The sequence below is a fragment of the Netta rufina genome, assembly GCF_964035555.1.
Source record: "Netta rufina genome assembly, chromosome: 9".
Lineage (NCBI taxonomy): Eukaryota > Metazoa > Chordata > Aves > Anseriformes > Anatidae > Netta > Netta rufina.
The window spans coordinates 26178208-26248905 of NC_140132.1; the positions used below are offsets into that span (position 1 = coordinate 26178208).

Here is a 70698-nt window from a genome sequence, read left to right on the forward strand (position 1 = left end):
GACAGCACTGCCAAAGAGCCAAGTGCTGCCAGCCCTGGCACGTGGCTGCCTGCGGGGCGCGGGCACCCGGCGAGGGCTGCCCAAGTGCTGCCAGCTGTGGTTTGGCAGCTCCGGCCTCTGCTCCCCAAACAGCGCCGCTCAGGAGCCCTCCCCCGGGTGCAGGCTGCCCGGTGGCCCCAGGCACCTCTTTGGCACCACTGGGCTGGCACCTGCATGAGATTTGTCACCACACGAGTTTTGTGCTACCATTGCACCCATGTGCAGTGCCTACCACCTGCTGCTCCAGCACATTTGTGCTTTGTCCTCTGCTCACTGTCCGGTCTCAAGACCAAACCCAAACAGGCAGCTTCTGATTTGGCCCTATAAAATGTCATTAAGCCACAGGCTGCAGGGAAAGCACGGAGCTCCTGAAACAGGCCACTCCAAGCTGCAACCAAAAGGTGATTAGAAATAATCCCATTGAAGACTAAATGGAAATTCCACTGCAGCAGCTACTAGAGGACCAGCACCAGCTGAAGAGGAGCGCTCTGGCCAGGCACGTCACCATCCTGGCACGTTACAGCCTCTGTAATTTCCTTGTAGCCAGCCACGGCCCAGGCAGCACCCGCAGAGCCGCTGCACAGGGCTTGTCTGAGCGGGACCTGGTGAGCGAGCCACGGCTCACCGCTCTGCGGGGCTCTGGCAGTCGGTGCCGCGCAGCTCTCACCGCAGGCAGCCGCTGCCCACGGCACCAGCTTGGAGCTTGCCGACTTTGGAGCTTGCAGCAGTCGCTCTGCAAAGTGATTCGGTGCCCAGGACAACACAGGTAGGAGTGAAACACAGCCCCAGGGCTTGCCCCATGCTTCAATGATGCATGGTCACCAAACAGCACAAGGTTGTTTTATCGAATGGATACGGCTGAAGAGATTAATGTACCTGGTTTTAGGAGAAATTAACGGAGCAATTAATTGTCTAAGTGACCTGAGGAGGGGATGCTGAGAGAAGCAAAGCAGCTCCCATAGCCAGCTTTATCGGGCAGGGTGGATTCAGATCAGTTCCCTCAAGCTCCCCTCCGTGCTCCTTTCTGTTCTGTATCTGCAGCTCTATTTTAGGAGGAAAGTTTCAATCCAGCACAGATGTTCAGAGCCGGGTTTCATGCAGCAACAATCTTTTCACATCACTCTGCTTTTTGCACTCCAGATTACTAATGCAGGAAGAGCTGCAGCCAGAGCTGGCTGTCAGTGGCTGGAATGAGACACCCAATACATTTTCCCCCTTGGATGAGCGCTGCGGGTGCCGGCAGGCCCAGGATACCCTCAGTCACCTTCACGGGCACCTCCTGCATCCCTCCTCCCCCAGACCAGCAGTGGAGCAGTGTGGCACAAGGAGGCCACCCCCAGACACACCGGGCTGAGCTCCAGCAGCGCCCGGTGCCCCCGGCCCAGCAGCAAAGGGAAGCCCTGGGGGAGAGATGCTTTCCTAACCCAGGAGAGCCCCCGGGCAGTTCCCCGGTGCTCGGCCCCATTGCCTGCACAGGGCTGTGTGGTGCTGCCCGTGCCGGCTCGCAGCATCGCGCCGCACGCAGCCAGCCCTGCAGCTCGGGAGCGCAGCGGCTCTCAGTGGCTGGCTCCGGTTTTTATCCTCCGCTAACGAGAGCGCAGTGACTGAGGGAGCTGGGTACTGAGCCAGGCCTCTCCGAATGCTTCCTTTAATGAGTTCAGCACTTCTCGCACTTAGGCTGCGGTGAGTTCAGCAGCCACGGAAGGCGGGAGCAAGCTGGAAGCCTGCAGGCACAGCTCCAGCCTGTCCCAGCTCCAGCCCGTCCCAGCTCCAGCCTGTCCCAGCTCCAGCCCGTCCCAGCACCTCTCGGCGCTGCTGCACGGCACCGGGGTGCTGCTGGCCCCGGGGGGCACACACACACCCCGGGGCACCCTGTGCAGATGAGAATCTCCTCCTGGTGCTGGTCGTTCTGCACAGGGAGGGCACCAAGCTGGCAGGCACAGGTCCGCCTGTGACCTTACCAAGCCGACCGGCTCAGCTGGGACCCAGCCCTCAGCACAGGGCAGCTCGTTGCAGCGGGAGCTCCCCTGCGTGCTCCTAGTACTAACAATGAGGTGCACAGCCCATGGAGTATAAAGCTTTTAAAAGCCAGCGATACTGAGAGGAAGGTAGAAAGCACCAACTTCCTTTTCCTGGGCTAGAGGCATGCACAGCGCACCTCTAAATGCCTTTTCCGTGAGCTGCTCCTGGCTTTGCTAACACCTAGAACAGCGCAGCCTTCATGAGAATCAGCTGCTCTGTGTGCCAGAGGTCAAGGCACGCACTCAGGGTTAGCTTTTTGAATTGGTGATTTTTTCAGACACAGCTCTGATGAGTTATTTACGGGAAGGAGCCGAGCGCAGGCAGGCGGTGTGGTGGGGCTCCCTCTAACGTCGGCCCCAGCTGCTCGGCTCCGCTGCGCCAGGGCTGGGTGCATGCCCAGGGCACCGGGTGCTGCTCCCGTCTGGGACGTGCAGCCCAGAGGCTGGTCTGAGCCACGCTGTCCCCTTTCTCTACATTTACCCTCTATGTTTAACGTAATAACGCCCTCTATACTTACATTCCCAACACGCAGTCTGTACATGTAACACAGCATGTGTTGCAAAAGAGAAACACCGGGTGTCAGCATCTAGGCCTTTTTCCCCACAAATAACGTCCCTGCAGTCACACAAATACACAGTAAGGTGAAAATGTACACAAAAGGAGGTGCTGTGGTTTTTAACGTGATATAGAAAAACATAATTAAGAAAGAGAACTTTTATTAGGGCAATTTCACTTTATTTTTCCATACAGCAAGGTCAACTATAGCAGTAATAATAAAATAAGCATAAAAACAAATTGCAGCCCAGGACAGAGTACATAATTTGGAGCAACTACAAGCAAAAGTAAGTCTGTGATTACATAATAGTAAAACCAAGCACATCTGTCCTTTCAGCAGATGAAAGTTGCGGGGTTGCAAATAAGTGCAACTTATTCGTTATTCAGTATGAGTACTGGAGAGATCAGATAAAGGAATGGCCCGATCGCTTTTTCTTTCCAGCTTTGGCATAAATAATGACAAGGCGTCTTGAATGCTTTCCATTAAAACTGTAAAATTTCATATTTTTTTTGTTGTTTTTTTTTTCACCTGCTAAAAGAACAGGACCACTACAGCAATAAAAAATAATCACATAACAACTACAGCTACGGTGTGCTGTTTGGTTTGCCTGTTCATGATTCAACTTTTTTGTGAAAGTCAGTATTTGTTTTGAAGAATCGTTTTTGTGAACAATAAACCACTGAAATTGTCAGAAACTGGTTTGAATAGTATATACCTTTAATATATTTTTGATACTTTAAACATGCAGTAGTTTTTGAATAATGTACGGAATATTTGATCCATGATTTCACCTTGATGGTTTGAAGTACCTGCTTTTTTTTCCTTTTTTTTTTTTTCTTTTTTTTTTTTTATTAATGATTTTCAGGCAGATTTGAACCAGTGGAGCTTTTGTCAGTCATGAGATCTTGGAAGGATGGCATATCTTTCCAGCTGAAAAAATCCTGGCAAACTACAAGCTGTCCACATAAAGCAAAGCAACTTTTTTGAAGGGGTATGGAGTGCTAACTCTGTGCCACTTTTGCAAGCAATTTTGTTCAGCCTGTCATTTTATTAGCCTTAACAAAACTCCTTGTAATTATAGACATTTTTATTCAAAATAAGATCTTACTATTATACAGGTTTCTCTCTTTTTTGACTATATACAGAAGTGCAAAAAGTCAACCTTCTCTCTATACGTTCCCACATGCTAAACTGCAGCATAATCAACCCTCAAGAGTTTGCACACACACACTATAATTCTTGTTACGTAAACTTTGAGTATTTGGATTATCAACAAAACGTCCCTTGATCTATTGATTATGCAGCTTATTTATAACAAGGCCTGATATTCAGGGATTTCAAAAAATATTTAAACAATATTTTAACATTTGAAATGGATACAGTAGAAAATAAATTTTATTCTAATATCTAGGAACTAGATTTTCTCATAATAACTAATTACAAACAAAATAAATCATCAAAATATTACTCAATTGTCTGCCAGGATTGTTGCGATAGCAACAACTTAACTTCTTACTTAGCAATGATTATATAATTATAAGATATCCATATAAAAGATCTTTGTTCTTTTAATGAAAACTAGACAAGAACTAACAATGACTGACATTCTTACATTGTAATATTAAATCAGTAAAATATAAATCATTTAGTCAACAATAATACGAATATTCATATGACACTACATGTAAATTCAAAACTGAGTATGTTATGAAGAACACTACTTTTTTTTTGTATTTTGAAAAATTCATCAGTAAACTCTAATAAAACAAAATTCTATAAACTGAAATGGTATTCAACTGGTAATAGAAAATGAAAACAATCTAATAAATGTAAGAAATAAAAACTACACTTTTAACAAGAAAAAAATAAGTAATATTCTATAATGTTAAGTAACTACAATAACATGTGAAGTCACCTATACTTTCTTAACACGATTGAAATTACATTGGTATGGGTTTTAACCCGTAATGTAATAATCTAAGGCTTTAATAGATGTACAGTACAATCAGTAAAATCAACACATCATTCTTATACTATAAAGCATCTCTCTCAAGCATAAAAACTTGCAGTAAACTTGGAAGTATGGCGAGTTCTACAACCGAACTCGCGCTTCTTCCACTCCACGCTATGCTACCAGTGACCTGGCCCCCACTTCAGCACTTTGCTGAACAGAGCAAAAATATCCTTTACTAGCTGCAACATCCAAACCACAAAAAGGAATTCCTTTGGATGAATCCATTCTTAGAACTTGAATGCACATCTATTTTTTTGTTTTTATTTTGTAAAGGCTTTCTAAGGCTATAAGCAGTTAATCTGAACAAAAAAAGTCACATATAAAACTCACCCGAGTATTTAACCCACCCAATTTCTATGCTAATTAACATCTCCATTTTTTCATATTTTGGTTTGTCATGCATCTGATGTCAGTGCTTCTTTCGTCTTTGTTTAGAGTCACTATTTAATGCGTGACTTTGATGAAGTAAAAGTGAAACCCATCTCTGCAAAGCATTTATAGTCCTTTTGACTTTCGACAGAGGCTATAAATAGAAGCAAAATAAGTTCCTCAAACATGTGTTACTGTGTCTCAGAAATGGCTTTTCCCTTTCATATATCATGTTATACAGTAAAATACGCATAAATATTACACTATAATGCCTTAAAATAGTTTATATATATGTCCAGTATGGGTTAATTTGTACGGCTAGAATATCTCTCTTGTGCTGTCTAACGTTACTGTAAGGAGTAATTGGCCATTTCTGAGACAGCTTTGGTTTTGAAACAGAATGGTGCCCTTTGACTGATTAGTACTAGTAAAGTAAGTGAAAATGTGGTTCTGAAAATAACACTGCAGAAATAATACTCTAATCTGATGTACAGTCTATGGCACTTCATGAAAATCCTTAACAACATGGTACTTAAAGCCATTGATGTGCTTTAAAATATACACAGTTGTGGTTTTGCTTGGCACATTCATCTCTGTCAGATACCTCTCTTACCACTTCTTACAATCTATTACATTAAAAATATTACTCTTAAACAAAAATTACTGTGCATGCACGCTCTCATCTATAATGGCAATTTTAAATACAAGGTGCACCTTTGTTATTTGTAAACCTTGAAAGAAATAAACTTACTTTAAAAAATTATATCTTGGTCTACAGACGTACCAATACATAATAGATTTATGGTTACACCATAGTCTGTCTTTTCAAGGTGACATACATGATTATGTAGGAAATAGACTACATATGCATATCCAAATACATATGCATACTTCTGTGCTAGAAAAGATAGACGATGTTGTAGTTTTTAGACAATAAGATCACCTCAGCACGAATATCAATTAAATGTACAAAGTATATAGGCAACAGTGTGCAGTGGATTTCCAAGTTCTTGTTTCATCTCGTTAACATGCAATGTGTGGATGTCTTACTGCTGAGGGAGTTTCCGAGTGTTGCTTGACGGTATATACATTATGGCTAATGAACTTGTCCTTTTCTCAACCCAAACACACTGTCCTTTTCTCCTTAGTTATGATCTGGAAAGGAAAAAAGATAAATCATTTTCAACACTTTCAGATTATTTTTTTTTTTTAGCACCACATGAGCCCAAACTTTGTATTTGCAATGAAAGGGAAATCTGCCACTGAATACTGGGGAAGCGTGCATCCCAAAACCTTCCGGATTTGCCTTCAATATGCTCTTGCAGCAAAGGCTCACTTTACACACAAAATTTGCAGTGATAAAAGCACGCAATAAACTGGCCTCCTGGTGTTCCTGAGCCTACAGCCGCAGGATCAGAATCTGGGGGGAGTTTTGTAGACACCAAAGCCCAGATCCCAGAAAGCAGAGATCCCCCCAAAAAATGCTGCGTGAGCACTGCCCGAGCAGCCAGGTGCTCCTCTCTCTCCCCAGGTCCTGTTGCCTCTGCCCCTGTACAATCTGGGAGCCCAACCTCTATTTGAGAGGCACCTACACTTCTGTGGAAGTCTGGGCCCTCCTTACCGAACCGCCCCTCTCGGGTGGCTATTTCTCTGGTCTCTGGGAGACACCTCTAGGGAGGAATTCCTCCTGCACTGCAGGATGGGCTCTGGAACAGGAGCTCTTTTATTGCCAGCTGTCTGCAGAGGGAACTTTGGTAACAAGCACACCCTGCAGAGAGGCATCCCACCTGAGCACTTAAGCAGTTAAAAAATGTTTCTGCTTGGCTGAAAGGAATAATGGTCGTCATAAACCCACTGTGGCAGATCGGCTAATATTCACCTTAAGTAATAATTCCATTACGGTCATCAAGCCATTCAATGAAAAACACAGCAGAAATGGAGCACAGGAGAGAGAAGGATAATACAAATCACAGGGTATCCCAGAGGAGGTGATGTGTTGCTGATGGTCTTAATTACAACATGCAAATTAGTGAGAGTTTGGAAACTACAATTTACTCGCAGGAAGATAGGGAAAAAAATCTCTCAAGCTTAGGCACGCTGACCTTCAAGCTTTGCAGGAGGAAAGGCTGCAGTACGAACGCTGACGTGCCCTGCCTGCAGCCACAGCTCAGCCCAACACGGTGCGAGCATGACCTGAGCGTGCTGTGAGCTCCCTTTGCCATGTAACCTACGCCAGAAACAAACTGCACATAACGCATCGGTATCTGACGCTCTGCTCAGAGGAAATCAGGCTTCAGCTTGCGGACTAACCCTGCAGTTTCACAGATGCTGGCTTTCCAAATCTGGAGATTTAAAATTAGTTCTTTCTAGCTTGAGCTTAGCGTTAACCACCTCTCACCTAGAGCTGCCAGCCCTGGCTCACTTTAGTGGCTGGAGCCATCACCCTTTGTAAACAAGAGGTAAGGCTCTAATTAGAGTCTCGGTGCTCAGAAGTACGCCCGTACGTGTAACACGTCCTTTCTGTACATACAAACACGGCACCTGGTCCCACAGGCCAGCTAACGTGGGCGCTGCTACCTGTGGGCTCTCCTGTCAGAGGAATTTGTGCCAGGGGGAGCTCAGCCCCTTTCCCCACCCGTATCTCATCAGCTTTCTTTGAAAGAAAATAAAAACATGCTCTCCCTGGAGAAAGACAAGTTATGCACACACAGTAAGAATGAAAACTGCAAGCAACAACGTGTCGGAAACTTACTGTTTGATGACAAAATGTCTACATCTGTGTAACATACTTGTGGCTAGTCAGATGTTCGGCAGATATTATGGGTATCTATAGGTAAAAAATTTAAACAATGAATAACACGTGCAATGAGCCAACCCAGACACAGCAGTTTGCTACAGAACATAACAGTTTGGAACAGTGAGGTTCAGCTGTGAGTTGGTGGATTTTATATTGTAACTATAAGTTAAAAGTCAACTGAAGTGCTACAATGGCAACTTAAAACTGGAAGACATTGTGTTAAGTACTACTGACAAATACAAATATTATTGGTCGTTCAGGAAATAAGAGAAGTTACAATCTATAAAAGTCATGCAGTGCAGTAATTGAAAATAGCCCTTTTTGTTGGCCTACACAAAATTCTGTGCTTTCAGCGTAGCGTTTAGAATGATAAATCCTACAACAGCCTGGCTTCAGCCTGATTTTGTGAAGTGTTCACTGCTTTCCTGGTCTTGTTTTTTGAGTGCCAAACCTAAGATGCCCTGAGCTGGATGCTCACGGCCGGGGAACCCCCCGCAGGGAAGGGCTGCACACAGCGCCTGGGGCACCGCGGCTCAGCAGCTGAGGGGCTAGGAGTGCCCGAAGCAGGGGAACACTTCTCAAAATCTCAGTCTGCAGAAACAGAATTCACTACATGGCTCTCTGGAAGTGTCCCATTTCCCTTTTTTTTTTTTTTTTTTTAAGTTAAATCACAGTAGATGACAAGCAGTACAAGTAACAACGTATATTCTGCACCTCATTTTTGGGTCCCAGTCTTGCACCCCTCTGGTGTGTGGCACACAGACTAATGTCAGTGCGAGGGAGCCTAAGCAGACCTTGCAGGTCAGGCCCTTAACGAGGGAAAACACCAACGCACACAAACACCAGGAGAGCTGTGTATGATCTTGCAATGCGAACAGGACAAGGAAGTCCAGCTGGAGGGAGCGAGTAGATGCGCTCATGTACAGCAGACATGGCTGGGCACATGACACAAACTGCTTCGTATCGTCACAGACAGCTGCTGCCCTTGGAAAGCCTTTTTCTCCTAATGGGCACTACAGTTATCTCTCAACCCGCACAGGGAGAGGTGTGAAGAGGCTCACTCTCAGCTCCACCACCTGCAGGCCTTGCTCTTGTTTCCTCCTCCCTTCGTGCCCTCTCCTCCCCTGCCAGCTTCACACACCCCTGCCACATCGCCAACTTGTACAGAAACGTGCTTCAAGGGGAATGAAGCTTCTCATACCATTTTTGTCTACTGCTGCAGGACAGGCTGGTGCACCCAACTGTGTAGAAGCATCAGGGATAGTGCTGTCGAGACATACCAAGGACCTTCAACACCGGTCAATGAAGATGAAGGGCCAGATCTTAAGACTTTCGGCATGCATGCACAGTGCGTCGTGTGGCATTAAGTCACTTCAGCATCGCTCACATGGCATATACATATATGAGCTATATATGTATATATGGTTTGGCTGCAGTACTTCACTCCGTGTGTTATGAGGCTCTGGGAGGGGTATGCGTGAAATGATCTGATTCTACTACAGAAAGTTTCCCTCTAATCTATTTGGGAAAGTGCTTGGGAATTTGGACAAAGAAGATTTGTAAAAAATAATGGTGGTTTTCTGCGGCTTGGCTGGTTCTTGCTACTCTGTGGACTTATGGAGAACGTAAGGGGAAATACTTGAATTGAGTGTGCAGGGCAGCAAATTACAGTACTGGGATACTTCGGGCATACAAGGGCTCGTTTGCTAGGGTGATGTGTACGCAGAGGTAGTCACACCTCTAAGCTACCTTTCCAAAATACGAAGTAATTCTCAGGCCGGTTTACATCCAGGAGTGATGGGGCCAGTCGGCACATTCCCCACACGCAGAAAGCGCTACGAGGTTAGCACAGTGGGCTGAGGTGTGCTGGGATCTGTGAAGAACCCAGGCCCCTTTTGGGATGTGCACACGCCTGTATCCCTGCAGCAACGGGATGGTTGGAGTAATATTTCTGAGGGGTCAGTAAGCAGACAGGTTAACCAAGGACGTACAGCTGGGCTACTACAAAATGGTCGTGCTCAACAGCTGAGGGTGGAAAGGCTCAAACTCAGCAGCTCTGGAGCCAGCCCAGCAGGAGCACGAGGAACCCTCTCGGGGCTGCGAGCACCCCCGGGCACAGAGGCTCAAAACTGCTCAAGGGGGCAGCCCTCACGGCTTCGGTCGGAGCTGTGGCTACCTCAGGCGAGCCTACCTTGAAATCGGACCTTTATTGCCAGAATTAATTATAAATACTGAGCCACGCTTGCAAAATGCTAAAGGTAGTGTTTAGTTCCCTCCTCTAAAAGGCACGTGGGGTTCCCACTGAGCTGGGAGTTAAGACCTGCATCTCAGACCAGAACTGACACAGTGACAGAAGGCACTTCTCAATTTCTAGTAAAACTCACAAAATCGTTTGTTTTTCTAAAATGAAGATGATGGTCTTTTAAAACTTTTTGTTGTTGCCCTTTTAGCCAGATGTACTACAGGAATCTGCACTTCTGACAGCCCAGCTAGCTAAAATCATGGGGCTGCTCTGAGGAGCAGCTTCAGCTGGCACGTGTGGGAACTGCAGGCTCCGGCCCCGGTGCTTATCTTTAGAGCAGAGCTTGTGGCTTCTCTGGGAGGACTTCTGATTACTTATTTAGTAAAGCACTATTTTTTTTTCTTTCCCTAAAAGACATCCAAACATGGAAACAATTGGGGCAGCTATTTAGAAATAAAACCAGATTTTAACGGGCATTTTGTTAACTGTGGTTTGTCTCCTGCAAAAGGCAGCGAGCTCTCTCCTAGTAGGATCACAGGGGGAAACAAAGGCTTAAAACATGCTTCTGTGTGGCCCACGCTCAAATGTTTTTGTTTTGCTGTTGGAAGAGCTGAGGAGAGTCAGAACATGTTCAGACTGCTAAATTCAGACTGTTAAAATTCTGATCCTGCCATCCCTCTGCACTAAAGTTTTACTGGTTTTGATTGGACTTCTGCGTGAAAAGGAACCGCAGGCTCGCGGACAGAAATAGAAACAAATAATGGGTTCCGTGTATTATCCCTTTTCTCTTTACATCTCTGAGAGCAGAAATAAGCAGCACAGCCCATAAATGTTAAGACTGAGTCAGAAACTCTATTATCAATTATTTTTAGCATCAGAAATGGAACTGCAGCACCTTTTGAGCATGGATAGAGGCTTATTAAGCTGTGCTGCAGATCTTAGAGAGAATGTGTAGGCCAACAAGAGGTAAAATCAAAACCCCCATGCTCATTAAAAGCACCAATTTCAAGTTGTCTGTAAGGAACAAAGCTGTAAATTAGCAAACCTGGTTGGCTGTGGCTGTTGCAGCGAAGGGAACACTTGTGGCAGATGTTGTTGCTGCAGACACAGTGGCTGGCGTAGCACCGTGCACCATGGGAACTTTCGGAAGGAAAATCATATAAGCAAACATACAGAAGAGTGTAGCAGTATGGGAACCAGAGCGACATGTGGTAGGATAATTGAGCATGGTATTTATCACAGCAAAAAGCCCGAGACATCATTGCCAGCGCGTGACATGCAACCACAGTGCAAAGCAGGACAACATTCCAGGGAGAAAGAGGGGAGGGATATGAAAGAGAAAAAAAAGGGGAAAATGCTTGTTACCATCAAATCAAGAAAATCGACACAAACAAGCTTAATCATTTCAATACCAAAATCAACAGAAGAATTTTAAAATGCCCTTATATTTACAGTGCTTTGTCTTTACAAAATTCAACCCAGATATTTACTGCAAACAAAAATTAATCTTGTTGAAGGACAGTATACTTCTACGTCGCTATAGTAAGGTACAGTCTTTACTTAACACGATAGTTTCTAAACACTGGAACTCATAGTCCAATCAAAATCCACCAAGGAACAATGTGCAATTCAAACAACTGCTGTACAAAATTAACGACATCTACGTTTCCGTGTCAATTAAATAAAACAATCGCATTTAATTGACAGGTGTTAGTGCAGGAGGCTAAGGGAGATGGATTGGCACGAGAGCTGAAGTTAAATCTAGCAGTGGATTTTGAGGGTCCGTGAGCTGCACCACAGGTTTAAGATAATCAAGAAACAAAGCTGGCACCTACCAACACTTGTAGCGGGTGTCATGCACAATATTGAGCCTGCCCATCATGCATTGCAACAGGAAGGTGGATTTGGAAAGGGAAAAGAATTAAAACAACCCATCACACGTGTCATTAGAAAACTTCATTTGAACAAAGAAGAAAAATTGTTATTATGGGAACAGTGGCACGTAACCGTCAGCACAATCAAACCACACACAGCACAGTGATCCGGCACAGCGAGTGTCCAGCGCAGGGAGGGCGGCCGAGCTGGGTGCTGCTGCACTGCTGCCTCTGGGACTGAACCCTGAGCGTGGCCAGGACAGCTCCTGTAGCTTCACTGCACAACCCTCTGTGTTGTTGCTCTGCCCTCTGACACAAGCTGTGTAAGGGCTCTAACGGGGTCGCTCAGACACGGCACGCTCACAGCTGCAGCCGCCTGCAGGGCCCCGATGCTGAGCAGCCGGAGCAGGGGCCGAGCATCGCTTTGGCCATCGCTGCCCAGAGCTGCCCCGAGAGGCAGCGTGAGGCTGCTGGTGGCCACAGAGCGACCAGGGGGCTGGGACAAGTCCCCTGAGCTGCCGAGGACAGCCACAGCGCTGCCCGGGGAGCTGCTCTGCCCCCGCGCAGTGAGACGATTGTACTGATCTGTTACTTGCCGTCTGGAGCCCAACGTTTAGGTAACAGATAGGGGAAAAAAAGGAAAGGAAAAGAAAAAGAAGTGACTTCAGCATACAGTGTGTTTGTCTTATCTGGGTGACCCCTGTGAGCTGTCGGTGGAGTAGGAATGATTCTGCCTGTCTCCCTGTCTCCCTGTCTGTTTGCATGTCAGAGGAGTGACTGGAAAGCTAAATTGCCCCTGCAGCACGTGGCAGTGCCCAGGAGGACTCACTCAGCTTTTTTTCTACATTATGGGACAGATTTCAAGCTGCCAGAGTTTGTGCCCGTAACCTGCAGCCCTCCTTAGGCTATACAAAAGTGCTGAAGGGACAGCATCTTCGGAACCCTTCCCTTCAACTGCACAGCCAACAAAGTGTGGTGTTTTAGAGACATGAAGGTATCCGTTTGTCAATGAGCTGTTGTTTGTTCACGTTACATAGCAAAATGCCTTCTGCCAGGCCAACTCAGATGTTTCTATTCTGGTTTGAATAGTGACGTTTCAGAACAACCCTTTTTAATAAAAGATTTACTTTCTATTTAATAAATATCATTTATTAACAACGCTAACTGTGCCCGATGCAGCAGAAACTAAAATAAGCCCTGAAATCTGGAGCAGAGAGTGAACTGGGCGTGGGAGCAGACCCCAGCAGGCTCCCCGCGAGCTGCTGCGGCGCCGCTCCGGGACATACCCAGGGGCACCGGGAGCTGCTTCAGCTGGAGCCGAGTATCGTGGGGGCACGAGCAGCAACCTCAGGAGCATTTAACTACGCAGGGAAAAGTCAGTCAGTGGAACTACTGCTGGGGACAAGGTTATTCTGCCATCACCGTATCTGTAAGGCTACAACGAAAAGGGAGTAATTCTGTTTTCTAATTACTGCTCTGTTTCTGTGTCAGAGAAGACTGGGGATGTTCACAAAGAAAGGTTAAAAGGAGGGTAGCTGTCCTGACTTCCCAATACATGAACCATTGCTGAAGTCAGTTGACTACTTAGAAGATTAAAGAATGGAGCAAAATTTGGCTATGAATTACTCTGAGCAACATTCAGTCCTGCTCGTGACACTCAGGGTGTTAACGAGGTTGTACAGAAGAACCTTGGAGTTCTGCCTCTCCACAGAAGCGCCCTATGTATAGGTAGCACAAGCTTCATTGTGTCTGGAATACTGTGTCATCCCCTGCATAATTAGGTCTACACACTACAAACAAGTCAGAGTTTTGTAACGATTCTTTGAAATACCCCCATAAAGCTTTTCAGCTCAAACCTGTAGCCTGAGTTACCATCACCAGCGTTATAACCAGAGCCCCAAGTTCTGAACTGAACTGCACAAATGAACAGAAGCCAGAAATGAAGATCCTAGCTAGAACTTGCAAATACGAAGACATTTCTGCTGTGTGACCCTCTTACTAGTCATAACAAGCTTTTTGCTATGACCTTAATATTCATCCTGACTTCAAAAGCTTTGACTGACTAATAGGAAAGCATGAATAATAAATGCCCAGTTTCAAACATTCCCTAGTTTTTCAGCACAGGGGAGAATTTTAATGCAAGGATGCGCTCAGTTAACTCCTGATAGCCTCCCTTACAGACTATTTCAGCAGTGCAATAAAGCTGGTTTGATAAATATTCTAAGTTAACTGGTGCTTTAAGCAGTTTCTCCTCTTCTCCCTCTCATACTGTTTCTTTCAGTCTGTTCTGCCCAGTCTACAAAACCCTAGTGAAAAATACCTCAGCAGAGCACAAGCACTCCTGGCTGGGAGAAAATCGGAGGCGATGCCCGGTCCTTCCCTCCCCGGCATCCTGGGGTCCCTGCTTCTGCCTCCCACCCGAAGCCCCAGGGAGGGAAGTGCCTGAGCAGACATCTCTTTGGGGAAGTATCCTTGGGGTGCACTCGGGGCCCAGGGCTCCTGGGAGCACCCCGTACAGCAGGTGCCCCTGTGCGGGAGGGCTGCTCTTCTCCGCAGCCCTTCAGGCGCCCGGTGGCTCGCCCAAGCCAGGACCGGCTGCATCGGCACAACCGAGGAGACGGCCGCCTGTGGCATGGGATGGGAACGAGCACTGGGGCAGGATTTCCTCCAGCTGCACATGTGAGCTCTGTGCCCTGGCCAGCTCACCGTGACCACGGGACAGAGCACGTACAGCAGCAGGCTGCAGGGCCAAATGTTCGCCTGCGTGGCTGCCAGCAGCACAGCACACAGAACCAATTACTGCTTTGTTTTATTTACTGGTAGTTCCAGAAGAACAAAAAAAAAAAAAAAAGCAAATGATTTTAGACAAAATCTTCAGAATTATGTAGGGTCATAAGGCCCAAAAAGTGTTTACTCAATTCAATTTTTTAATGAACAATATTGGATGCTCATCTTCATCTACATCAACATAAAACTTAGTGCTATTTGTTCTAGCTACTTAAGACTGATGTAAATTGACCATGTTTTGGCCAACCTGAAACTACTTTTTTGATTAAAACATTCAAATTAAACCTTCCTCAAGAGCCCTGCTGGGTTCAGAGATGGGAACAGAATCTCAGCTCCATTTTTCACATTTCTCCTTAGCCAAGAATGTGAGTGAAGCAGCACCCCACAGCATCGTTTCCTTCACAGCTGCAGCTAGCCCGTCCCACACAGGCCCGCCTGCCCCAGGGAGCAAACCGCCTGGCACCCGGAGAACAGGTCCCCTGCAGGGATGCAATGGCACGGACAGCTCCTCACTGCTCTGCCCCTTACCCTGCTCGTTGCACACACACTACACTTCAGTGGCCAAGAAAGGTGAAGTCAGGCATCAAGAACTACGAAGCAAGTTCCTGTAGCTTTCAGAGCAGATTTGCTAGAGTCAGAACAGGGGCAGGCTGTACGGGTGAGGTCTGATGTACACAACTATCACCCGAGCTTCTAAGGTTGAAGGGCGTGATTCAAAGCAGTTCGATGACTTCCAGAAATGATCCAACCCTCGTTGATTTAATGGAAGCTGGAAAACTCTTGTCGTTTACTAACTACATCGGTTAAGCATTGCCAACAAATCTGAAACTGCTTGATACCAACAGAAGGTACCTTGATCACATGTGCATTTCAGCGTGTATTGTGGTGTAGGGGCTGGTATACGGACCTGACCTGGAGCCTCCTCTCCCAGCCCTTCTATCGACTCCAAGGAGCTTTGCAAACAGCTTCGACTGATATACCTCAGTGGCTGCAATGAATTTTTGGAACCCAAAAAGTTATTACTGCCCACTACATCAAGCAAAGCAACTGATTTTTGTGCCATTTAACTTATCCTATGCTGGACTGTACTGTTAAGAAAGAATCATAGGCTCACCGACTGGTTTGGGTTGGAAGGGGCCTTAAAGCCCCTCTAATTCCACCCCCCCTGCCATGGGCATGCACACCTTCCACTAGACCAGGTTGGTAAAAAGCCCTACACCAATTTCCTGCAAACACAAATGCTAAAAATGTTTAGGATAAAACATTGGTGAAGTTTTCTATCCTCCCCTCAGCTAGTCTGCTTTACAAGGGGCTGTCCTCATGGGTTCCTTCAAATCATTTGAGTATGGATCTGCGTACGTCCTCTGCTTTTCATCATTTACCTCCTAGAACGATAGTGCTGTATCAATGTGGGGTTCATATGTAAAAAACTAACTCACCAGTGTTAATGCAGGCATAAATTCATCTAACATTTAAACTATGCTTCCGCAGGAAGTGTTCTTTGCAGAACCAGAGCATAGATTTAAACTTTAAGTCCCACTTACTGCAAAGGGAATTCTGCTTATGTGCACAGCGCAGGCATCAATTCTTCAGCAACTACATTAGGACAAGTGTAAATTTGGTCATTCTGGAACAAAACTAAGCACACCTCAGTTCCTCTTAGTCTGAAATCAGCTCTGGGGCCTTACTGGTAGAAGCCTGAATCTTGATTTCTTGTGTAGGTTCATGGTTAGTTACCTGTGACACTGCCTGTCTGTGCCTTTTATGATCGCTGCACCATGACTGGCATCAAAGCCTTCACACCCGGCTCACAACTGCCTCTAAGCACACGAAGGCTGAGGGGTCTTACAGCAAACAGAAACAGAAACCAGAGCTTCAGAGGTGTGTAACGGAGGGAAGTTAATCGAGGCAAAGAGGGAGGAGAGAAGAGATTTCCAGTTCTGATTTGGGATGACAGAGCACGATGCTGATTTTTATGTTAGAGTGGAGAACGCCCGCCCAGCCTCCGAGACAAGCACAGAGAAGCCAGCCTCCCTGCACCAGCGCCTCCTCCGCCCCGCACGGGGCTGCGGCCGGGACGGACACGTGGCTGCTGTCCTGCGTGCTGGTTTGGGACACCCCTCCTCCCGCCCCGAGAGGCGAACAAGCAGCACTTACCTGGTGGGAGAAAGGCTGTATGCTGCTGCAGCTGCATGTTGGCAAGGGCTTGCTGGTATTGGAAAATACCAGTATTAAACACTGCGGTGGCACCATTGGTTTTTTCAAGCGCAGGCCTCTTTGGTAATGGGGGAAGTACAGCTTGAGGAATTCCCTGAATGGTGGATGGGCATAAAAATAAAGTCCAGTAAAAAAAAAAAAAAAAAAAAAAGGGTGGGGGTGTGGGGTGTGGAAAGGATGGGAGGGAGACAAAAAGGAAAGAGAGAAAAGAGAAAAGAAAAATCAGTAGAAGGTAAAAAAATACAGGCAGCACCATGTTTAACCATGAGCAAGCAAGCAGCGTAGCAGACTTAACTACCAAATAAAAGGCGAGGTCAAAGCTTTACGAGGGAGCACTACTTTAGCCTACCAGTACAGCGATACAGGTAGACGTGCCGGAGCCGCACGCTATAGGAACTGGCGTAACCGTTACGCTACGGTAAAGCTTGGGGGATCGGGTAAGGAGCGAGGCTATCGGGGAGGGGAAGCAGCACTGCTAGCTCCATGAGGATCAACACGTAGAAGCGATGTTAATAGTCACCGTCCGGCGCGGGCGAGGCGCCGCCGGCCCCGACCCGCTCCCCCAGCCCCAGCGCCTGCCGGGCATGCAGAGTGCCGCATGCCGGCTCCCCCGGCCGCCGCCGCGCCGCAGCGCCGCCAAGCCATGCCAACGCGCCCTGCGCCCGCCGTGCGCAACGGGGCCCTCGCCGCTCCCGGGGACGGGTGGGGAAGGGAAAGGGGAAAGGGGAAAGGGATGGGAGCAGGGGAAAGGGGAAAGGAGTGGATGGGATGGGATAACGGGACAGGACAGGGCGGGACGGGACGGGATGGTATGGGAGAGAGTGGATGGGATGGGACGGGATGGGATGGGGATGGGATTGGGATTGGGATTGGGATTGGGAATGGGATGGGGATGGGAGGGCAGGGCAGGGGGCAGCGGGGCCTGTGCCAACCAGGGGTTGCTCTGTGGCCCGGCCCCGCTGCCCCCGCTGGGCAGGGAGGGAGGGAGGGAGGGACACCGGGAGTGTTCCAGGTCTGCACATTAACCCCCAACTCGACTCTACGATACAGCTACATGCCAAGCTAAAAGGTGAAAGGTCATAGTACCAGGTCAAAGGTTGCCTCGAGGGGTCGCTTCAGTGATTTGACAGCCGACTGAGTCTTAATTAGCAGGCAGCGAGCACATGATGGCAATGGCCAGTGGGGTCAAGCGCATTAACATAAACAGCAAGCAGAGGTGCATCATGGGGGCAGCAGTGCATTTGGGTAGGTGAGAAAAAACAAATAAAAACAAATCACCGGATGCCGTGTACAACGGTAACAAGACTAGGCATGCACAGTACGGCGCGGGGCCGCGGCGGGACGCAGGCGGGACGGGGCGGCCCCCCCCGGGCCACCCTCCCCGCGCCTCCCCGGGGCCTCGGGGACGCCCCGCGCCCCCCACGCCGCGCCCCAGCTCCCGGCCGCGCTCCCCGCACCTCGCGGCCTCGCCGCACGCGGGACGGAGCGCGGCCGGCACCTCCTGAAGGGCTCGCCACAACCGGCCCCGAGCACCGCCGGCGCTGCAGGCAGCGGGCACGTGCAAGGCGGGCGGCCGGCGGCTGCCGCGCACGCGCCGAGGTCGGTCTCAAACTAGGGCTCTACGCACACGGGCTCGCGGAAACACGGGCTCGTCTGTCTGTGCGACGAGATAGACCCGCGCCTACCCACGCACAAACACACGACACACGATATACACATGTGCACGCACACACACACGCACACGTATGCACACAGATATGTACATGTGGGCACTCCGTACACCGACAGGCGAATCAGTGAAACACCGTCACGGCCTGAGGCTACCCCAGAGCGGACCTGGCACCACAGGCTGGGAGAGCTCGCTGCACCGGGCACCTCTGGGCCCCGCACACGCGCCAGCGGCTCCAGCTAACGCTCTCATTACTCCCTCGCCAACGTACTCGTACCCTCGGATGCGTTTCCCAAACTCACCATGGCAGCTGCCGTCGCTGCTGCCTGGGCAGCTGCAGCCTGGTTAACCTGGTACTGGGCAGCCTTGATCTTGGCTTGCAGATGTGCCGGAGGGTGGAAATATTTGCACTTTTCCCGTGAGCATCTCCCTTTGATGTAATCCATGCAGACCGTAACGGTGTTATCGTTGGTATCGATCATGGCGCTGTCGGCGGGGTGGGCGAACCGGCAGTCGTTCTCCCCCCGGTTGCAGTTCCCACGCTGGTACTCCCGACACACCTGCAACACCGGGAGAAGACAGCCGCTCAGTGCGGGCCCTGGCCTGCTCTGCGGCCCGGCTGCCTGCCCGCCAGGGCGCTTTGGTGCCGAGGGACGTCAGAAGCTCTGCACAAAGAGCCGCGCACACTGCAGCATCGCCACCGCCACCGCGCGGGCTCCAGCCCGGCAGCCCCGCACCACCAGCGGTGCCACCGCCGCACAGCACCAGGTCCCTCTGCAGGCCCTGGAAAAGCCCCGTTCAAGAAACTGACGCACGCTCTTTTCACAGCACAGACCACGAACAAGACGTGTTTGTCACTTTGGTTAAAAAGGGCTATAGGAAACAGAAAGGGCTCAAACCAAGCACGTCTGTACAAAAACACAGCCGCTGCAGCGGATGGAAATTCCTTCTACAGGTGGGTGCCCATGAGCCTGGATCATCAGCACTTCCTCAAGAGCCTTGGCTCCGATCCCTACACCAAACCAACCTGGGTTGTTATTTGGTTTCTGTGCTAGCACTTCAGCTGCTTTTTAACCCCTGTGCCACCCTACGTGCCAGCTGCCCGCTGTCCACGGCTTGTGGCAGACACCCTGAAGGACAAGAGCAATGCCACTGGTGAACCTGCCCGCAGGGAGCACCCCTTTCCTCGTGGCCTTTCCAGCACGACCCTATTTATAGCCTTTTTCCATGCGGTGACAAAGGCTGGATGTATATTTGGCAGCAAACATACTGGCCAAATAAGCCAGCTGAGGCACCTCCCTTCCTCTTTTTATCCCCACGGCCCTGCTGCTCACGGCTTGCTGCTCGTGGAGCTGTTCTCGTAGCACACAGGAGGCAGACTGGCCAAATAACCATTTTCTTGCTGGGCACTTCTCAGGAGGACCAGTTCCTGGCCCAGTCCCCGCGCAGTGCCACGCGCCGCTCTGCCACAACGCCGGCAGGGGCTGTGCCAGGAGGTGGCATCTCTTTGAGCCATCACCAAATACAAGTTTGCTCCCCGGACCGGCCACGTGCTAGCATCACCCCTGTGCACTCCTGGCCCCCGGTCTGCCTGCCTCGTTATGCCCAGGCATACGCCAAACGGAGCTGCCAGGTCACTGCTTCCCCAAACGTGAGCTTGGTCAGCCCCACACGACGACTTGATCTCTTTTATTGCTACAAATCCTGCCTGGGCAATAAATCATTGTCTTCTACCCAATAACTCCTCGATTAATAAGCCAAAGATGATAAAAGTAAATCAGTATGCATAGATACACAAAGAGAGAGGCGGAGAAAGAGAATGCATGCAGAGGTAAGGCGATTTTATCCCAGTTAAAAGCCAAGAAAACTGCCCAGAGAACTGAACCAGTTCGGCAGATAAACTCTGGCCCACACAGAGCACATTTTCACAGGGCAGTCGTGCGGGCTGAGATAAAGCAATGAATGGCTCTCTCACAGAGGTCTTGAGCAGATCTGAGTGATGGCTCACAGCAGACACAAACCATAAAACCGCGAGTCCTTTTAATCAGCATGACCTGCGATGGCTTTTGAAGCACTGTGATGCTAGCCAAGAGTGTTTGCAATTCTTGTTTACTTACAAGCAAGCACTGAAGATGGTGTTAGCTCTTGCCACAGGCAGGCAGCAATATATCATTCATCTGCTCGAGCAGAGAGAGGCACGGCAGCATGATATGTGGTCTAGCCTTTCAGATCTGGAGAGTGTTTGTTTGTTTGTTTATTAGTAGCCCTGTAATTAGTATCACAATTTTCCACTTGGTAAGTGAAGAAGCGTAACAGCAGCTAAGGAGCACAAACTGAACCTAAGAAGCTGGAATGACCGCATGATGCGGGGCCGAACTGCTGAGTTAGGGAATGGAACCGGCCCTGCAGGATCAGCCAGGCATCACCGTGAACTTCACTTGTTCTAATTTGGGGCCGGGTTTATTTTGATTGCCCTGCTGGGATCCCAGCTGCCCACCCTGGCGGAGAGACAACTGCCCCGAAACCTCGGCCGTGGCTGAGCTGCTCGCCCGGAGCTGGCCGAGGCTTGGCCAGGGCACATGAACACAGGGCGACATCCCTGGCCTTTCCCGAGCAAGTTCCACCTTTTGCCTCCTTTGCGCTGAATTCAGCACAACCAGTACGCTGTTAGCCAGTACATTCTGCCTGCTGGCAGCAAAATGGCAATACGAATCACGCAGGAAACAGCAGCTCGATTGCAGCAGTCTTGACTCTCGAATACTTCTAACAGCAAACGGCGGCGTGCGAAGGGAAACGTGCTCCCAAAGCAACCCACCCGGCAATGCCTTCCTCTCTCACTTCCTCGTCCTTTGCAGGTTCCCCTCTAGTTCACGAGAAGAGCCGCGTTTTTGTTCACGGTATTTCTGGCAGGGGAGGAATGTGAAGAAAGCTGCAGGAAAAGCCTGAACCCTCAGCGTTTCCACCCTGAGACCCAGGTGCTGTAGGGGAGTGTCTGAGCACACCGAACAGCCAGGCAGCGGCACGGTCCCAGTGCTTGTGAGCTGCATCCCGCTGCTCGGGGCAGTGAGCAGCCGTCCCGCCAGCACTCAGAGCTGCTCGGGACAGCAGGCTCAGCGCCTGGCAGGTCTGTGCTGCCTGCCTTAAAGCCCAGGTACATGTATGGCGAGATGTTCGCTGCGTGGCGGTCTGCTTCGGTAGCCCAGAACACGCGTGCTGATTTAATTAAGGACCCGGTACTTTATTCTTGAAAATAAGCATTTAAAATTCTGAACAGAACAAATCATCTTCCAAGATTAGACACTAACATCACTGCAGTTATTTTTTTTCAGGGGACAGTTCATTCCAAGGCAGGGAGAGCTAAGCCATATAAAGCTCTGCAGTCCTGCAATAACAAACAGCAGCGAGCTCTCTTCAAGAGCAGGTAGCTACGTGGCAGGCAGAGCACGCCACCTCGGAGAGGTGAGGGGCAGTCCACGTAAAATCCTGCAAATCAGTTTTGCACTTTTGTAATCAAAAACTCTACAAATGATTTGTTGCTCATAAGAACTATGGCCTTATTAGATAAGATAGATAAGAACTATGCCCTACATCTAGAGACCTCTGATTAAATGACCGGGCACTGCAAAGCACTGCCCAATTATCTTCTCACCTGCGTATCGAACTGCTTAACCTGCATTTGCTGGGGGGAAAACAGGAGGAGGAGAAGCCCCCCCGGCCCGCAACAGGCACTATTTTCGTACGAGCGGTTCCGTGTGGAATCGCAGAGCTGCTGGGTAAACTGCAATGTGCTCCCGATCCCAGCCAAAACAAACAGCGAAGCTGAGCAGCTGGGAGGGGGGGCGAAGCTGCATGTCTGAGTGATCCGCACAGCTCGGGCAGAGCCAGGGGAAGGCCCTGTCGGAAAGGCAGGGCTGCAAGCAGAGCAGGCAGGGACAGCCCTCCTTCAGGAGGGGCTTTTTCTGGTTGTTAAAACCTCTTTTTACTGCAGACCGTGCCTCTGGGTGTGCTGTGAGAGCACCGCTCACAGCTCCCCCGTGTGCAGAGCAGCCTGGCTCTGCAGTCGAGCATTTCCCCGAGCAGCTGCACAGGGACAGCACAGAGCCCCTGCAGCACCAAATCCCGCACGGGAAGGTTCCCCTGCCGCAGCCCAGCGTCCAGGAGCTCCCCGCACATCCCAGTCACAGCCTGTGGCCAGCACGGCCTCGGCTCCATGGGCAGCAAGCAGCCCCGAGGCTGCCTGCTCGGGGAGGCCGGGCCTCCTGTAACCTGAACACGCTTCGGGGAACTCTTTCCTCGGAGAAAACAACTCTAAAAGGGGAAGTGATGTGATCCTGCGGGAGGGGAACCTGCGCTGATGTAAGCTCCGAGAATAGTGGCGGTGCTGGGAGGGCTCACTGCCCGGCCCTGCCCCACGCTCCTGCCTGCAGCCTGCTGCCCAGCTCCTCAGCCAGGGGTGAAACCACCGAGGAAAAGGAATGAATGTCCCTTGTAGGCACACACAGACCCTCCTGCTGCAGTGCCTAGGCGAGAAGAGCCCTACCATTGACCGGCTGCATTTTGACAGATCCCTGCCGCTCCTCCCACCGTGCTCCCCGCGTGCTCAGGGCCCATCTCCAGAAGCCCGACCCCACAGCGCGCCCCCAGGCCCCGCTGCTGTCCCCACACGGACCCGAGGTCCCTGAGATCGGCCGGGCCCTGACCCCACACCAGGATGCACGGCGCTCACAGGGCAGGGACAGCAGCACCAGGCTGCCCAGCGCCCAGCTCACTGCACTCCCAAGCGCATGGCACCGCCTGGCCGCGAGCCCTCGCTGCCGCAGCGCTGATACGGTGCCGAAAACACGGCCAGGCCTTCCCGATAAGAGAGATTCAGGGCAAGGGAGAGTAACAGCTAGCGAGGACTAGCACTTGTCAGGGCTGTAGCGAAGGATGATAAACAAGGCGCGGGAGGCCGCGGGGGGAGTGCCAGCAGCACGTGGCCAGAGCAAAAACATGCCAGAGGCTGCAAGCGAGCTCCCCCCCGGGCGGCTGCAGCACGGCCCTCGCACCAGCTCCCGGCGCTCGTTACCCGCGCCCGCTCGTTAGCAGCTGCTGGACACACAAACGCAGTCTCGGGGCGCCCCTGCAGCTACCACGGCCATCCCTCAGTGCTCCCGCTGCCTTCTGAGATGCAGGGCCAGGAGCAGAGCTGCAAGCATGAGCCGTGGTGGCACGCCCCCTGCATTGCCAAGACAGGGCGCTATCGGCTCCGGGGAAGCTCGCGCTGTTTTCTTTCACAAGCGACAGATCGTCTGTCCAGGAGACACAATACAGGAGATAACTCGTGAGGGTAAATCGTGCCTGGCGGCTCCTACCTCCAGCCTGTCTGTCCTCATGAGCTTCTGGGCGGCAGCGGCAGCGGCGGCAGGGACCGGGACGCCGGGGTTGCCCGCCACCAGCATGGGGGCGGTGGGCAGGATCTCCGCTGGGACCAGCCCCGGGGACACGGGCCCCAGGTAGGGGTTGAAGGCGGCCGAGGCGTTGGTGGCTAAGCTGGGCGCGACTGAGAACATCGGCTGCAATGGGAGAAAAGGAGAAAGACATTTAAACACCCGTACCCACCGTGCTGCCAGCAGCACAACCTCTTGGCCATCACCCTCAGATGGCAAAGCGCATCTGAAACGCGCAGGCAGCCCCTTGGTGTGAGAGCAGCCTGCACGGGGGCCCCAGCACACCGCCAAGCCACACGCACCTCCACGCCAAGGACAAGGGCACTTCCCACCCCGATGCCAACCTGCCCCGGTTCACAGGCTGCGGAGGTCCCACACGGGAACAAGCAGGAGGTTACAACCCGTTATTTGTATAAAATCGAGCAGGCTGGCCGTGCAGACATCACAAGGAAGCACCGGGGGGATGCTTTATTTAGACTAAATCATTGAGCCGGAGAGAGGCCATGCAAATACTGTGTGTTTTTTTTTGTTTGTTTGTTTGTTTGCTTGTTTTAAAAAAAGAACCAGCTGCCCTTGCAGGCTGTCACACGTTGTGAAGGTAATTAGACGGAGAAGACCGAGCGGTGCTGTAAGCCCCAGTGCAGCGCTGGTGCACTGCAGTGAAGGTTAAATCATGCTTCTGCCCCTCCGAATCCAGAGGCACTGTGCTAGCAGTGTAATTGCCAAATTAAACTTCGGCCGGAGTGTTTATCTTCAGTATCTAAATAAAGTAGTTACTCAAGGCATTTAGATTTTTCTTCCAAAGTAATTTTTAGAGCGAAAAACAACAACGAAGTTAATGCAGATCTTTTGCTCTGTTTCCTATCTCGTTCAGCCAGACAGCACACAGCACCACATGTTTTCGTGTTTCTGAGGAAATGACCGAATTGTTTGGAAGCAGGGAGCAAGTCCATTGGAAACACTGGACAAAAACACATGCAAAGGTTACAGGAGAAAAAAAAAGCCTGAAATTTGTGTAAATGGGAGTAGTTTCTTTAACGTGTTTGCCTTTTCATCCATGTGAACAACAAAAAAAGGGAATTTTTACAGGAAATAAAGTAGTATTATTAACTACACTATCAATTAACCGTACTTTTCATTGTTGTGCTATCATCTGTGCAATAATGAACGTTCAAATACAACTGGGAGACTGTCAGTGTGTAACCTGGGACCTGATTTCGATTTGCCTTCAGCCCAGTGAGCCCAGTAAGTCCAGCACCTAAAAGACCATCCTGCTGATTTGCTACCAAGATCACTTGACGTTTGTGTAAATACCCCACAGCCTTCGGCCACGACAAGGTAACACTGTTCTTCCCCAGCCATTCGTGTTCTGCCGGAGCTCGCAGCTATCCTGCAGCCAGCTGCACACACGCAGAAGCAGAACCTCAGTTTAACCATTACCCTGATGCTAGCCTCTCCTTATAGCAAAAAGGACTGCTACTCTGAAGCACTGCACTAAGTATTTTTTCATGTTTACCTCAATATTGCTGTCTATCTACACGCTGCTTTGTATAAAACCACAGGAGATGCGTTGGGTTATCATTTATGAAACAAGCAGACCAAAAGGTAATGGAGAAGAACAAGTTAACAGGGAAGGACACGTGAAGTAGTGGCTTTTACTGTCTGCAGCACTTTGGCTGTTCAGCTTTGTCATAGCCCCAGCATGAGTGTGCTGGCACCAGTGCTGCATCGCTGTCCTCAAACCAGGAAATAAAATAAAATTGCGGCGTGTGTACACGTCTGTTTAGAAATTGAAAAATCACTTTGAGGTTGCTCTGAAGTTAAGGCACGTAAAGTACAGCCTGCGTCTGAGCTGCCTGGCCGCACACACACCCCGCGTGGTTTCTGATCAGGAGGCAGCAGCCCTGGCAGCAGCCCTGGCAGCAGCACGGTGCCACCGCACCCGCTGCTCACGCGCTGACGCCGCCTTAGCTCACTTCCTTCCTTCGGTGCTGCATGAAATTTTGTTTAACAAAAAGATGGCCAAAAGGAGAAAACAACACGCCCTCTCTTCTCATGCTGGTAACTGATGCCAACAAGTCACTGCGAAGATCCCTCCAAAACATTTCTGCTTTTCTCCCCCACGTACACTTCTTGAACCAGACGAGGCATAAAGCCCTATGGAAGAGGAAGTCTGCATTAACTACATCAGATGGGCTACAGGATACTTACTGCAATTTGGTAGACCCCCAAAACATGGGGCCAAGTCACAATTTAGCACAAGTACGAGAGCCCCTTCTGCTCTGCTGATTTTTCCTAAGCATTTACTCTGAGTACAGCCTGTCACAAATGAAGCAGTGCCGAAGAGCTCGCCTAACGGAGCACGTTCCCTCCTGCAAGGTGTCTGCAGGTAGATGCAACTCGCCAAGTCCTAACTTCTCCAGTAAGGAACCAAGGAACTGCCAGGGAAGTGCTAAGGCAGATATCAATATAATTTGTTTCCCAGCTCCCTTTTCCCGTGCTGCCATTTTACCCGTCAGAAGGCAGAGCTTCAGCGGGGGAAGCGCTGTGTGACCTTTTACGCAGAACGCGCCAGCCTCCCCGGTGCGTTATTCGGTACCCTACAGTGTCTGGGCTACAAGGCTGTGTCCAAAGCTTGCTGGGCCACCTTTACCCACAGGTTAGCTCCAGCGATCTCTCACGACTGCGTTAGAGAACGAGCGCAGGGCGTTCTGCTCTGCAGTGTGTCTGGCTGGCGGGCGCCCACCACGGTCACCGCAGACCGAGCCCCATCCCTGCGCTGGCGCCAAACCCGGCACTGCGCACGCGTACCGGAGAGGAACACGTGTGGTGCACTACGTGATTACACTGCCCTGCGGCCAGATGAGAGGTTGCTGATAGCCCTTTTCCCCTCCTTTGCCTGTTCTAGGCGGTGTGGTTATCAGCAGGCGCTGCTCCCCCTGCCCAGCCCGATCTGCCGGTGGCACACAGCGGCCCAGCACACGCCGCGCAGCGCGGGGCAAGCTTTGCTCTCTGCTTACAACGGGCTGTAAAAACCCAAGTCCAGTCCAGCAAGTAACTCTGAGAAGGTTCCCCTGAATGAATGGAAAACATCCAGTGGGAATCTTCTCAAACCCAGGAATTTCCTCGAGCACAAGAAATTGCAAAGGAAACGTCTGTTTACTGAACTGCCACACAGATCGCTCACTTTCTCAAAATTAGGAGAGACGTTACACAGACGAATTAATTCAACAAAACATGAAGCAACGTTGATTCAGGCGAGGCAGAATGAAGCAGTACACAGACAGACCAGCCTCTTGCTGTTTGATTTCTCCACCAGTTACCAACTTTTGTGGGCTCTTACAGCCACCCGCACCCGCTAACTCCCTTCAGCCTGCACCAGCTCGTGGTCACCAACCCAAGCCCCAAAGCGCACGTACCACAGGCTGCAAGGGGGCTCCAGGCATCATGGCATTGGCAAGCTGCATCTGCTGGGCCAGCATGGCCATGTTCTTCTGCTGAATCAGGTTATTGCGTCCATTTATCTCCAGCTGCGTTTTTAAGTGTGGTGGTGGGTGAAGGTATTTGCAGTTTTCCCTTGAACATCGACCCTGAGGAAGAGAATGAACATAATTGGCTCAGGCAGTTAAAGGCAAATCTTTTTTGTTCTGTCTGGCCCAACCAAACCCAGCAAGCTCTGCAGGGCCCGGGTGAGGCTCCAGCTCCCTCCTGAAATGATCACGTACCGATGGGAGCAGCTGCACAGCTCTGGTACCAGCTCCTTGCTTCACGTTTCCAAACTACACATTCTGCAATACAGCCCTAAAGGAACAAGGAGGCCCCAGAGCCCGAAGTGCCCTCACCAGGAGGGGAAAAAACAGGTCCCTTAAATTACAACCCTTTCCCTTTATTCATTCACCTTTGAAATAAATCCAACCAGGAGCAATGACAACGCAGAAGACAGCTGTACTTTGAGCAAGGAACCATCTTTATCGGGAACCAAATTAATTCCATACAGCTTGACCTTCTCCTGCAGCTTTGCTCAGAAAGTTGAGATGTCTTCTTGCCCCAAGGTCCAGCAACCTGCTCTGTGTGCCCGTTTCTGCCCCAACGGCCAGCACAGACGGCTCCGTGCCGCCCACCTCCCCGCTGGCAGCCCCATTGCTCAGAGATCACATCCCCGGGCAGCGCGCTGACATCGGGCCGATAGAGCCCCGCTCAGAGACCAGCACACACAGCTCTGCCGGGATTTTCGGCCGGGCATGCAGGTGGCACAGCCCTGGTGGCACCGCTGCGCAGGCAGAGCCCGGCGCTACTCTGTTCATGTCAACTCTTCCTCTGATACGAAAACCCGCGCTAATTATTGGTACCACTAACGAACATGGGGCCAAATTACAATTTACCGGTTGCCTGGAAGATGATTATCTTACATTAGCACAGCGTAGAAATCGGGTTTAATGACTGCTAAGTGCGCCACAAGGAGCTACACCACGTGTTGCCTGACTTAGAGGAGCAGTTCCCGGCCTGACCCAGGAATGCAGCCGAACTCAGCTCTTACTTAGCGGTGGGCTTCAGGCTGCTCCGTGCCGCCCCGTGCCGACAGCACGCTAAGGGCAGGGGGAGCAGGGCAGGGGCTGCAGGAAGGCGAGCTTGGGGCAGGGAGCACGGCTGCCCTCACACGCTGCTTGTCTCTGGCTATGGGCTCGGCAGCCCTCGGGCAGGAAGCCCAGGGAGAGCGAAAGCAGCAAGCCCTCGGCCCTGTGCACCCAGCGTGGCCCCAAGCACCTGTCTGGGCCGCGCCGAGCTCTGCGATGCTGCAGGAGCTTCCCTCTGCTCTGCCAGAGCTGGGTAACGCCGACAGCCCCGCACACCCAAGGTCACCACATGGGCACGGACAAGCCCCAGAAACGCCGCTGCTCTGAGCAGGGCGCGAGGCAGCCGCTGGGGCTGTTTGTTTGGGCTGCTTCTGTAACCGAGCAGCACGGCCCGCGTTACACAGCGCTCGCTGCCGCGCTCGGCCGCTGTTGACACAAGGGCTACTGCTCACAGAAAGCGGGCTGGGGGGCTGCCTGGCGCTCAGAAGGCTGCTGGCCCCGTACCATCAAAGCCCCCTGCAGACGTGCAGGAGCTCCTGCTCCCACCCTGCCGGCGGTGCCGATGCCAGGCGGGGCTGCGGGCACGGGGACACCCGCACCCGGAGCTCCACGCGGCCTCCACGTGCTCCCGCCGGGAGGATTTGTGCCACGCGCTGCTGCTCAGCCAGGGCCTGGAGCCAAATTAATTCTCCAATTAAGAGCTGTCGCTCAGGGGCAGGGCCCCGCGGCAGCACCACGCAGGGTGCCGCGATGGCCAGCGGCAGTGCCGGCACCAGGAGCCCCCGGGTCCGGGGAGCCCTGCGGAGCTGCTCAGGCTGTTATTGCCTGAACACAGCAAAGCAGCAGCAATCTCACTGCAGAGCTGCCGCAGGTTCAGGGTTTGTGACGACACAAACACGGCTCTCTTTCAGGGAGCATCAGTTCCTCCTGGCAGCAGAGCTCAGCCACCGCACCCCAAGCAGGAGGGCGGTGGTTACGGAAAGCCCAGCCCCTGCCCGTAAGTGATGGAAGTGCCTGTGCAGATGCACTCGAGTCACGCAGGAACACATTCAGACACCGGCTGGGTTTTGCTTTTTAAAACACACGGCTCGTGCCTGCTTTGTGGCAGTAGCTGTGCTCCGGCCCAGCGAGCACACGGTCAGAGAAGTTTCGGAAATATCAAGCAAAGAGTTACTGGGAGGGCTCCACCGACCCGACCCGACGGATACAGATTCCAGCCCCGGTGAGTCAGTGGCTGAGCTTACCCCGAACCAGACAGCGACCCACGGCCACACCTCAGCCAGAGCCTTCCAAACCATTTACGCCCCTGCCCGACGAGGAGACGGCACGGACTGGGCTGCTCCCACACAGCTCCGGGGCACAGCCAGGGCGTGCTGGCGATGGCCACTTCTGGCTCCACACAGCACGAACCGTCCTGAGGATCCCTCTGTCAGAGCACGAGCAGAGCACGCTGTGAAATGGCACGTGGGGGACCTGCAGCCTGCAGCCTGACTCAGCACCTCAAAACAGGACCGTGCCCAGCCCCACTGCTCCATGCCCCTGTGCACAGCGGGGCTTTCACTGCGCACAGATCACCGGGGACGTTACTGCCCTCGGCGGCTCCTGGAGCCACCCCACGGGGTGTTACCATCTGCTCCTCGCTAGCACGGGCACACCTCAGGGACACCGAGCAGCTCCGGAGCTTTAGCAGGCGGCACGTGCCGAGATGGGACAGTCAGTGCCTCGTGCCCTGCTGGCAGAGATGGAACCCGGCTGCACGGCTCTGTTTCTGCAAGCGATTCCAATGTCTAACATGACAAACAAACAACAACACAACACAACACAACACAACACGACACGACACGACACGACACGCAGCCAGCACAGCACAGCAAGGCCCGGCAGGCCCTGTTCCTGCACTGAGCACGGTGCCGTGCTGCGGGACGGGAACCGCAGCGAGCTGGGCTGGTGCGCTCGGCTGAGCCCGGGGCTATTGCCAAACACCTCCCAACGATTGCTTTGTTGCCTGTTTCTTTCTGCGGCTTTATGGCTGTTATTGCAGAAAGGAAAAGCAGGAGGAAGAGGCCTTGCTGTGCTGCTCCGGGTCACGCTGGGAGGTCCGTGCCAAAATCAGCGCCGCAGGACCAGCAACAACACGAGTCTCTCCAAGCCTGGCGCCACAGGGCACCCAGCGCGCTGCAACTCCAGCACAGAAGGGCCCTCGGCAATGCTCCCGCTGAGCTCCTGCAGCAGCAAACCCAAACCCGTGGGTCCCCATGTGGCGTACTTCAGGCGATGCCACCCGGCCCCATAAACGCTGGCTTTGCCTTCGGGTGGTGCAGAGAGAGCCCCAGCTGACGGCACTGCCCGTGTGGTGACGTTTTGTCTCGCTTTGCTTTGGCAGGATGAGATCCCGGGTACAAGAACTAAATGGATTCAGCTACCAGTTCTCTATTTTTTAATCACCTCTGCGCATCTCCTCATATCCAGCACAGCCATAAAACACACTGAGGTGGCCACGTGATGACAGCCTCGAGTGTGCATCTCATGGATAAAAATCTCAAATCCTCCTCACTTATCACCCGTGCTGATCGTGTTTGTACAGGAAGCCAGGCCGAGGATCTGTCTTACTGCCCTGAAACTCAGCAGCCTTAAAGAAGCCGAGGAGCGAGCCCACCCCAGCCCTGGGACAGGGCCACCTGCAGTGTCCCCACACAGCATGGGGCAGCCCCAGACCCCACATCCCCCGGCCTCACCGCACCCCAGGCGCCCGGCCCCACACAGCGAGCACGAGGGGCACGGGGGGCACGAGACGCTGCTGGGCAGGATCCCAGAAGCCTCTCCCTGAACTCCTAAAGCCATCAAATCCTTTTACAGCAATCTGGTAATCCGCATGATCCTTACTCAGGCGTGTAATAACCGACGCTCTAGGGGTAACAGGAGCGACTCTCTGCCAGGAGCAGCAAACTGCTCAGCACCGCGGCTCCACGCAGCGCCAGGCGGCCGCGCACGACACGCAGCTGCAGGCCCACGGGAGTCCGTCCGTCCACATCCCTGTTCACAGCTCCTCGTGTCCCTGCCAGTGCCTCAGCCCAGGAGCAGCCCCGCGGCCCCCCAGCCGCTCCCTGCAGGAGCTGGGCAGTTCCCAGGTAAGCGGCTGAACGCAGCAGGAAGCGGCAGGCCCGGCGGGTTGCCCTGGCACGGCGCGGGGATGTGCTGCAGCACCGAGCAGTCCCGCCAGGCTTCCCAGCTGGTACGGTGTTACAGGGCAGGAAGCGGGCGAGTTGTCAAGCCCCACGCCCAAAGGGGCAGCACGCAGCCCTCGCTCGGCACAGCTTCGGGAACGCTTCGGGTTATCTCAGCTGGACTTGAAAAGGGAATGCCACAAGAGGGGCGACACAAGGAACGTTACCACACACTCTTTGAGGAGTCGGTATACTTAAAAATTGCCTTCTGTCTTGGGAGAGCAGGGTGAGCCCTGCTTGGGAGAGCCCTCAGCAGGTGATGGACAACTCTGTCCCAGCTCACTGCCTGGGTGTGCAGGGCAGGTCCTGCCCCGCCAGCTCCAGTGGGATCGCTGCTGCTGCCTGCACACCTCATGTTCCCTCGGACTTGTGGGCACGTGCCATACCAGAAAGCAACCCTGGCTGTTAAGGGAATGAAGTAACACATGAATAGATAGGACTAACAAATAGACGCAACCGTTTCCATTAGTTTTTGCAGTGCCCTGATATTTTAAAAGGCTCCTCTGCCTGGTGGAAGCCAGGAGGTGGTGGATGGAGACCTGGACTGGGCAATTTGCATCCTCACCCCTGAGGAAACACGCAGGAGCAGTCTCCGTTACAGACGCTGTATTTAAAGTGGAATTGCCATTGTTTAAAAATAAAGCCTTGCTTTTGTGATTTCAGGAGCGCACAGGGGCAGCCAGGGGAGCTCTCCCGTGCACAGAGCAGCATTTCAGCTCTCCCGCACGCACTGGGCCCTGCTGGGGCGAGCCTGGTGCATGCAGGGGGCAGCCGGCGGCCTCCGAGCCCCCGCCGTGCTGCAGGGACGTGGGCCGGGTGAGACGAGGACGCAGACTGCAGTGCCCTCTCTGCCTGGCGGCCGCTCAGCACAGCAGCCTGCCAGCGCCGCACGGCCCCTGTGCCGCTCACCGTACGGTCACTGCTGAGTAACAGCAAAACCAACGGCACGGCAATAAATCGGGGCCCGTGCTCACACTGCACACCCACCGCCCCTCGCCACAGCTGAAGGTCAGGGACGGACAGGAGCTCTGTCTGTCCCTACTGCAGAGCGGTGCCAGCGCAGGGTGAGACCTGCAGCCACATCCCCCACCCCACGCAGCTGGGAGCACGGCCCAGGATGCCACCGCACCCACAGGGCGTCAGAGACGTGGCCTGCACCACAAGCCTGAGATCCTCTCCTCTTCTGCCTTGCAGACTGAGTATTTCAAACCTTGCTGTCCCCTTTGTAGTGCTTTTCCCTCCTCTTATCAGCACAGCATCCAGACTATTTTAAATACAAATGGAATAAGTTTGTCAAGCAAATAGTTTACTGATTGAAAAATAACGAGCTTGGATGGACTGAAACCTTTCCGAAATTATATCCCAAATTACCCAACTGTATCAGTGAGGGAAACAGCCGTCAATATAGCACTTTGTTAAACTAAAAGTAAATGGCAAATGCCAATTGAAAAATGGAAAATTACTAATTTCAAAATATCAGTTAGCTCCGCACAAGTGAGGCGAAACTCCCCGGGTCTGCGTTTTGTGCACGAAGTGGGGAGCCCAGGTGCAGCCTTCCCCTGCGGCCTGCCCCGCGGCCAGCCCAGCACCCCGACCCCAGCACCACCTCTGTCGCTGCCCCGCTCCTGCGCCTCTGGGCCTTCAGTTGCTGCTCCCAGCAAAATCTCTTTCAAGCAAATTCAGGTGTGAGAGGTGCCTGGCCAGGTCCGTGTCCGCATTGGCACCGGCTGCCCCATTGCTGCGTGCCCCTGCCCCGAGCCGGCCAAGGTGGATGCGGGCGGCTGTGCCAGGGATGGCTGGAGGCTGGACCCAACCTGCACCTCCTGAGCTCCCGCTGCATTTGGGCACTTCCAGACAAGGGAGAGCACTGACCTTGGACCGACCGAAGGAGAGCTGAGCTCTGTGGGTGCGGCTGGCCCCAGATCCAGCCGGGGCCTGGGGAAGATGCAGGCCTTCAGAGCCTTGGAGGAGATACTCAGCGCTTGGCAAGACTTATCTGCATCAACCCTGCTGGACTCCCTCGTCTGGCAAGGATCCCGCTGGGTACAGGCAGCTTGCAGCTGATTTTGGCATCTGGCAGCTCCAATGAAGAACTGTCTGATGTTCCAGTCAAATATTGGAAACTTGTGCTCAGGATCCGAGGCCCTCTCCCACTCAGGCGGCCGCTTCCACCACTGCCGAGGCAGCCGAGGGAGGAGCAGCCGCTCCCTGTGCGCAGGAGCCGAGGGGCACGGTGACCGCAGCCTGGCCTCAGCCTGTTTGGTGGTGGCCGAGCTCCTTCAGCATTAGCACTTCTCTGCATCACGAAATGCCTCGTGAGGAAAACATGCGGCAGCTAAATTCAGCGCTGAGAAAAATGCAGAGCCACCAGATCTCCCCACAGCCTGCCCCGCTCGGGCCCTGCCAGGCAGGCAGCAGCACGCTGCCTCCGCCCTGCTGGATGGGGGCGAGAAGCCGGGCTGGGGAAGGACAGCGTGTGACACCGGCCAGGGCCTGAGCTCCTCGGTATCGATAGGGAAAGTACCTTCAGGTACTTAAAACGTTCCCCTGAACTCAAGGGCAGTCACTCAGATGTGAGCTCTCTGCGAATCGATACCAAAGCCCAGGGAAATTATTTTCAGTGCGTCCCACTGAGCAGTGCTCTGAGACGCTGCCTTCCCCAGGCAGGCTCACCGCCACGATCCCTCCGAGAGCTCCAGGAGCATCCTCGCAGCCCTTCAGCCCCGCGGTGCCGCAGTCCCTGCTCACTGCAGCGCCCCGGAGCCAGCCAGCACCCGCAGCCCCTCAGCACGCCTCGCCCCCACCTGCCAGTGCAATCCTGCCAGAGCTGCCCTGGGCACCACAAATCACACACAGGAGTGAGTTTTAGGTAAAGCAGCAGTCAGGGCACGTCAAGAAAAAGCAAGGGGGGGCTGGCTGTGAGACACACCTCTCACAGAGCTCCTCAGGTTGAAAATAAACGCAGCTAGCACCTGCCACAGCGTAAGGCAGGCAAAGTCAGGCACCTTCCCTTGCTCCTCACAGAGCAGACATTTGAAGGTACCTGTGCGAGCCTCTCCCCCTGCTGCAGCACCGCGAGCTCCTGTGCCACCAGCAGCAGGCCCCTGTGGAAGGCAGCCCCAGACACAGCAAACACGGGGCGATGCCGCAGGCGGCAGGGGCAACGTCCTGCACGATGCTGGGGGGGCTGGCGCACGGGGCCACCGCCCGGCCGCAGCACCAAAGCAGCCTGGGCTTCTCACTCGCTCCCCTTGTGGGGCTATTGTGTGTGAAAGGAAGGGAGGCGTTCGGACAGCGGAGGGCTGGCTGGAAAAAAGAGAGCACACCTGAAATGTGAACGGCGAGGGACAGGCGGTAAGTCGTGCTGCTGGGGGGCCTGGAGCCCAGCCCTACAAAACGCCCCAGGAACGTGCCCAAGAGGTGCCCTCGCAACAGGAACGGGGAGAGCGACCACGAGCCCACAGCAAAGCTCTGGTCAAAAGCAGCGGTGTTATGGAAAGGGGGCAAGGAATGAAAAGGAAAGAGAAACGGCTGGTTTAGGTAGGTAAGACGGGAGCAAGGAGGAAAAGCACCGCGGGGAGCACACCAGGAGGAACGCAGATGAGAGGAAAGGAGAGGGACCCACGAGGGAGACAGAAGGCTTTGAAGGCGAAGGCGAGGACAGGAGGGTGCACAGGGCTCAGGCTCTGCCCCCGCAGTGCCGAGGCCACCAGCTCCGCTCCTGCAGCCCTGCAACGTGGGCAGGAACCCGTCCGGCAGCGGTGGTTAACGGGATCACCCCGTGTGTCCTGCCACGGCCACAGCCCCGCAGCACCCCCTGGGCCAGCCCCGTCCTGCCCCAGTGCCACATCCCCGAGAGGCAGCAGGGAGCCTCTGCCCGGTCTCCTCCCTTCTCCCTCCGCCCTCGCCCTGCCCGGCACCCCCACGGCAGGGAGCTGGGCCCCACGGCTCGCCCCCACCAAAGGCAGCATGCCCTGACCCCCCGCAGGCAGCACACAGCCGAGCACGGCCCCGCAGCTCCCCGCATCCTCAGGCTCAGGGCTGGCCGCCCGCAGGGAGCTCCGCGGGGCTCCCGCTGCCCCACCTGCCCTGCCAGCGGCCCCAGGGCAGCGCCCGTCACATCCTCACCTCCAGCACCCGCCCGCCGCCCCGGTCCTTACCTCCGGCAGAGCGCGGGCGCCTTCCTCTTGCTCTGGCTCAGGTGCAGGAGATGGGCACGCTTGGGGTCCGCCCGTTTGCCACGCGGGGAGCTGCAACGGGGGCCGCAGCAACCGCACAAGCCAGGGCAGGTGGGCGGCAGCTCCTCCAGCGCCAGCCAAAGCATGAGGCAGCTCCTGGCCTGGCTGCGGGCGGCGAGGGGCCTGGCACGGCCACCCCCGCGGCAAGCAGCAGCGCTTCCCTCCGACCCGCAGCTGCTCAGCCCCCCGCTGGGCCCCGCCAGCCGCGGTAGCTGCGTGAGGCCGCACGACCCCGAGCGCTCGGCGATGGAGGCGGCACGGAGGGGCTCTGCTCCAGCCTCGCGCAGTGCAGGTGGTTTGTCTGAGCACGTGGAGTGGGGGGAAGGTAAGCTAACATACAGCTCTGGGACAGGCAGCTGTGGCTCCTGGAAGCCTTACCCGCTCTTGTCAATGAGAATCTCTGGAATTGGGTAGGGAAAAGGCCTACAGAAAACGAGGAGTGCCTCATTCATGGCACTGCTCACTGCCATACAAATTATGGGACTTGTATGGGGAAGGACACATCCCCGTGTGCCAGCCAGGCCACAGCAGGAGGCAGCCGGCCCCGCACCTCGTACCCAAGGCCTGCAGCCCTGCCAGACCCCATTGCTGTGCGCACCGGGGGCACGGGGCAAGCCCTGAGTGTCCGAGCATGGCAAGGCCGTGAGTCACCGACATGTGGTCACCCCCCCAGACAGAAATAGCTTGTTTACGGCTCCGCTGGGTTATTTTTACGCGCGGGCAGCGCTGGGTGCCCGCGGTGGCTTGGTGCCGCTGCCCTGCTCGCGGTGGGTCCCTGCAGAGCCCCCAGCCCCAGCCCCACACCCACCCCAACCCGCCTCGCCCTGAGCGTGCACAGTGCCCGAGCGTACTGGGTCTGGCAGGACCCGTCCCCAGGGACAATCACACCAGCACACGCTGCGGGCAGGCCCAGCACGGCTCTAACACAGCGACAGCCCGACCTGCCCTGCCGCGGGCCGAGAGGTGGCTTCCTCCCAGCGCACTCATGGGGTAACTGCGGGAGCTCTCCCGGGCTGGGTGCTCTCTGTCAGCGCAGGGTTTGGAGGCTCTGAGCCCAGCAGAGCGCAGGGGAACCACGCACAGGCTGCCAGCAGCAAGGGCACGGGGCAAGCCGTGGGGCAGCGGCCGAGGAAGCGGCTGGAGAGTGAAGGTTGCTCAGCGAGAGCCGGGTGTGGGGGAGCAGCGACAGCCTGGGGTAACGGGAAGCTCGCTCACTTCGGGGCACCCCCAGCGAGCCTGCGCCCAGGGACCACGGGAGCCGGCCGAGGGGATAACAGCACCAGAGGGTAGCAGGGGACAGTGCTAGAAAAACGCAAATTTGGTTATTTTACTACAGAATCTAGAGGGGCCTGCATGCACAGCGGAAAGGAAAGGGAAGTTTAAAATAATTAGACAACAGATAAAGCAACTGGACCAAGCCAGAAGGAAGAGAAGCTAGATGAACTTTTTTAAGGCATAGGCAAATAAGGGAAGAAAAAGACATAACGAGCACATGGTTAAACAGCAGAGAAAAGAAAAGACTTAACCAAGTTCAGAGTTTAGAAATTCCCGCAGCGAGCTGCCTGCACGCGGTTCAGCTTTCGGGGCAGAGCAGGAGGAGCAGTGACAGCGCCCTAGATACCGCGAGGAGCGGGGGGTTACGAGTCCTTAAGAAAAGAACCCCCCGGTGCAAGCACAGGTAGCGAGCGAGCAGCGTGGTGGGCAAACCCAGGCTGACACGTCGGGATTATTTTAACCAGCAAACGTGTCCAAAGGCTTCCCAGCAGGCGGGGACCCCCCAGCCCCTGCAGCGGGCCAGGCTGTGGCACAGCCACGCAGCGGGGGTGGCGCTGGGCAGGTAGGAACAGCCTCACCCCACGGCTGGAGGGGAAGGCTTTAAAACAGAACTCTTCCAGGGGAAGTACTGGGGGGAAAAGGCACTGGGAGCTCAGAAAAGCTTACGAAATACACAACAATTGGGTAAGAGGAGCAGATGAGAGATGTAAACAGCAGAAGGTGCTTTTGGTGTGTGTAAGGCCCTGCAGCACGCACGGGCTTTGTGAGAACAGACCTGAGGCTGGCTGCGTCCTCAATGCTCCAGTGACAGCCAATGGCTACGGATTGGTGGAAAATGCAGGTGGCAAGGTTTATTTTTCTAAAGTTAGAGAGTCACAAAACCTGCCAAAATAGTGCTGTGTGGTCAGAAGTCCCTCTAGCTGCTTACTGTAGCACGGGCACTGACAGCCGAACTGTCCCGGGCCCGCAGCAGCATGGCCGAGGCTCCAGCCCGGGCACCCCCAGTGCACTGCGACCGGCAGAGCGAGGGGCAGAGGCTGCACTGGAGGGACACGGCTTCAAAGAGCGCAGCCAGCCCAGCTGCCCTTCAAAATCCCTGCTGCAGACCGAGGGGTGTTCCGGACACCCACAAGGAAACACAGCCTTGCTCTGCGCCCTGCAACAAGCAGCCGGCAGCGCTCACCCAGAGCTCCCCAGTGAGAGCAGACAGCTCCGAGAGGCAGAGCCGGCAGCAGAGGCGGCAGCCTGCCCCACGGGCACGGTGCGAGGAGGTTCGGGTGCCGCTGGGGGGGCTCCGTGCAGCCCCGAGCCCCCGGCAGGGCGCTGTGAAGGACCGGGCAGTGCCGGCAGCGCCGCTCCCCAGCGCCACGCTGCTGCGGCTCGGCTGCACCCGACTGAGGCTGGCAGTGTCTCCGGAGGAAGTGGCATTGGCTAATGGCAGTTTAAGTTCGTTATTAAGACATTTCAGCAGTTCCATTACCTCTCCCTTATGCACGAGAGAGCAAACAGGCTGAGCAGATAACATCTGCAGAGCACAAAAACACGTCTCCGGCCTGGAGACTCGAGCTGCTCTCGGCTGAAGCGAGAGCCGTGTAGCTGGTGGGGAAATTAAAATGTTTCCATGTGTGGGAGCCTTCCGAAGTACAGAAACAACCAGCAACATTCAGCAGGCCAGCGCATCGGCTCCCTCGAGAAGCCAATTTTCCCCAAGTTCAGCATGAGCAAGGCCGTAGCAGTCACAGAGGTGAAAGCATCGGCCTCCTCCTCATCATCATCATCCCTCCAGGGACACAGCGAGACCAGGGAGTGAGGCGGTGAGGCAGGCACCCTGCCTGCTCCTGCCTGCCCCTACCCTGCCCCTGGGCGCTGTCAGCAGCCCCGGCCCTGCAGCAGGCCCCAGACACCTCCCAGCCCTGCCCCGGGCCCTGTGCTGCTGCCTGCCCCATTCTGCCCGGCACTTCCCGGCTCCTGGGGGCCAAGAACATTTTCCAGCAATGTTACAGGCAAGGTGAATGCAGTAATTCCTCAGATAATCCAAACAAACCTTCGGTAGTGACCTGGTAATGTTTAATTAGCGGTCATTTAAACGGAGCAAGGCCTGAGCCATGAGCAGCAGCACGGCGCTGGACACCTGCCCTTCAGCTGTGCCCAGAGCCCGGGGACGCCCGGCAGCGCCGAGCAAGGCTCCCAGATTAAACGCGGGGTATTTTTAGCAACTGATGGGTTCTCAATTTGTATAAGCACAAAGCAGACTTTCTCAATTCGCAGACGGCCTTTCCAGCCGCAGGAATGACCCTGAAGGCTCCTTCTTACACAGACCCAGGGGCACGACAGACACCCAGCGGGCTGACAAGACCTGAGCGGCCGCGGGCAGCGGGGTGCAGCTGCTGGGATCCGCAGCGAGGCCAGGCTCGGCAGGCAACACCTGCACACACAGCAGCCCGGGGGAAGGCACCACAGACAACGGCTTCACTGCAACGCATCCGCACGCGGGCAGGAAAAACCGCCGGGAAAGGAGCGTTTTGGGTCTAGAAAGTTACTGGAATCTGTGGTGGATAAAGCAGAAAATTGAGCAAGTCGTCCTGACAGCATAATTACACCACAGAGATTAATTTTTAAAAATTGTCACGTGGAATAAGTTAGATTAATGGCAAGCTCAGCCACTTTTCAAACCGCTGCACTTAATAAGGGAGAGGAGCACACAAAGTCAACAATGAAGTACTCGCAGGGGTGCTTCCCCCTCGGCCAGCAGCGCACACCCACGCACCTCCGAACAGACGGCATCGCCCTGCCCACATTTCGGGAGCCCTTCACGTCAGTGGCAGCCAACACCATCCTGCACTGCTTCCACAGGCACCCACAAAACACAGGGCGTGTGCCGTGCACCTGTAGGGACGGGGTGTGGGTACAGGGACAGCGCACAGCGCGCTCCTCACGCCTGGATGTGCAGTGCCGGGTACAACACAGCTCCGAGCCTTACAGCAAACAGCCTCAGCCCCAGCAGAAGCTCCAGCAGAACCCTGCTTGCCCCCAGCCACAAACACGGTCTTGCAAAGAGCTGCCAGGAGCTGAGACCAAACACGTGTCCTCGGGCCGTGTGAGAGCCCTCCTGTGCTGCTGGGCCCAGCGAGCTCCCTGAACATCTCCTTCTGGGTCTCGAGCTCCCTGAGTATCCCCTTCTCGGTCTCACTTTACTCTCCCTTTCCCTCCCCGCCTGCCTGCTCACCGTGCCCAGGCGCTTCTTCCCCCAGTGCCTGTCAGGCTGTGCAGCAGCACTGTTTTCCTCTGAGCTCTGCCTTTCCTCTGTCTCCTTCGCCTCCCTTTAATTCCTCTCCCTTGCTTTGCCCTTTTTCCAGCCGGAGATGGAAGCACCTTCCTACCCACTTTCCTGCCAGTGGAAGCACCCCTGTGGCCAGCACGCTGCAGCTGCCCTAAAGCCCCTCGGCGCCCCGCTCAGCACACCCAGCTCAGCAGACGCAGGCACCCTCGGCCACCACCACGCTCCCCTTCGCCTCAGCTCCGCGGGCTCCCGCTGTGCACGGAGCTCCCAGCAAAGCCCGAGGCCCCCGACCTGCCCGGCAGCCACCCCACTGATGGAGGGGAGGGCGCTAAGGGCACTGTAGGGCCGCACAGGCAGCTGTGCAAGGTGAGGGTGCTTCAGCTCCCCAGCCCAGGCACCGTTACTACATGTGGCCAGAAACCTGCCGGGCTCCTGCAATGCAAACCTCTCCGTTTAACCTTAAACATTTCCTCCAGGAAACCTCTAAAATTTCCTCTGGGAAGGCGAGCACCGGGGCCTCCTGCCAGCCCTCACCCCATTGCCACAGCCACCTTACGGGTACACAGGGTCAGCCTGGAAACGCTGCCCTCTGCCTCGCTGCAATCATGCCGAGAGGCAAACGGCCCCGCTCCCCTGAGAGCCGCCCCCTTCCTCACGCAGCGCCCACCTCCCTCAGCCCCCCCAGCAGCCCTGGAGCAGGTTCCTTCCCATCGCCAGCACCTCCCCATGGCATGAGCGTGCCCAGCATCCCCTCTGAAAGCCGAGGCAGCTGCCTTGGTCCCGGCCCGTCCTGCCGGGCAGACAGCTCGGGCTGCAGGCGCTGCTCCGAGCCCTGAAGTGCCGTGCAGATTTCTAAGAAAGACGCGGGTCCTGTTTCCTAAACGGCAGCCAGCTGGGCTAGTAGCACCACGCAGTCCCAGCGAATAAACAGCAGCTTCTCCAAAGTCAAAAACCAGATGTGATCATTCAGTCCTGGATGTAATCTGCTGCTTCCAGCAAGTTCAGGAGCGAGCCTTGGCAACCAGGCAGCTGTATGCAGAAAACCCGAGAAACAGAGACTTGGGGTCATCCCAAAAAGGACAGAGGCCTCGCAGGCGGCTTCCGATGGCTCGTTTGAAGACATAGGACAAATGACTGAGTATTTGGGACGTGAGCTTTTCTTAGTTTATGCCACTTCAAGTTCTCCCTGCGAATCAGTTCAGAAACTCCTCGTGGTGCGCACAGCAGCAGCCCCGGCCGTACCCAACAGACGCCCACCCTGGCGCCGGGCGCGCGGGCTCTGACAGCTGCGAGTGTTGCGATGCAATCCGGTCAGTTCGGTTTAATTCTTTTTTGATTTCTTCCTGCAGGCGCAGAGCTTAAGCTGTAATTTGAACTCTGCACACCTTAGCAAGGCACAGCTCTTGTTTGGATATCCGACAAGACTCCGAAATGCCATTCCTGTGCCCGCAGAGGAACACGCGGTTCCGACTCCTTGTTTCCAGAGGGCCGCTTGCCGCTCGGCCTCACGGCCCCACCACCTCCCCAGCCCATGTGCCCCTTCGCTTCCTCTGCTGGAGCTCAGCCCGCTGGCAGGCTGGAGGAGAAAAACCTATCCAGCTACAGCCGATACGGCAAATCAGATCCGACTGAGGAATCGGAACACTTTGCACTGCTTTTCCTCCTCTTTTCCAGGGGTTGCTGCTTTATCAGCTCCCCGGGAACCCCCCGTGCTCCCTCCGTGCCCAGGCCCACCCCGCAGGCTGGGTGCTGCGCCACGCCATGGGCAGGACACGTTGCTGGAGTCCCCTGCCAGCAGGCTCTCTTACCAATATTCTGGATTTTTTTTCTTGCTTAATTAAAGGTGACGTAGAGCCAATGGTCTAACATTACCATCGATTCTAACATTATTAGAGAAATGCGTTCAGTGGTTTTCTTTTCTTTGCATTGAAGTAAGTGGGGTCCTTTTCCCTTAAGCAACTATAACAAAACAGTCAATGATGGATGAAAAACTTATTCCTGTTTTCTGAAGCAGTGACAAAGGAGATTTAAACAATTAACAACAACATCCCTGAGGCGTCAGCAATAAGGCACTCCCCAGGTTCAGCTGTAATTATAACACCTTTATATATTTTTAAGGCTTCTCCATAAAAAGTGAAGTGTCACTACGAGAGAGTTCAGGAGTTTCCTTTTCGAAAGGCAACTCCTCCTGCAGCAGGCAGTAGAGCACTGGCACCCTACATGTATCAGGGACAGCTGGGAGGCACCAGAGCTTCCCACTGCCCCGCTCAGTGGGCAGACCTCAACCTGGGGCTCGGGGCTTTTTCTGGGTTTCACAAACGCAGTGAGACGCAGTGTTCAGGGCGTCTGTGCTGAAGGAAGAGGAGGATCGGGCTCCTGCATTGCAGCGGGACACCCAAGTAACGGGCAGGAGCAGCCCAGCGGCAGCGCAAGCCCAGGGGAACGACAAGGCACCCGAAGTGTCAGTGTGCACAGCATGCACCAGCCCCGGGCAGAGGAGGGGGGCTCAGGCCGAACTGCAGAGCTCAGCGCGGCCCCTGGGAGCTCGTGGAGCCCTGTGAGCAGCCCGTGCAGGAAGCACACCGCGGGCGCTGGGGAAGCACCTGCCAGCAGCAGTGATAGAAAGCAGCCTGAGCCCACATCCCTCCTGCTCCCTCCTCTTTCCTCGGTGCGTTTACAATTTCAAAAATATGGGTACAAAAGGCAGCGAGGCAACCGAAGGACGCGGTGTGCAGAGGAACGGCATCCTGCTCGCACCCGCAGCCCCCCCAGCCCTGCCATCCATCCCTCCATCCATCCCCCCATGTCGGGGCATCTGCCTCGTGGCGCCCAGGAAGCGGCAGGTGACTCAGCCATCGGAGCATCTGATGAAGTTAACGGGGGTTCAGAAATGAATCCTACTTAGGCTTTTTTTTTCCAAGAAAAATAATAATAATAAAAAAATCAATGTTTTAATATTATGCTCAAAACAATTTCTGTTGCAGACCAGTTTCCTGACTTAGGAACTCGATAGCTTACTTCTGCTGCAGACAGTTTGACAGACTTTTAGGCATCCAAATTTAGGAAGAAAATCGGATAAATTTAAATAATGCAAGCCAGAGCTAAGGCTGACCCAGCTTTAGCTGACAATTTGAACACACTGCATCATTGTTTGTGTCTTCAACCCCCCCAAAATTACCCGCAGGTGAGATTATGGCACACACACTGACGCTGGTCAGCACAGCGCACCGAGTAGCCCCGTGGTGTCCCCAGGCCTGACCCGAGGCAGGGACTCCCTGCAGGAGGACGGGGGCTGCTCAGACCGCAGCGCACACCAGCGCCGTGCTGCAGAGCCCAGCAGCCCTCCCGCATGGACACCGCAGCCCTCGCAGCTCCGGACGAGGTGCCCCCCTCGCTCATGGCCTGGGCTGCCACCTGCAACCCTTGCTCATTCCCCTCTTTTCTTTCTTCCCTGCGAAACGACAAGCAAAGGCAGCGTCCCCAGGCTGACCGCTCCACGGGCACACCAGGCTGTTCCCCGGGGTGCCAAGGGCTCGGAAGGAAAATGGCAGCGACTAAAACCTGGCTGTGGCCCGGGCACCCTGCAAGAGCAGCCAGTCAGTGCCAACACTGCTAGCAGGCACATCCCCAGGAAACCAGTTCAGTGGGATGGTAGCTTCTGGGTGCATCCTTAGTAAAGGTTTGCCTCTCGGGGAACAGCACTAACTGCCTCCACGTGTCCGCATCGAAAGCCTCCTATCTCTTGGTAAGCGACTCATTGACCTCTCAGAGCGGAGATAAATCCAGTACAACACTTTCCTAAGTTGTTTTTGCATAACATCTAGTGTTTGTGATAGCAGCCGTTACTTTGTTATGCTTTCCCCACTTGTTTAGCTTAGCGCACGCAAAAACCTGAAACAAAAACAAAACAGCGACCGCCCGGCCGGGACAGGAGCCTGCGCCGACACGCTCCCGCTGCCCTATATCAAAGGGACTCACCCGACAGGCAGGCTCCTTCACTACAGGACAGCAGCAGGCAGGAAGGAGGCTGCACTCCCCCACCGAGACCCACGGCACGGGGAGGAAGCCCCCAGCCCAACGCAGGCCCCCGCTGAGCGCTGTGTGTGTGATGTTAGAGGCGGCCCCGGCCCCCAGCCCGTTACCTGCGCTGACTTCAGGTGGTGCCAGAGCCTGCCACGGGCGCTCTGAAGCCCTGCAACAACGCCGGCTATTCCCTGTATACAGCTGTAGCCACAGGCCTCGCAGCTCCTTGCAGAGGTGATAATTACCTCCTTCCTTCAGAGGGTGGAAACAGAACCCCGCTGATGGGAAGGGCTCCTCCAGGCGCTGGTTTCTGACGTCTCAGTAGCTCCAGGACGCTGCCCTACAGCGAAGCCAGGCGCTGTCCCGCTGCTGACAGGATGCCCACGGCCGTAATGCTGGTGCCCTGGGGTCGGCTGAGTCTGCCTTGTGCAGAGCAGCAGTGGCAGTGCCGGGCTGCACGCCCCGTGCCACAGCTGCCCTGGTGCCCCCCACGCTGTGCCCGTGCCCAGCAGCACCAGCAGCCGGTGCAATGCCGCCAGCTCTGCCCCGCGCCGTGCCCTCCGCTAACTCCCAGCGCACGCCAGCACCGCAGCTCCAGGCTTTATAATGTTTTTTATTTCCTCCTGTGCATTGTAATTGCTGTCATTTTAAAAATAAAAAAATCAGAAGTACATTAACGAAAGCTTCTCACTGCCGTGCGCTGACACAGGCCGGGCGGTGGGGCTGGGGACGCTCTGAGGGCTGGCCTGCCTTCCATCCAGAGCTCAGCAACACGCGTGTCTGAAGGCAGAACGCAGCAGGATCCCCACAAACCCCTACAGCCCGCCTCCTGCCTGCACCAGCAACCTGCAGAGCTCGCTGCCGTGCACAGCTCCCCCTCAGTGCGCTCAGCAATCCCCCGCTCTGTGGCTGGCTCCGCTTCCCAGGACTCATCCCAAGAAGAGATCGTGCTGCAGGATGACACTGACACCCTTGTTTCCCAGCATTTGGTTTCGGTGACCCTACTGAATTGAGGTACTGCTTGTGGCACAGGTATTTTAAACGCTAGCGTAATTTAAATTGTAAAAACCGAAGAGAAGAAGCTGGAAACCCACACGTTCAGCACCTATTGCTGAAACCGCAGCTACAGTGAAACAACAGCCCCACACGGAGAGGGCCCAGCTCAGAGGCAGCCCCAAAAAGCACAGCAAGGCTGCCAGCACCCTGTGCCCATCCTGTAGCCTGTCTGGAGGCACCTTGCCTGCTGCGGGGCACTCTCCCTCCCTGAAAGCTGTGCGTTTGCAGCAGGGAAAGGCCAACCACAGAGCCCCGAGCACAGCAACACAACCACAGCGTTCAGGGGCACCCAAACAACGCGAGATGGAAAACACTTCTCCAAGGTTCACTCCCCCTGTGCGGGGACACCACCAACCCACTTGCAGTTACAGGGTGGAAACTAATCATCATATTGCTTACGTGGTCTGTGCTATTAAAAACAAAGAATCCTCACAGTGACTTAGCTGTTTCTACGTGAAATGCCCTTTATTCTATCTACACGCAGGGAATCATTTGGAGCCAGAGGACCAGGAGCCGCAGCCGTGCCGGACGGTTCCAGCCCTGCGAGGCTCATCGTCCCCTCGTTCCCCCCGTTCCCCCTTCCCCTTCCCCCGAGGAAAAGAGCAGGGCAGAACAGCGAGCATCGACACAAATCAGAGCAGCAGAAGGGCCGGCAGGCAGCAGCGTCTCCCTTTCGGGCTCCGGGGTTTCTGTGGCTGCCGCCGCTGTCGGTAACCGTACGTCCTTGGAAATAATGAAGAGTTACTCACTTTCAATGAATCAAAGCAGGCGATTACGCGTCCGTTTTCAACTTGGCAGCTTTTCGATGGGTGTGCAAATTTACATTCCGTGTCTGGCCGTGAGCAAGTCCCTCTCTGGAACTCCCTACACACCTCCAGCGTGAGCCATTTTGTGTCCCGGATCGGCGTGACGCTCACAGCCATCTTTGGGCCTTACGGGGCGTTAAAGCTCTCCGGGAGAAGCGGCGGCCGAGCCCAGGGGCCCGGCAGGGCGGAGGCGCCCCCCGCTCCCTGCCGCGATCCGCCGGCTCTTCAGGGCTCGGGGCCGCTCATGGGCGAGGCGCCGGGAGCCGGGGCCGGCGCGGGGCCCCCTCAGGCACCCATGGGCGGCCGGGCCGGGGGGCGGCCGCGGGCCGGGCGCGGGTAGACCTGGCGGCTCTGCGCGGCCGGGGAGGGGGGAGCGCTGCGAGGAGGCCGGGGGCGCCGGGGCTAGCGGCGGTCGTGGCGGTGCGGCGGGCAGCAAGCAAGGCAAAAAGCGGCGGCGGCGGCCGCTCTAGCAGCGGGCCCCGGCAGCGGCGCGGCCGTCGGGGGCAGCCCGGTGCCGACCTGCGGAGAGAAGAGACACGTTACACAGCGCCCCGCGCCGCGCCCCGCGCCCAATCGCCGGCCGCCTTGCAGCGGGACGCCGGGCGGCGAGCCAATGGCGGCCGCCGTCTTATGCGAGGTCGCGCCTGTCAGACGCTCGCCGCCGCTCGGCGCTGCCTCAGGCGGCCCGGCCGGGAGGGGAGGGGGGGGGGGGGGGGCACGGCCCGGGGCGGCCCCGCGGGCACCGCCCCCACCGGAGCCGCCCCCCCCGCAGCCCCCCGGGACCCGCAGCCCCCCCCCGACCCCCCCGGTCCCTCCCCGCCACCTGGGGCTGCCCGTCACGGCCCCGGCCCCGGCCCCGGCCCCGCGCCCGCCCCGTCCCGCCCCAGGCGGCTGCGAAGCTGCACGGGGAGAAGCCGCAGCTCGCACCGAGCCAACGGGGGCGAAAAGGGGCGAAAATGGGTGAAAAGGGGTGAAAAGGGGTGAAAAGGGGTGAAAAGGGGTGAAAAGGGGTGAAAAGGGCGCCTCGGGACGGCTGCATCCCGCCCCATTTGCCGCGGTGCCTCCCCGGGGGGTGCTGTCAGCAGGGCCCGAGAGCAGCGGGGCTGGGATTCGGCCCTGGACACGGCCCCAGCCCTGCCGGCCCTACAAGCGGCCCCCCTGCAGGAGCCCACCCGCCCCGGGCCGGGCCGCTCACAGAGCCCTCGCCTCTGGTCCCACAAACCCCGTCCCCAGCCCATGAGGGGGGCTCCGGCGAGCCCCAGAGGCCGCCAGCACAGCCGGGGCTGCACAGGGCCGCTCCGGGGGTGTCCCCGAGCAGCCGGGACACACGGCTACAGAGCGGGGGGTGGCTGCACCTGAGGGGCTGAACGTTTTGTGTGTCGTTTCTTAATTTATTTGCAGTTTGGTTGGGGGCTGGCAGGTTCCAGAATCCACCTACCAGCCCATTCCATACTAAAGGTTTGTTTTTGTTTTTTTCCCTACTTGTCTTGGGACTGCTGCAACATTGATGTGGCCACAGCGTAACTTTGCATTCACTGATTGCTGGGAATGCAAACGGACAGAGGAACAGATACAACTGAGGAAAACTAAGTTAGAAACATTGAAAGTGAATTAAAGGATGATTCTCAGAAAAGACAAAGCAGATGCAGAGAGAAGTAGCACCACGCAGTCATTCCTTCAGTCAGTAACAGAGGTGACTGCTGCCTGCTCAGCAGGGTCACTGAAAATGATTAAGAAACGGCTTCACAGATTAATGACAACGTTACTTGAAAACACCCGAGAAAGTGAAACTACCACCAGAAGGGCCACCTGATCTCGGTGTCCGAGTTCTGGTTCAATATGCTCGGTTTTTATCACTTCCCGCTCTCGCCATGACGAAGCGCTGTGCAGCCGGGCTCATGGCGTGTTCCTCCTCCTCGCTACAGCCCCTGACAGACGCGAGGCATCTGAGCGCGGAATGGAAATCGCTCCCGAAGAGCCATTGTTTTGACTCTTCCTGTAACTGGGTCTGCTGGACGTTCCTGCCTGCTCTATCTCAATTCACACACGTCTCCCAGAGCAAGACGTATAAAGCTGGACAGTCAGAGAGCACAACAATAAAGGAGAACACGGCACTGAAGAATGCTATTTTTATGCTCACAGAAAGTGGAAGCTGCAAAAGCCAGTCTCAATGACATGGGAACTGTCAGCAAGAGCAGATAATTACACAACATGAATCCATCCTCGTGACAATGACTCTAATGAGATAGGAAATGGAATAAAATCAATATTCTATTTACACTGACAGGACAATCTCAAAGCTCAAAATTGCCAAATAGCCGTCTTTTAAATAAAGAAATACAAAAATTACCGACTGCCTTAGAGTATTTTCAAAACACCTCTGCCAAATGTAAAGTTTACCAATAACATATCTCAACATAAATTTGGAGAGGGCACAGCAATTACTCCATGGCAGAACCCAGAGACGTAATTATAGCGCTGTCACAAAATTAAGCCGAAACAATGAGCTAATTAACAGCTTGGCCGGTAACAGCGAGGGGTAGGTTAAAGAGAAATAGCCTCTCGTAATCTCTGCTGCTGAGCAACCCGAATCTGTCTCGCGCTCTCACCCGCAGGAGCTGCGCTGGCCGCACCGCGTGCAGGACGCAGGGAGACCCCTCTCGGCCCGGGACTCCGAACGCCGCCGGGCAAAGCGGTGCGTGAGGCAGCGGCACGGAGCGGCCACGGAGCACAGTGCCCTGCTGTGGGGCTGCCCCCAGGGACCTCACAGCTCCCCCCTGCCCAGCACCCCGTGGCAGAGCCCCGCAAGCCCACAGGCACGCGTTAGTGTTCAACTACAGAGCAAGCCCCGCACCAGAGCTGGGAAAAATCTGCCAGCGTTACTTCCACGACCCAGATATTTTGCATAATACACGTAGTTTTGGTAGTAGTAGTACCAGCAGCGTTTAAAGGCTATTTCTGTGCTGTTTCGGCTCTGACGGAGTAGCTGGGGAAGGCAGTGCCACCTCCCACTGCCTTCAGTGGGCTTCTCAGGCAGCTCCTCACCGTGTTTGTCTCGAGCACACTGCACGGCTTCTGAAACCGCCTTAGCAGAAACACCTCGGTGTGACATTGCATTGGGAGTTCAGGCATCCAAGCACACTCGGTTCATAAAATTCGGATAAATAGTAAGGAAAGAGGCAATGTCACGGAGTGTGTGCCCTAAATGCACGTGCGCTACCACCTTGGGCAGCAACCAGACACCTTCCTGAGCTCAGCTCTCCAAGCTTCACGTCCCAAACCAAACCGAAGCGACTCCCGACAGCAGCCAGGCCACTCCAGCACTGACATTCAAACCCCACAGCCCAGTCCTTACTGTAGATTAGAGTAATGCTATTTCCGAGTCAGAAAGTTATACTGCAAATTCCACAAACTCCCTTTTCCTTAAAGAAAGCAAGGTTACGAATTAGCCACTGTTACTGCACCTGAAAGGCTTCAAACTAAAGAAACACGCCGACTGACATTTTTTCCTCTCTTCTCCCCTCTTCCTTTTTTTTTTTTTTTGGATCTATTGCATGTCTCAAACCCCTTCTCGAGGCTGGCAGTACTTCACATTACCTGAGAGCATTAAATGGATGGGTATTAATAACTGGGAATAGGCAAAGGTCAGTGTCTGCCTCTAGCCCAGCAAGATGTGCACATTAGCTGCTGCCCTGCTCTCAGCTCGGAGGCCAGAGACACGAAATGGCAGGAAGGACGACGCTGCTTTTAATCCATTCTGCTATTGATTGATGTGCTGCGACGCATTCACGTACCCGTCCGCAGCATTAAAATTGCAGCTGCTGTTCCTGGTAGTAAAACCATAGCCATATGGTAATTCTTTTACCATAACATTCACATAATATATGGTACAAATGGGCAGTCATGTATTTTCCTGGGAATTACAGGGGAAATTAAACCACGGAATAAGGGCCATTTCCCAAGCGAGTCTAACAAGAAGCTTGTATCTTTAACATCAGGAGTAACCCAGTGATTTGCCTTAAATATCTGAGAAGTATTTTTCAATTGAAATAACGAAAAGCTCTTTTATTAACCAGAGACGAAACACCCAGAAGTTGTAAGAACCAACAGCTCTTTCTGCTACCACAACACAGAACCTGACACACTCTCCAAAAGTACCGAGGTTACTCATTACTCAGCCCCCTGCACGCTGAGGCCGCCCTGTTTGATGAGCTGCAAACAGACACGCGCCACGGGCTGCGGGGCCCAGCGGGATGCCCCACGACACAGCGGGGGCTCCTGCACGCCTGGGGCAGGAGCGTGATGGGTACGGCTGCCCCGTTTCAAGTAAAAAAGGTTTCTTCTCTCCTCCCTAGCTCACACAAGTGCCTGATTTTTTAATCACCTGTTACTCCTCAATGGCACGGGGACGGAGGTGCCCACTGGCTGCACAGCCGATGGTAACAAGAGCATGCAGCAAGCAGCATTTTGGGGCGCTTTCCTCAAGAGCACGGCCATGTGAGGAGCCTCGGGACACAGCTCCCACAGCTGAGGCTCAGAACTGGGAAGTTTTGGTAACAGCGGTGGAATTATGGCACGGAATGACACCGTGGGCAACGCCTTCCACATGGGCAGCCACCTGCACCAGCACAGGGGAACGCACACGTGTTGGGCACGAGACGCGCGTAAATCCGGGACGTGGGTACTGACATCCACAGGGACTCCTGCAGAAATAAAGCCTGCCCGTGACTCAGCAAGGGAAGTGACCGCTGCCTCTGACACCGATTCAGCTGATGCTGGTGCTTTCAGGGAGGACAAGTGACCTGCAGGCGTTGTCGCTGCACGAGATGCAGCAGGCACCCAGCAGGCACCCGGCCTCGAGGCCTCTCCGGCTACTTCAGCGCAAAGGAGAGTGCGCTGGCAGCTTGCTGCAGCCCAGGCCCTACCCCAGAGCTGCAGGTAACCTCGGGAAGGTGCCTGGGTTCAGCACCAAACCCGTACCGCTGGTACCGCCCTTCCCACGGCAGCACAGCCGCCTGCCAGCAGCGGGCACAGCGCGGCCGCCAGCCTGGGGAGCACCTGAGGGACACGGCCCCGGGCTGGGTGCTGACGGGGCCGTTTCACCGCTAAGAGCCCGGCCTTCAGCCTGCTCCGCTCCCCTGCCCACCCTTCCCTCATGCCTTCTGGTCACTTTGTCACGGCATTAACCACAAACCAGGAGCCTGGGTGCAACCCTCAGATCCTTGCACACGCCAGATTAATTAGCGAGATCAAATCTGAGCTCAATTACCAGGCATGGAGAACGCTCCTCGTGCCACCGCTCCCCGCTGCAGGGCACGGCACGGCTCCGCTGCTCCCCGTGGGGGACAGGCACGGCTGAGAGCTCCCCACACCGCGTCCCGCCAGCACAGTGCCTGCCACGTGCCGTCTGTGAGCATCCAGCGGCCCCAGCACTGTGCCCGGCCTCACTGTGCATCCTGCTCGAGGGCAAACAGAAAGGGATGCCCCTCACCCCTCCAGGTGCCCGGGGCAGGGCAGCCCACACGGTGTCAGTGTGAGTTGCGGGGTGGCCGCGGTGCCGGGGCTGCTCCCGCGCGTGCTGTGAGGTCAGAGGCAGCGCCAGCAGCGCTCCAGCCCACAGCTGTCCCTGTCCCAACAAAACCCTGCGCAGAAAGCAGACAGTCCCCTATTTTGAATACATTCTGGCCTTACATTTAATTCGTAGCAGGCGTATTCTAGCACAGGGAAAACACAGTGCCCAGGAGCACAGGGACACTTGGTGTGATTCAGTTCAACACGTGGACAGTCTCAGGCAAGCTAGGTAACCGTGTGCCTCCAGGTACCACGTAAAAGCTCCAAATTAGTCAACAACAGCAAAAAGGAGTAATAAGAACTGTGCGACTGCGCTTTGTTCTGGGCAAGAAGTGCAGCAGCTCTGGGGCCATCCCATTTAAGACGGCCAAGCCCTACGCCAAGCGCTCGCTGCCCCCAGAGCCCGGCCCGTCCCGGGGCAGGCGGCGTGGCACAGGGCCCGCTGCCCCGCGGCTGGCACCGAGCGAGCCTGCAGCCTGCGGGGCAGAAAGCACCCGGAGATCCCGCACTGAAGCCCGCGAGCCCTCCGGCCACGTTCCAATTAACGTTCCTTGTGCTGTGTGGCAATTTTAGAGGCTTGCATAATGCCCCAAACATCCATCAGAACTGTCTGCCTCCGCTATTTTTATCAGCTTTCCCCTCGTATTTCCCACGTGGAAGATTCCTCCCTGCCCTCTGCTCGGCATCTCAGCTTACCTCCTCTTGCAGCAACACCTGCGCAAGCTACCGACGTTGAACCACGCAGCGAGGCGCCTTGAAAAGAGCTCACAAAGATCACTGCTTCCCCTGAATTCTCACTCGTACCTTTACAAACTCATTTAAAAATAGTGAGCACGAAAGTTAAAAATCCTAGTCTTAAAAAAAAGCAGAATATTTGAACAGAGTTTCTGAAAAGATTTAAGGAAAATGAAGTAATTTCTACACTTACTGTGACAAAAGACAGAGTGCTTACAAGTTGTAGAAAACAAAACAAAAAACCCAAAGCAATAATTCTGTCAGTCATGCAGAAAAATGAGTGAAAGAAGTTCAAGCTACTGCGCTCGAGATGCCACCGTTAGCTGTATTTAATTAGAAGAAAGGAGCAGAGCTGTGCCTACTTTCCACAAAAAATCACATCCTAAAGGTTAATTTATGGAATAGATTGGCACAAATAAATCCAGGGGCTCAGTAAAATGCTGATAAACAGCAAGATACGCTGCCGGGGGCTTTCTTCTTAGCAGTTGGCAGAGCTAAGCCATAAAAGCAAGTGTCTGCACCCCCAGAAGAACATTTTTAACTGTTACACATCAAAGGCTGAGGAGCAGATAATTGCATTATTAATATCACTGATTCACTACCTTTTCTTTTTCACTGCCTGGGAAGAAGCCTCAAAGTCATTTTAAGTTCTGCCTACGTACCGAGCACCGAAGGGTTCCCACATAGAGCCACATATAGAAAGGATTGCACTTCAAAACAAAGGCACACACCCGGAGACAAAGCCGCCGTTCAGGCACTAACGAAGCTTCCAAACACGGCAAGAGGCAATTTGTGTTTGGATTTTTTTTTCCCAGTTTCTGAGAGTCACAGAAAAAAAAAAAAAACAAAACAACTACCGGTTTGTTTCTCCTGAGTAAGCCAGGCCGCGTTTCTCAGCCCGCAGGGCTGGCAGCACCTCCCTGCCACGGGAAGCAGAGGGCACGGCACCGCCGCAGCAGCCAGGGAGAGGAAGGGCACGCAGAGGAAGGGCACCCCTGGGGCCAGCGGGCCACCTCTGTGCGGGCAAACCCAGGCACACGCCTGCATCCCAGCGCTTGGGCACGTGCACTCACACACAGACACGTGGTGCGTCTGCTGCTTGTTTGGTTGGGTTTATTTGTTTTTGGGTTGTTTTATTTTTCTCCAGTGAATCCAGGCCTAATTACGGTTGCCTTCAGCTTGGCAACCTGCTTGGAAAACCTGACAGATGTGCCTGCTCCATCGAGCTGCCACCGCCTGGCAGACTCCTTGGTCCGCACGGGTAAGGAGGGATTAGAGACCTCGGATGTGCCTCGACCCTATTAGCGCAGCGAGCTCTGCTCTCCCCGACAGCAGCTGCCCCCAGCGGGGGAAGCCCACCCCGCTGAGGAGCCCTGCTCCCGGCACTGCCCCCGGCCCACCACCCCGCGGGGCTGGGCTGCACGGACGAGCCGCGGCCGCTCTGCCTTTTTTAGAAGGAACGATTCCCATTAACTTCTCTGGAAGGACTGGGCCCGCAGCCCAAAGCCGGACTGGGTTCCCAAGCCCTTACTCAGCCTCCCGAGCCAGGCCGGCCCTGGCGGCAGCACAGCACAGCACAGCACAGCACGGCACAGCACGGCACGGCACAGCACAGCACGGCACGGCACAGCACGGCACAGCACAGCACAGCACGGCACGGCACAGCACAGCACAGCACGGCACGGCACGGCACGGCACAGCACGGCACAGCACGGCACAGCACGGCACGGCACGGCACGGCACAGCCCCAGCCAGCAGCCCCGCTCCTGCTGCTGCTGCCGCTGGCCCTGCCGGCCCGGCGAGCCCACGGGGGCTGCGCAGGGAGCGGTGCTGTGCTGTGCCGTGCCGTGCTGTGCTTCACGCCCGTGGTGCCCAGCAGCGGGCACGCACAGCTCCAGCGCTGCTCTGTCTCAGCGTGCGGTGGCTGCAGAGCGCACACACGTGCCAGCACGCTCCCCAGGTAAGTGTGAGCTCACAAAGAGCCACCCACCCAAGTCAGGAAGTGTTATGTACAGAGTCTGCAACGTTTTAGTCTTCTTTCCAAAAAATACCTGCTCTAAGTTCAACCTCAAGGCCTACTGTGCTTTGCCGGATGATCCGTGACTGTCTCATGACTTATTACGTTGTTATCATCACTAAGCTTAACAAACAGGGCTGCTAAGTCTATTAATCTTCTAAAACACCAAGTCTGAAACCGTAGAAACAAAACATCTTACTACGAGATACATAAAATGTGGTGCAGGGCGATAAGGGGGATGTTCAGTGTGCGCTGCTCTTCTTTGTATGCAGCTGCAAGCAAGAGAGGCACCTCCTGCAAGAACCAGCTCCGAATGTAACCTTACTGACAAGTGGTTGAGTGGAAAAAAAAATTCCTTTTATGACAAGTATGTAAGTGAAAAAACCTTCCTTTTACAACAAAAGCCTCTCTGGGAGGCAGGCAGCAAGGTGTGCTTCCAGCAGAAGCACCCGGGCTGTATTCTGAAGTTTCAGCTGCCACCTGCAGACCCAGACAAAGAACCGATATCGTGCGGCGAGCCCGGCTGGGCGGGCTGTGGGACACCTCGCTTCTCCAAACAGCAAGCAGCACGCTGCTCAGGCCGTGAGCCCCCTGGCACTTCTGCTGTGCTGGAGCTCACCTGACGCAGCCACCAACGCGCACAGCGTGCACATTCACACCCCAAAACGCCTCCGTTTGGTGTCTGTGCCGTGGCGCCGTGCCGTGCCTCGCGCCCCTGTCCGCCGGGCTCGCCGAAAGGAGAGCTCACATGGCCTTGGTTTGCTCTGTCCTGGCTTCCTCAGTTTTTCTGCACAATCTGTAGATTCAAACGCAAATTACCTCTGAGTGCACTCCTCAGCATCCTAGTGACATAAGTGTGTCTTTAGCTTATAAGCTGCTGCCTCTAATTAACAGCAAGCAGCCCATTGAAAACTGAGCTGCCTTCAGTGAGCACACGCTTAGGCCTTAGCAGGAGCTAAGGGATGAGATCTACTGCAGGCTTTCCCTTTAGAGTACACTGAAAAGGGAGCTCTCCCAGATACCTCAAAAAAGGTATTTTGGCAGATAACAGACTTTTCTAACATCCACCCCTCATTGGAAACATGGGCTATCTCGCTGGGCAGCGCTGACAGCACGCAGACATTTTCAAAAATAATTGATAGCAGAGGAAAAGCGATTCTCCTGATCCAGAGCTGGACGTCACTCCGGGGTCAGCACACACCAAGCCCCGTGAAGCCATCCAACAGCCCAACAGGCACGGACAACCTCACCCTGACCTGTACCGGCTTGGGTGGTGGCCACCAGAGGCTGAGGGAGGATTTCAGGCCAGCCCCCGAGGCAGAGGAGTTGCTGCTGCCCCCGAGCGGGGCACGGCACCGTGTACCAGCAGTTACTCCTCTGCAACAGGAGCTGCCGCTGGCTTCGCTCTCCAGAGGGAGCCAGGACAGAGGCCAGCACAGGTGGGATGGGACAGGATGGGATGGGGCAACACCGCTCACTTCAATGCCAGGCCAGGAGCTAAGCCCCATCATGAACCGCACCCCCCTCACCTTCCAACTTTTTGCCCTGAACGTGTATTTCGCTGTCCTGGGATGCACTCAAGTTCCACACAACCGTGGTGCAGTTTTAAGGGTCCTTTTCTCTTTCCCTGTAAGCTGCTCCAAACTTTCGCTGCCACGATGGGAACTGCAATCGCACACCCTCACGGCAGGGCAGGCTCCAAACGTCACCAAGGACAGCACCAAAAAAGCACTCACATGTTTATCCTTCTGGTAAATAATTACGGGCTCACAGGAAGGAAATGCTGCTTACTTTGCTGCATTACTTGGGAAACTGAGTTTACAATACGTAATTGTTAATAAAAAAATCTGGGGCAACTGCTCTAAAGCCCCCAGAAGCACAAGCAGGGGGGGCTGCTGTGTCCACCGGCAGGGAGCAGCCACGGAGCTGACAGGGGGACACTGTGCAGTGAGGAGCCACCGAACCTGGGGCCGGCGTCCCTGCCAGCCCTCTCCCCCACGGCTGCTGGCCCCACAAACCCGTTCATCGAAGCCTGGACCTGCACAGGGCAGGGATCCGGGCCCTCGTGCGGTGCTGCTGTGCCATGGGGTGCTCCAGACCCACACCACCGCCACCAGCTGCCCGCCGACACGGGCGTCCTTCCACTCACACTGGAAAACCCTCATGAAAACATACAAAATACAGCACAGTAAAAGTTCTTCTTGATAGCAATGGCAAGATTTTGCTGATAAATGCTCATAATTACAGGAGTCATCCTCAGCATGGGCAAATACTGTAAAAAAATAGAACTGACAGCAAAAGGGAACAACTTTATGCAGCTCTATCTTAATGAGCTGATCTTGGTTAACAGCAAAATTACCTTTGCACGGCATTTGCATTTAGAATGTGCATAATGCAAAGGAAAGCACCTATTATGCCTTTGAAGGTGATGAATTGTTACTTGATGGTGTCTGTTATAACCCAACGTGTGCCACTTCCTTGGTGTTGGCTCTGGCAGAGAAACGAGGGCCCCAGTTCATCCACACAGTTCCCAAGCAGCAATCATCCACTGTTCCGGGCGTCGGAGGCACTGAGGCTCATCCTCCTAATCACAGGCATCCCTGTGCTGCTGCCACCCCTGCGCTCACTCCGAGGAAGCAGAATAAAACAAGTCCTTGAAGGAAATAAAAATCGAGAGGGTGCAGCGAGGTAACGTGGGCAGCTTGGTGAAAGAAAGCACCGAGGGTACGGGCTGCTCTCAAACGTGCATCAACATGGGATATTTGTCACGGAGGGGCCAAAAAACGTCGGCTTATTCAGTCCTTGGCTCACCACAGGAAGCAGAATGAAGTTAAACTCGGTAGTTATTACCAGGTATTACTAGTAAATGATAAACAGCATCTCTGGCTTCATGCAGCGACCGAGGACCAGAATCCGAGAGGTGGAACCAGGCAGGGGAAGCCGACCTGCCTCCAGAACTGAAAACGAAAGCCTACAGCTCAGGTTGGAGCAGCTCCTTTCACACTTGCTTAATCTTGACTACCTCCTGTAAACTCTCCAAAGCAGGATGAATCAACGTCAGCTCCAGTTTAAGGAAAGTCAGCAAATCCCCTGGAGATTTTTCCGTGGAATCCCAGACCTGCAGGCACGGCCACGCCACCCCCACACAGCCCCAGAGAGGCAGCGGGACCCGGCGCTGCTCCTTGCCCCGGGGCCAGCCCGGAGAGGTGCCCTGGCACCACCACCCGGCCACAGCACCCTGCTGCCTTCCCATCTGAGCACTGTGCCCAGAAGGAGGGTTTGGTGATCTGTGTCTGACCGGCAGGCCCCCATCCCAGCAGCGCACACCGCTGCTCAGGAGCAGGGCAGCCCTTGGCCACGTGTGCCCGTAGGAGGAGCAGGGCACACCGCCTGCTCTGCAGCCAGGGAAATTTCAAGGTGAAATTCCCTGCTTCCACCAACCAAAGGGATCTGCTGATGCTCCTTAGGGGAGATGCTCTCTGTTAGTACCTCTGCTGATTTGCCAGACTGAACCATCAGACACTTTCTGCCACGAGGGTGAGGGGGGGTGCTCGGTGTGCCCAGCAGGCTGTGCAGAGCCATCGGGCACACCTGAGCTCCCCTTTTCTCATGTTTGCAAGAGAGATTTCAAACCAGAAAAAAAAACAAAACACAAAGCTTGTGCCTACCCAGCACGTGGCTCAGCTGTGCTTCACGACACTTCTAAGAAAACGAACTTACAGGAGGATTTGCTGGATAAATGAAATTAAAAGCACCGCTGCTCCCACCGCAGGGAACACTGTGCGGTGGGTGTATGGGCACGATACCCTCGGTGGCAGCTGGCGGGAGCTTTTGCAGGACGGCTCCTGCACTGCTTTGTGACTCGAGTGAATGACAAATTACTCAGTTTTGCCCATTCATTCATCTGCCTCATAGTACAACCGAGCATCCCTGGGCTCAGATCCTCTCCTGCCAATCAAAACAAAGCGAGTGTGACAACAAACTAGCCCTGAGCCTTTCTCTCTCTCGTATCAGGCTCTGTATCTGTTGCCCGTGCACCTTCTCTCAGTACCCACCTAAATAACAACCGCACAGAGCTGTGCTCTCGGCTGTCAGGTTCACCGGGCGGACTCCACAACTCCCATAAATCCACACACACAACACAGCTGGGTAGCGCGTTGAGCCTAGAGACTACCTGGCTATAAGGCTTGAACTCCCCATTGTGCTTTGTATTTAACACCTTTTACTCAGCCCCAGCCCAACCAGGCCGTGCTGCGGCTCCTCCAGCCCCGGGGAGCCCCGCTCGGTTCCACGGCGCCTGGCCCTGACCCCGCAGGAGCCGGGGAGGCGGCGGCAGCGCCCTGCTCCCTGCCCCCTGCTCCCTGCCCCCTGCTCCCTGCCCCCCGGGGCCCCCTGCGGGCAGCGGTGCCGCTGGGGCTCCCCCCGGCCCCCCCCCCCCGCAGCGCCGCCCTCCCGGCACCTGCTCCCCCCGCAGCGGGCCGGGCGCCGGGTGAAAGTCCCGATTCCTGAGCTTTCCGCCCCAAAACGATAACGAGAATCCCAATAAGGCGGCCGGCGGGGAAGGGCGGCCGCTGCCCCCGGGCCCAGCCCCGGCCCCCCCCCAGGCCGCCGCCACCGCCCCTGGCAGGCCCGGCCGCGCCGCTCCCGTCCCCTTCCCGTTCCCCGTCCCGTCCCCGCTCACCTCTGTCATGCCGGCGGCCCGGTGCCGGTGCCGGTGGTGCCGGTGCTGGTGGCGGCGGCCCCGGCCCCGCTCTCCCCGCGCCGCCCCGGCCCCGGCCCCAGCTCCCGGCTTCCGCCGCCGCCCCCCCCCCGCCCGGAAGCGCGGCCCCGGCCCTGGCCCCGCGGGGTCCCGGCGCCCCCCCCCCCCCCCCGCTCCCGGTGCCCCCCCCGTGCCCTCACCTCAGCCGCCCGCGGTCCCCGGGAGCGGGCGAGGCGGCGGCGCGGCCTCGGGGAGCGGCGGTGGCGGCGTTTTGGGCCCCCGGTGCGCGGGGAGCGGCCTCCCTCAGCCCCCCCTCAGCCCCGGCGGCTCATGAGTCACGGTGCGGAGCCGCCGAGCACACGTGCGCCGCCGCCCCCGGGCTCGGCAGGGAGGGAGGGGAGGAAGCGGGGAGGGGGGGGGGGGGGAGCCGGGAAACGGCCCCGCCGCGAGGCCTCCTCGGGCCCGCCCGCTGCTCACGGGGCTGCTCCGGGCTCCTCCGGCACCGCGCGGCCTCGCGGGGCTCCCCCCGGATTCACCCCCGGGGCCGCCTCCCCTCGGCCCCCTCCGCGCCCCACAGCCAGCACCCGACAGCCACAGCCCCATAGCCAGCGCCCCACAGCCTGCACCCTATATCTAGCACCCCACATCCAGCACCCTACAGCTGACACCCTATATCCAACACCCTACAGCCAGCACCCCATATCCAGCACCCTATACCCAGCACCCCATACCCAGCGCCCTATACCCAGCACCCCCCCCAGGGGCTGCAGCCCAGCGAGGGGCAGGCGACCCCCTGGGCTCATTTACAGCAGTAATTAAAGCACTGCCTGAAATTGCGCAGAGCGTTCACTAGAGGAACCCCGGCACCCAGCCGTAGAGCTGGCGGCCCGGCTGGTGCTGCTCGGAGAGCAGGCGGCCGGCACCCGCAGGGCCCCGATCCTGCGCTGAGCCCCCCCACCCAGCAGCCCCTTCCCTGCAGGAGCCCGTCCTGCCCGGGTACACGGGGACAGGGGGACAGGGGGACGCTGCCAGCAGCGGGGCTGAGCTCTGACAGGAGCCGCTGCAGCAGCGCTGTGCAGATACCGAGCCCGGTTGGACACACCAGGGCCTGCAGGCCACCGGCCTCGCCCCCAGCCAGAGCCCTGATGGAGGACACGGCAGCTGTGCCTCATCGCTAAAGGTTCCTCGTGTTTCTGCAGCAGGGGCCTGGCAGCGCTATCTAACAGACAGGTGAGCTGCAATAAGATGGATTAGTCAGATGTAGCTTAAATGTGCCCCTTCCCAGGGCGCTGCTGGCCGTGCAGAAGGGAGCTCCGCGACAGCCGGGCACACCGAGCTGGGACACATGGGGTCGGCCCCAGAGAGCAGGAGGGCAGGGAGAGCTGGAATGGTCTGGCAAAGCCAGGACTGAAGGGAAACACAGCAACAATCTCCCAAGATTTAGAGAGAGTATAAAGAGCAGGGAATGATCTTGTCTCTGCATTTATGGCGGGGAGGACAAGATGGACTTAAACTGCAGTGAGAGAGATTCAGGCTGGACCTGGATAAAAAAGACAACTGCCAAGGATACTAAATCAAGGCTAGACACTCATCTGGATGAGTGATTTAGGTACCTGCGTCCTGCCTTGGGGCAAGGGAGTGGATTAAGTGCCCATTGGTGGTCCCTCTCCCAGCCCTTTCTGCCTGTAACCTCACTGAGGTTTCCTGTGGATCCCCCCTTCTCTGCGCCATCCCCAAGGCTCACAGTTTACCTTTTACGTTCTTAATTCACTTTTTTCTTTTTTTTTTTAAAGTTTCCATTAAATATTCCCGTGCCTTTGAAAAACTTTTTTTTTTTCTCTACTTTGTATTTTGCTATATTAATAAAATCAATAGCAGAATTCTCTTTGCCTTTTGATATCAAAGCACCAATCATGTCTGAGCCGAATTTAAGCCAAAACCCTACAAACGTTTGCACTGATTCCTGCAGACGGTTTGCTTAGCTTTGTGTTTTAAAATATTGTGCTCTGTGAAACACTGGAACATTGATAAGAGCGAGTGTATTTGAATGGATCCAAGCATGCATTCTCAAAAACCTCACTTTCAGTTATTCTTTCGTCCCTGAAACTTTCAGTTTCTGGTTTCCTCCACGGGGAAGAATTCAGACCGTGTCACCTCATGGCGAGTGCTGCAGCAGCTCCTGTACCTCGCAGCCCCTGGTGCTGTAGCTGCTGCGAGCACAGCCCCGGTTACAGCAGGAGGTTTCCGCGGGGGCTGCCTTTAGATTTAGGAAGCGTTGCAAACAGTCACCGCTCCGCTTCCAGGGAGCTTTCTCCTTTGAAAAGTAATTGATCAGAGCATGGATATTTGTGGTAAGAGTCCCGTTCTGCCGCCAGCATGACTCACACCACGCCAAGAGGCACGGCGCTGCCCAGGAGGAGGCACACACCTTTCCTACCTCCCCGCCTGCTGCACACCAGTCCCTTGCTCACGGGGAGTGCGGCGCCGCAGACACTCAGCGATGGAGTTGGCCACGTTCACAGGCCACACGAGGAGCTCGGTTCCACGTGCTACAGGAACCAAAAGACAAAAGCTACACAAGGCCTTCATGTCACGAAGTTTTTGTGTTTGGCCTGGAACTGCTCCTGGCTCCCCACCGCCTCAGGTGGCTGCTCCATCGCGGGGCAGGCACCTCCCGGCGGGGCTGTGTGACACCGCCCTGCACGTGCGGGCTGGGATTGAAATGTTCGCACACCTCTTCCTGCCTGCCTTCTTTTGGCGTGGAAAAAACGGCTTCAGGGAACGCCAGGTGCTCCTAGGTGACTTTATCCTGAATCCTGAGCCCTTCTACTACTAAATGTTACTACACCATGCCGGATGCTTTTGCCTTGAAGCAAACGGTTGCCAGAGCAACACGCTGCGGCTGGGTGCTGCCACAAGTCGCGACGCTGCAGCGGTGCCTGCTGCTAAAAAATAAGATCAAGTGCTCGCTCCCCCCCCAGACAGTCTCCCATTTTCAGACCTGGTTGAATTTCAGCCTGCCCTTGTTTCCCCAGACTGGGATTCCCGACCAACTTATTTTCTTATAAGCTCTGAGACTGGTGTTCGTTCACAGCCAAAATGAATAGCGAACCACACGGAAACTACAAGGGAAATCAGCATCTGAGAAAACAGTGAAAAGGACAAAGGGTTTATCTCAGGTATCAGGCATGGAGGTTTCTCCTGTCCAATATCTCCATCAACAGACACCTTGGTTCAACTTTTTTTTTCCCTACCAAACACACCAGGGTCTGTAGGTGTGCTAGAGCTTTGTGGTTCTGTGTTCTGCCCCTCATCCTTGTCCTTTTCCCCCTGAATTGTGCACTTTGTGTTTGTAATTCCGAGCGTCACTTGCTATCCATACTCAGTAGTCCCAGTATGTTTAATTTTACCTTACAAATGTGGAAAAAAAAAAACAAACAAAAAAACTAAAGTAACATCTATTGCAATTGAATGCTATTTTTGGTCATTTATTGATACTGAGTTTCTGTTGGCTTCTGAAATTTCAAGTGATTGCTCAGAATTACATCTTTCCCATCCTTTAATCTTAAACAGAATAAACCAAATCACTCCGCTATTTGCTTGGAAATTTATCAGGCTTGGGGACTACAGGAACTTGAATCTGCCTTTTCCCCCATCGGTACTCAGGGCTGAACCAAGCAAAGTTATGTTTTGTGAAATGAGCTGATAGTGTGCTTTTCAGCTGCAGGGAATAATTCCTGCACTTTGGGAGAGAGACGGTAACTTCTCAAGAGATCTGAACTCAGTTGTTTCCTTCTTAAAGCTTTTTGTTCTATTGTATACTCTGGTATTAATTAATTAACTTTTCATTTTGTGTGCTCTAATCACACCCCACAACAGCCCATGCAGCACTGCTAAACCCTCTGTGAAAAATGACTCGAACGTCCCTCCTTCAAAGCTCCCAGACAGAGCAGCTCTGGGGAAGCATCCTGGAGTACTGAGTGCACAGGGAAGCAGAGGCCCTTTGTTGGAAGGGAGAGTTTCTTGGTATTTCTGTTATTCACCTTCTTTTACTTTTTCTTATAAAAACTGAAAACTGAAAGGATGTAAAGAAATATCATTTTCCTTTTAGGAAAGTGTGCCATGAACTTACGTGTGTGTTTCAAAGAAGCTTAATCTAGAGCAGTAAAAATGTTGTGACAATTGGTGTCCCATCTTATTTTCACATTTGCCTGACTTGGATCACTTTGCCTGTCGATACGTAAAGCAAGGGCACAGATGCACCACTCAGATAACTGCGGCATTGGCTGCACACGCCTTGGTAGTGTCTGGGAATGAATATTGTAATGGATCATTTGTTGCCCTTCCTGTTTCTGTTCTATCACAAAGGAATACGTGAGTCTGTTTCCTCTCCATACGCTTACATCAGTACACTGGGCATTTACAAAGCCGTTGTTCCGGTCACAAAGTTTTCTGCACAAACTCTTTGTTGCCCAGATGTCCCCCAAATAACCGCAGTAGAGCAGCATCTGTACAAATGATCTTTTTCATGCACAGAGCTAGCTTTAAAACTTACCCAGTGACTAAGACGTGCCTCCTCGCACAGGACCAGCAGCAAAGCAAGTGCGTGGCCACCGAGATGCTCGCAGCCCCGGCAGCTGGCACGGCTGCTGCACAGCCCCCACTTTCCCTGCCCCATGCCCCCTCCTCCCCACAGCTTTAAAGGTCCTTGCTCCAAAGCTGTTACTGGGTTGCAGTGGCACTTCAGATTTACTTAACTTCATTTTCCTGTCATTTTCCCATTTTCCTGTAAGCACGCACTGACCTGCAGCCGCCCGAGCCGGTCCTGCCCCGCTGGGGACCTGCCACTGCTGGCCGTGTCCCCGTGCTGGGCCTCGGAACACTGCTCCTTCAACAAGATACAGGTCGAGTTTGCTTCGTCATTGGTTTGGTGCCTAATTCATATGTGATGTGGTTTCTTGCTATATCCTACAACTCGGGTATTCTATTTTATACAGGTTTCATAGGCTCCAGCAGATTCAGCTGCAGAGTACTACTTTGAGATATCAAGTGCAGCTCTGCAGTAAGCAGCTGTCCAGGCAGGGCATGGTGGAGAGGAAATCGTAAGGAAATCTCCGATTCAGTGGTCTCCCAGATTATCATCTGGGATACCACACAGAACAATGGACTAATTATCTTCCCAGCAGAGATGAAGAAATATTTCATTGTATGCTCCAGCTTCATATATCATTCAAAGAAAAAACTATAAATTAGGAGATGAGGGAAAAAAGAAGTATATTGTGTACACAGAAAGTATTCTGGAAGACATTTTATGCTGTAGAGTCACTATGTGTTACTACAACTGGAGCAAAAAAGAGGAACCCCTCGCTGGCTGAGCTGACACAGGCCTCTCAGCACTGAAGTAAGATTCTGGCCTCTGAACATTGTGAAACAGCTGCTGCCCTTCCCTCTGGAAACCGCGCTGCTGCTGTCCAAGCAAGAAAGGCTGCAGTGCTCAGGACTGAGTTCAGAGCAGCAGAAGCTCTACAAGTCCAGCATTGCAACACCCCCATTTCCTGGGTGTTATAACTGAGGATGGTTATTGGCGTCTTCGCAGCTATGCCTACAGCAGAACATAAGCACTTCCCACTTCCAGAACCTATTTCAGAATGACCCAAAGGGAAAAGTTTCAAGGGAAAACTTTTGAGCGATGGTTTATCTTGTAACAGCCACGTCACTAGGGACATAGGATGAAAATATCTTTAAACTTTCTCTTTGTAATTGCAAGTTTCTTACTCTGAGAGATTATTTAAACCTGTAGAACACGGTGACTCAGATGAGGGAAGCCTTACAGCCCATCTCTAGCCACCCCGCAGAGAGCAGTTTCTCAAGACATCCTGTACGGGCAGGAAGACGCCGCCAGCGATGCATGAAGCGCGCCTGTTGAAGCGCCCGCGCGGCAGCAGCTCCTCGGTCCCTGCCCCACCAGCGCAGCCATTTTAGCCCGCGGCTCCCTGCAGGGCCCCGGGGTGCCCAGAGCTGGGTCCGGGCCCGCTCCAGCTGCAGCTCACGGCCACCAAGTGCTGGAGCTGGCCAGCAGGCTCACAGCACACAGCGCCGAGCCTAACTCCTGTCGGAGAGGGACTGGGAAGCAACAGGAATCTTGCTAAAGAAGTTACAAAAAAAGAAAACAGCAGCAAAGAGCACGATTTGATTCAGAACTAGCTGAACAGCTCCCAGGATTTCAGGCAGATGTGCAATGGCACGTTCGTCTCCTCATCCATTTACCAAGGCCAGCACCAGCAGTGGATGAGCCATGAGCACAAAGTTTTGTTCAGCTTTACAGACACTTCCCGCTGTCCAGCTGAATGCGAGGCTTTTCTCCTTAGTATTTATCATAGTGTATCACTGAAAGGACAAATAAATTAAAACACCCCGAGCGGCCTCAGGAGCCTCCCTCAGGATCCAGGCAGCACCAGGTTGCTGCTCACGGCTCAGCTACTGCCAGGCTCGCACCTGTGGGACTGCAGCGTGCTCTCACTTCTCTGTTACAGAAACAAAAATTGCAGTGCCAATCAATCAAGCTTGAAATATGCCTTGTGGTTTCAGTTTATCGCACCAAATGGTTGAGTACAATAGTTACAAAATAAACATCGGGCTCTAATTTTCCATTTTTTTGCTGGCCATTATAAGAGGTAGATACACAAGTTACTTCAAATGTAGATTGAAACGATTGTGGCTCTCGAGAAGCTATTCAGTTCCTGATGTTGTTTGTTCAGCACTCATAAAACTTACATTCTCCAAAAGAGTCTGACATTAAATTTCAGTGTTGCCAGTAAAGAAAGTAATTCTTACATCTCTTTTATCAGAGCGCAAATTCTTTGGTAAAGAACTTCCGCTTCTGCTGTACAGCAACATGGAGGCAATCGATCTCACACTACAGTACTGAGAAGGGTTTTTGTTCTGTTTTACTGGTATTCACTGCCTGTACATTTTCGTAAATACAATGTACGGATTTCACACTGGGCACTTCCACTGCACGGTCCTTTTTATTTTCAAGCTTTGTGCAAATATTAAGTGATAATATTTTACTAAAAGTAATAAAATATTTTATTAAAAGTAATAAAATATTTAGACAAATCTCTACAAGCCTGAAAGTGTATAAATGAGCAAACTCCACCCTGCTAATTTCACAGCAAATAATTACGATATATGCTCTGCCCTCCTTGTTCTCTACGAAGACAATTTCTTCAACACCTTTTAACCAGTGGCAGGGGCCCCCTCCCACCTACTGCGACCTCTGAGATGAGAAGCGCAGGCCCTTGGCCCAGGTGGGCTCTGGCCTGGATCCAACAACGTTTTATCAGGGAGAACTGGCGGGACCCGCGCCGGCGGCAACGCATGTCGTACCACGAGGGGGGTTAGCGCCATGTTAGTTAGATCGGGTTCCACAAGCCACCCGCTGCGAACAAGGCCACGGCAGCTGCACGTCCCCGGTTCTGGAGAATGGGGCTGCCGGGGGCCAGCATCTGGCCTGCATGGAGCAGCCGGGTGCTGATGCTACGTGGCTGAGGCAGCAGTGTTACCGGCACAAGCCCCTGACCGCGTCCCAGCTCTGCTAACCGTACAGAATGAGCCGCTGTGAAGAAACTGACCTGGCTCCCTACAGCACACCAAAATCTTTCTCTCAGCTTTTCCAGAGAAACAAACCTTGGATGAGACAAACTGACGAAACATCAACAAACAGAACACGAGAAAAGACGGAGAGGCTCCCATGGCACCATGGCTGGGTGCATGGGGCCAGGCGTGCCACTCGTGTCCCCGCCACACGTCCCACCTCGTGCAGAGCCCACAGGGAAGGGTCTGCTTGGCAAACAGCTTGGGAGTCCGACCCTAAGGCACTGCCGCTGCTTCAGGGATCCTAGGAACTGCAGAGTTTTTTACGTAAACTTTGCAGAGCAAAATTTAAGTTTAGTGGGTTTTTTAGCACACTATCTAAATCTTCCCCAACTTAACTCTTAAAGTATGTGCAATAAGATGTAGGCATAATAAAACTCTTTACCTTTCTAAATGACTTACCATAACCTCCTAAAGCACCGTGTATCATTCTACCGTGAGTTTGCAAGGGCTACAGAGCGGGACAAAAAGCGCAGCTCTTACCTGCCTCGCCTCCTGCGCGGCTTTCGTCTGAGCACGGCTCCAGCGCTGCGACGGCGCAGCCACCGCCTCCTCCGCGCCGGGCCCGGCGGCGCTGGGCTAATTACAACATGCTCTCTTTGCAACGGCGGGACGGTGGCCTAGCTGGAGGGGAAATGGTGAAAGGCCAAAATAATTGCGGCTCCCGAACCCTATGGGTCTGAGAATGTGAAATGAGCTATTCTCGGTAGCATTCAGCAGTAACCATGGTGACGGGCTGCAGTTTGCATATATATTTTCTTAAAGAAGCAAAAATTACTGTCAGCTAATATAAAAAAAGAATGTTAGGGGAAGTGCTTTTGCATTGCAGGCACGTCCCTGATGACAGAGGCCGCTGCAGCGCGTGTGGCTCGCGCCACGGGCAAGGCTCTTGGCTGCTGGGCACGGCCGCGTGTTTCAAAACCCCCAATGGAAGCGGCGCAGCCCGGCCAGCTAATCGGGCGCTGGCACCTGGTGCTGGGGACAGGCACTGGCCGACTGACAAGGCAGAAGCCCGGGGGTGGGCGAGGGCTGCGGGTGGAGGCCCCGCCACAGCAGCCGCGCTCCCTTCCTGTGCCAGGCCCTGCGAGCCGCAGATAACGGCAGCCACGCCGCCACCAGCACCGGCCCGCTCTGCTGCGGCACAGCTGGAGAACCCCTGGTTGTTTCTGGGGCAGGCACCCCAGCCCCGGGCTGCTGTGCCGGCAGCCGGTGAGGAAGAAGAACGTGCCGAGGGCCACAGAACGTGCTGGAAGCACCCGCTCGTTGCTCAGCCCCGAGGCAGACGCTACCCGTGGCTGCAGCTGTGCCTGCTCCTATCACAGCGCCGGGCAGGGCCGCGGGTCTAGGAATGGCCGCCTGCACCGTGGTGGTCCCGGGACAGGGCCCGGGGTGCCAGGGGCAGCGTATGAGGAGAAGCAGTGCGGGCACGGCTGTGGCGGAAACGCTGTGTGGCTTCCGCTCTGCTTTTTTAAGCCATTTTCTGCATGCAGGCCAAGAGGGCTGCGTGCTTGTGGGGAATGGTGAGCAGGGCCTGGCCCCGCCACGCTGCCTGCCCTGGCAATTGCAGCCCCGCCATGGCCGTGCTCCGGCCCGCATGGCTGGGGGCAGCGGGGAAGGCTCTGCCAAAGAGAGCATCACGGCCGGCATCTCGCAGGCACCCATTGTCGGGATGTAAGGTGCAGCTTTCAGAGCAGATATAAATAGTCTGCTTAGCACAATACATTTACCGGACCGTGGTTGCAGCCATTTCACAGGTGGAGGGACCTAACCATGATTCCTACGCAATGAAGCACAAACAAAAACAAAACGTTTTTTAGGGAGCAGGATGTTCCAAGTTCAGTACTTCAGCACTGTATATAACAAACATGTTCCACCTTCATACCTGGAAATCCGGGGATGATTTACAAAATACTGTCATTTCATTACATTTAAAAACATTTAATTTCCACACTAGAAACACAAGCAAAACCTGTTAATTAAATATATCTTCATGTGGACAACCTGAGGAAATGTTTTCTTAGTGATTTGCAAGGAGGCATTTTGTGGGGCAGCTGTAGTTTAATGGCACGTTTCAGGAAACATACCCTCTTGTGCTACACCGAGTGTTATCAGGCACTCCCCTCGGCCAACAAGCTCTGCTTCTGTTAGAAAGTGATTTAATGAAGTTGCCAAAACCTTTGCGTGAATGCTATTAAATTGTGCTAAGATTACTTAAGCTGAGGTACAGAACTGAATGGGATGCAGATGCCGTTAGCTGCAGCAGTTCACTAACTGTTCATGGAAATGTTCTTAGTCTGCAGCAACTGCTGTGTAGTTTAATTTAATTTAATCTTTAAGTGTTAATTGCTCTTTAATATATTAAATTAAAATACTTCCACTATTTAAGAAAATCCCTACCACAGACATAGAATCATAGGATCATGCAATCATAGGTTTGGAGAAGACCTCTAAGATCTAGCCCAACCTTCAAACTAGTACAGACACGTCCACCACTACACCGTGGTGCTGAGCTCTCCATCCACACCTTTCCTGAAGACCGCCAGGGGTGGTGACTCAACCTCTTTCCTGGGCAGCCTACACAATGCCGCACAACCCTTTCAGTAAATAAATTTCTCTTAATACCCAACATTGCGCAAAATAAGCTGCAAATTGTTAGGTGATGTATTAATACAGCTCACTTGTTTGGGAGGACATAGGCCAGGCCCACAAATTTAAGGTTTCTATGTTTTCAGATTGAAAATGTTATGGAAATGTACACTGCATAGGTTATATCTTTAAAAATTACGGGTGTAAAAATGCAAGCCGTTAAACACAACTGCAGGAACAGTGCTGAGGGGAAGAGGCACCACTAGAGGAGGCAGGTGAGAGAAATGCTGTCTGGCCCACAACCTGCAGCCCCAGGAGGTAAATAGCTCTTGTATTCTGACCCACTAATCTCATCTAATCAGTGTTAAAAGGATGTGACTTGGAGTGTTCCCGTCTCTTGGTCTCTTGCCCTTCAGAGTGCTGCCAGCTGTCACGCTGCTTTTAGCGAGACACTGTTACCTACTTCACATTACCACTCCACAGGGCAAGGGCTTTTAATTCATGGAACACCTCCCGACCTGGTGCTCACGGTGCTGTGCAGGGCACACCTCTCTCCCCGCCTTCATGCAAGTGTGCGCGAGGAGGGGGACATGCTGTGTGCCTGGGTACGGACATACTTGGGGCACACACCCACGAATGCCATGATGCTTGATGCTAGCACAAGACAGCAGCGTGTGCCATCTCCGTGCATGCCTTTAGCAGCAAAGTCCTCCTCACAAGATAAAAGTCTGACAAATATTATTAAGTAACTTCGCTTGAGCCACCAGACTAATTAAACAACCAATAAATTTGAAAATGGCCTGGTGTGCCTGAACGATTTTATGCATTTTTTTCACCAACATGAGGCTTTTTAATAAAAGAACTATTCCATCAAAAATCTTGCATCTCTTATCTTTTTGGAAGTATTGCAGTTACCCCAAATCTACCAGATTCATGTAATAAA

General features: G+C 54.3%; 1 protein-coding gene across 9 annotated transcripts; it reads right to left on the reverse strand.

Annotated features, from left to right (window-relative positions):
* Positions 1-2760: 2760 nt before the first annotated feature.
* On the reverse strand, positions 2761-59908 carry MBNL1 (muscleblind like splicing regulator 1). Of its 9 annotated transcripts, XM_084291976.1 has the most exons (11): positions 59496-59628; positions 46435-47010; positions 27435-27605; positions 23941-24141; positions 18889-19146; positions 18004-18057; positions 16858-17011; positions 11875-11910; positions 11085-11179; positions 7753-7827; positions 2761-6155 (listed from the first exon to the last, which is right to left on the reverse strand). In XM_084291976.1, exons 2-10 carry the CDS (start codon positions 46606-46608, stop codon positions 7771-7773), a joined length of 1200 nt encoding a protein of 399 aa, XP_084148102.1. In that variant the 5' UTR covers positions 46609-47010; positions 59496-59628; the 3' UTR covers positions 2761-6155; positions 7753-7770. The 9 variants fall into 9 exon arrangements, with proteins under 9 accessions (XP_084148102.1, XP_084148095.1, XP_084148094.1 ...); XM_084291969.1 differs by lacking the exons at positions 11875-11910; positions 59496-59628 and adding an exon at positions 59714-59907; XM_084291968.1 differs by lacking the exon at positions 11875-11910.
* Between the last annotated feature and the right edge of the window lie 10790 nt (positions 59909-70698).

Excerpts from the sequence above, each read along its gene's own strand:
- MBNL1 (XM_084291976.1), bottom strand. The coding sequence starts at position 46,608 with ATGGCTGTGAGCGTCACGCCGATCCGGGACACAAAATGGCTCACGCTG. Across the intron at positions 27,606-46,434 it reads CCTGCTTTGATTCATTGAAA|GGTCGATGTTCAAGGGAAAA; the intron begins GTGAGTAACTCT and ends TCTCTTCCTCAG. Across the intron at positions 7,828-11,084 it reads CAACAGCCACAGCCAACCAG|ATACCCATAATATCTGCCGA; the intron begins GTTTGCTAATTT and ends TTTTACCTATAG.